Below are 72089 nucleotides of genomic sequence, written 5' to 3'. Positions count from 1 at the left end.
TTAATGATTAACTAAAATACAAATAAATATAATAAATGAATAAAATATGACAGCCTTGATAAGAAAATCTTTGTTACTTATAAAAAAAAATGATACCAAAATTTAATTAATTTTTTCAAAAGTATTTTCAAAATTTATAAAAGAAAATAGAAATTAATAAAGACAAACAAAAAAGAATTAATATAATTAATCCTTAAGTAATGAGCATAATTGCATAGACAGCAAATAATTTCAGAGTTTCACATTCAATAATTTCAAGTACATAAAGTCACAATGAATGTATATGATTTTATTCATAAATTTTTTCACCAAAAAATTATATATTTTCTTTTTAGAGGGATAATTACACAAAAAAAGAAAAAGACAAAAAGAGAAGTCTTTAGTGATTGGATATATATCTAACGTTTAAATTGAATTAATATATTTGTTTTTCATTTAAGTGCATCAAGAAGCAAAAGTTAAGCATGAAATAGAAGCTGAGCTTGGTTGGTTTTGCTGCTAGCCAGACAAATTGTCCAATAAACTTGGTAGTTGGTAGTCAAAGAAACCCAAGTGGTTTACAAGTGGCTTTGTTTGGTTGCCAGATTCATATAATGTTTTACCTTAGTTTGTAAGCTTTTATAGAGATGAGTTAATGTTTATAGCTCATAAGTTCTTGAAATGGCTATAACATTCTTCTTGTTTCAGGTTTACCAATTCCTCATTTCAGGAAACTCTCCACTGGCACCGGCTGTGGAGTGTTTAGAGGACATGCATATTCCCTTGTGCAGTGTCTATGCTTTTACGAGAGGAGAACCACCATTTACAAACTGCACTCCGGACTTCACCAATACTCTTGATTATATATTATTTTCCCCTACTGATAACATAAAACCAGTCAGTTTCCTGGAGCTTCCAGAACTAGACTCATTTGATGTTGTTGGTGGATTACCAAATTACAGCCACCCAAGTGATCATCTACCAATTGGTGCTGAATTTGAAATTACCAGGGACTAACTTATCTTGCAGTGCAAGTGATATCTGTAATCTCTTGCTCTAATTCGATAGCAACAATGGGAAGGGGGATTTGAATCTAGTTCTCCTAATAAAGGAGAGCAGGCTATGCCTTTGAGCTATACAGCTCTTGGTGTAATGTCCTATAGTTTTCTTTTTCTCACATCACTCGCTTTCTCTCTCTCAACAAAAGTTAAGGTTCAACTGAGAGTATTGGAAATTTATTTTGCGGGTAGACAATTTTGGTAGATTTTTTTATTTATTTTAAGTAATAAGTTTTATTAGAAAAATAAAGAATATCATTTTGGTAGATTTTTTTTCTTAAATTAAATAACTAATTACAATCCTTGACTTTATTGTACTTGGCCTTCCAGATTGTAATAAGCAAATGTTAGTATGCTTTGACATGTAAATTCAAGTGGAAAATAAAAAGAAGAATTCTGAAAGTACTTGTATGTATTGCTGAAAATTATTTTCTGGGGATTCTTTGTTTGAAACATGCTTTCTGGCTTTTCTTTTATTCTCACAGCTTCCATTAACACTGCTCACTATTTGTAAGGGTGATTAATATCCCGTCAAACATGTTCAACCGAACAGTATTAGATGATGGGTGCAACCTTCACCCAAACCTGCCAAACTTGTGATGATCCCTATCTATTTGATTTGCAATACTTGGGGAGGTTTATGATGCTCCTTTTGTCCCCTTTATTTCTAAATAATTTGATAGTTGAGGACGTGGAGATTTCAACATTAGATATTTATGTTGAAAACATTAGTAGATGCCAATTGATCTACATGGATTTTTGACCCTTTTGTGACCTTAATAGCTTTATTTGTTGTCTTCTTTTTTTCCCCAAAAGGAAAAAAAGAAAAAGGAAAAGGAGAAACTCTTTCACACGTCCTTATATGTGTATACACAACATACATTTGGTTAATATTCAAGTTATACGTAGTGTATATTTTTAGTTAATGTTACTATTTAATACTTTTTTGTTGATGAAGTATTTTGTCAAATTTATTGTTGAATTATATACTTTTCTGAAATCATTATGTTCATCATTTATTGAAGGGATCGAATAATACGAACAATTTCTAGTATAGTTGTTTTGTTTTGTTTGTTTGTTTTTTGTTTTTATAAAAATGTTTTTAGAACATCTTTATGAAGAACATTTCCTAGAAAGCATTGAGTTGGAAATATAGAAAACCCAGTTTACACGGTATTAAATTTCGATGTCTCCTATTGTTTGTTGTCAAAATTCTAAGGCCTCGCAATCAAGCTTTAATTTTCTTGAAAGACACTTTCTTGAAAAATATAGACAAACAAAAATGCTATTAAGTGTTTTCATTGTTAGTGTGATAAATTAAGTACCAAAGAAACAATTTTCTAAATTGAAAAGTTTTGCACAACATATGGATTACTCTAAATCCAAAGGCTCTGGACAATAAAAACAAAGTCTCCAAAACTCTCTTTTCAAGACTTTAGAGGTTCAAAGTCTTGAATTATAAATTTATAATTTTCTCAAATAAAAAAAGTATTAAAATGAATTTATCATTATTTGAATAATCAGGAATTCAAAATTATCGTTTTGTATTTTGATCTTGGCCACAATGGTGGTAGCGTAGTAGCCCCATAATGGTTAGGAGTCAATCTACTTTGGGTTTTCAAACAAAGACTCAAAGTTTTGGATATTTTGTTTAACCTCTATTTTATCTTTTCTTATGCAAATAAAAAATAGTCATAATTTTGTAATTACTATAAGACCAATTGTCTCTATTACGTTTTGCAAGTTGGAGGACTCTCTTTCATATCGCTTGGATTTGAAATGATTTTGAAAATATACAAGTCAAACCATCAAGCTCAACTCTTTGTCCAATTCTTTATGAAGAACATTTCCTAGAAAGCATTGAGTTGGAAATATAGAAAACATGTTATCAATCAACTCTAATCTTTCAAAAAATGGCATTTGAAACAATTCAGATTAATTAGAACAATATAAAATCTCTAGGCATCTAGAAGGAAGTAAATTGAAAATCTATAGTATATGCTTCATGATAATTATCTATATTATAAATTGAAGTCTCAAAAGCTTATATCGCATGATCTTAAGTGGTTAGCCAAAAGTCAAACAACTTCAGTTTTAATATATTGCATACACTAGTAAGTAATATTTTGCATACAATTACAATATTATTAAACCTTTTATACTCAATTTTCTTGCAACACTTTTAAAGTAAAATCTAGAGATTTTTGAAAAAATAATACTATTTTATGTGGAAAATTTTTCTGAAAAATAGTCTCTTAAAAAAAAAAATCATGTTTTGTATCAAAACTTCAAAATTTGCAATTTTAGTGTAAAATGTGTTTATACTAAAGTTGTGTTTTCAAGCCATTTCAATGCTAAATGTGATATAATCAATTTTATTGCAAAGGGTGATATTTTAATGCTTAAAATAATGTTTATAAAGAGAGGCTATTCCCCAATAATATTTTTAGCATAATTTGTAATAATAAAAAAATAATAGTATTTTTTTTTTGGCCAAAAAAGCCATAAAATCAAGCTAAACTCCAGACTAACTTTTATCATTTTTTAATATGTAATTTAGCATACTATAGGTGCTTCTCAATTCTCAATATATTTTATAAAAAAAACAAAATTTTCTCAATTATTTTTTCTGATATAAATCAAGAAAGCACTATATTCCATTAAAATTTATTGCTCCCACCCATCCCAAAAAAACTCAATTTAATCATTCCTAAATTTTTATAAAAGTTACGAGCAATGCCTATCAAGATTGACCAATGAAATTGCTTTCAAAAGAAAAAAAAGAAAGATTGACTAATGAAATTTCTATATGGGCAGGTAAGGTAATTGATATGAAATTTCTATATGGGCAGGTAAGCAATGCCTACCAAGATTGACTAATGGAGGGCCCTATTACTTATTAGTACTTACCAAAGTCAGTCAATGCTGGACTTTGGACTAGGACTAGTCATAGGCCTAGTTGGAGATAATGATGGGTAGAATTTTTTATTTATTTTAAGTAATAAGTTTTATTAGAAAAATAAAGAATATCATTTTGGTAGATTTTTTTTCTTAAATTAAATAACTAATTACAATCCTTGACTTTATTGTACTTGGCCTTCCAGATTGTAATAAGCAAATGTTAGTATGCTTTGACATGTAAATTCAAGTGGAAAGGTAAAAAGAAGAATTCTGAAAGTACTTGTATGTATTGCTGAAAATTATTTTCTAGGGATTCTTTGTTTGAAACATGCTTTCTGGCTTTTCTTTTATTCTCACAGCTTCCATTAACACTGCTCACTATTTGTAAGGGTGATTAATAACCCGTCAAACATGTTCAACCGAACAGTATTAGATGATGGGTGCAACCTTCACCCAAACCTGCCAAACTTGTGATGATCCCTATCTATTTGATTTGCAATACTTGGGGAGGTTTATGATGCTCCTTTTGTCACCTTTATTTCTAAATAATTTGATAGTTGAGGACGTGGAGATTTCAACATTAGATATTTATGTTGAAACATTAGTAGATGCCAATTGATCTACATGGGTTTTTGACCCTTTTGTGACCTTAATAGCTTTATTTGTTGTCTTCTTTTTTTCCCCAAAAGGAAAAAAAGAAAAAGGAAAAGGAGAAACTCTTTCACACGTCCTTATATGTGTATACACAACATACATTTGGTTAATATTCAAGTTATACGTAGTGTATATTTTTAGTTAATGTTACTATTTAATACTTTTTTTTTGATGAAGCATTTTGTCAAATTTATTGTTGAATTATATACTTTTCTGAAATCATTATGTTCATCATTTATTGAAGGTATCGAATGATACGAGCAATTTCTAGTACAGTTGTTTTGTTTTGTTTGTTTGCTTTTTTATAAAAAGTTTTTTGGAACATCTTTATGAAGAACATTTCCTAGAAAGCATTGAGTTGGAAATATAGAAAACCCAATTTACACGGTATTAAATTTCGATGTCTCCTATTGTTTGTTGTCAAAATTCTAAGGCCTCGCAATCAAGCTTTAATTTTCTTGAAAGACACTTTTTTGAAAAATATAGACAAACAAAAATGCTATTAAGTGTTTTCATTGTTAGTGTGATAAACTAAGTACCAAAGAAACAATTTTCTAAATTGAAAAGTTTTGCACAACATATGGATTACTCTAAATCCAAAGGCTCTGGACAATAAAAACAAAGTCTCCAAAACTCTCTTTTCAAGACTTTAGAGGTTCAAAGTCTTGAATTATAAATTTATAATTTCCTCAAACAAAAAAAGTATTAAAATGAATTTATCATTATTTGAATAATCAGGAATTCAGAATTATCGTTTTGTATTTTGATCTTGGTCACAATGGTGGTAGCGTAGTAGCCCCATAATGGTTAGGAACCAATCTACTTTGGGTTTTCAAACGGAGACTCAAAGTTTTGGATATTTTTTTTAACCTCTATTTTATCTTTTCTTATGCAAATAAAAAATAGTCATAATTTTGTAATTACTATAAGACCAATTGTCTCTATTACGTTTTGCAAGTTGGAGGACTCTCTTTCATATCGCTTGGATTTTAAATAATTTTAAATATATACAAGTCAAACCATCAAGCTCAACTCTTTGTCCAATTCTTTATGAAGAACATTTCCTAGAAAGCATTGAGTTGGAAATATAGAAAACATGTCATCAATCAACTCTAATCTTTCAAAAAATGGCGTTTGAAACAATTCAGATTAATTAGAACAATATAAAATCTCTAGGCATCTAGAAGGAAGTAAATTGAAAATCTATAGTATATGCTTCATGATAATTATCTATATTATAAATTGAAGTCTCAAAAGCTTATATAGCATGATCTTATGTGGTTAGCCCAAAGTCAAACAACTTCAGTTTTAATATATTGCATACACCAGTAAGTAATTTTTTGCATACAATTACAATATCATTAAACCTTTTATACTCCCTTTTCTTGCAACACTTTTAAAGTAAAATCTAGAGATTTTTGAAAAAATAATACTATTTTATGTGGAAAATTTTTCTGAAAAATAGTCTCTTAAAAAAAAAAAATCATGTTTTGTATCAAAACTTCAAAATTTGCAATTTTAGTGTAAAATGTGTTTATACTAAAGTTGTGTTTTCAAGCCATTTCAATGCAAAATGTGATATAATCAATTTTATTGCAAATGGTGATATTTTAATGCTTAAAATAATGTTTATAAAGAGAGGCTATTCCCCAATAAGATTTTTACCATAATTTGTAATAATAAAAAAATAATAGTATTTTTTTTTTTGGCCAAAAAAGCCATAAAATCAAGCTAAACTCCAGACTAACTTTTATTATTTTTTAATATGTAATTTAGCATACTATAGGTGCTTCTCAATTCTCAATATATTTTATCAAAAAAATAAAAGTTTCTCAATTATTTTTTCTGATATAAATCAAGAAAGCACTTTATTCCATTAAAATTTATTGCTCCCACCCATCCCAAAAAAATTCAATTTAATCATTCCTAAATTTTTATAAAAGTTACGAGCAATGCCTATCAAGAATGACCAATGAAATTGCTTTCAAAAAAAAAAAAAAAAAGATTGACTAATGAAATTTCTATATGGGCAGGTAAGCAATGCCTATCAAGATTGACTAATGGAGGGCCCTATTACTTATTAGTACTTACCAAAGTCAGTCAATGCTGGACTTTGGACTACGACTAGTCATACGCCTGGTTGGAGATAATGATGGGTAGAATTTTATAAGCGTAAAACAAAAAACAAAAGCAAACAGAGAGAAAGAGAGAGCTGAAAGAAACTGATTTGCACTAGACCCTCCTCATCATCACTCTCCTATAAATTACCCACCAATTACTACTATTGTTTTCACAGCTATCTACTTCTAATTCTATCAATCTCATCTCATAATGGAGGCTTCCTTCAGACCCGTTTCATTCCTTTTCCTTGCCTTTCTCTTTCTTCCTAATTTCCTCTTCTTCTTCTTCTGCGCCGGACTTTCTGAGCTTCGTTGCATCGATACCGAGCGACACGCTCTTCTCAACTTCAAGCACCATCTTATTGATCCTTCAAACCGGCTCTCCTCTTGGACTGCCCATGGGGATTGTTGTCTATGGGAGGGTGTCGTCTGCCACAACCTCACTGCTCACGTCCACCAACTCAATCTTACAAGTTATTATGTGCCGTCAGTGCTTGGTGGTAAGCTAAATCCTTCTCTGCTTGATTTGAAGCATTTGAATTACTTTGACCTCAGCTTCAATAATTTCACTTCTACTGCTATTCCCTCCTTTCTCGGTTTAATGAAGAGTTTGACCCATCTTAATCTCTCTAATGCGGGATTTGTGGGACTCATACCTCATCAACTAGGAAATCTCTCCAGTTTGCGCTTTCTCAATCTTGAAAGTGACGAAGTTTATGGTTTATATGTGAATAACCTTGAATGGCTTTCTGATCTTCCTTTGCTACAACATCTCAATATGAGTTCTGTTAATCTTAGCAAAGCCTTTGATTGGGTTCAAGTCACAAACACACTCTATTCCTTGTTGGACTTGCGGTTGTCTTTTTGCCAACTTAGGCCTTTCATTCCACCGACTCCCACTGTCAACTTTTCATCTTTTTTCACCCTTGATCTTGTTTCTCTTGATCTATCTGGGAATAACTTTCAAGGTCCAATCCCTGTTGATCTCCAAAACATGACTTCTCTTAGTCACCTCGATCTATCTGAAAACAATTTCAACTCTTCAATTCCCAATTGGTTGTATAGTCTTAGTCGTCTTGAGTTTCTCAACCTTGGCGGCAATAATTTGCAGGGTACAATCTCCAGTGCCATTGAAAACCTAACATCTGCTGTTAGTATTATGATTGACTTGCCATCCAACAGATTGAATCAAGAGGTATCTAAGATCTTAGAAGTTTTATCAAGGTTGTCTAGACTAGAGACCTTAGAATTAAATCATGCTTGGCTTTCTGGTCATTTAACTGATGTACTTGGGCAATTTAAAAAACTAGTACATCTTTCTCTTAGGAATAATTCAATTTCGGGTCCAATTCCAGTGTCTCTATCAAGTCTTTCATCTTTGACATACCTAGATTTTTCAAACAATCAATTCAACGGAACAATCCCTCAAAGTTTTGGACAGCTTTCCAAACTTGAGACTTTATGTATTGATTCTAATATGTTGAAAGGTGTTGTGTCTGAAGTTCATTTTTCCAATTTAACCAGTTTGAGGTACCTTTTTGCATCTGGAAACCAACTGACTTTAAAAGCAAGTCAAAATTGGGTTCCTCCTTTTTAGCTTGAGGATTTATACTTGCAATCATGGAATTTAGGGCCAAAATTTTCCTTATGGCTTTGTTCACAAAGGCATATGAAATTTTTAGACATTTCTTACACACAGGTTTCAGATGTGGTTCCTCCTTCATTTTGGAACTTGTCTTCACAGTTCTACTATCTGAATCTCTCCCACAATCTAATCCATGGAGAAATTCCAAAAAGTCCTGTGATTTTGTCTACTCAAGTGATTGATTTAAGTTCAAACCATTTCAAAGGTCTGTTACCTTGTATATCCTCTAACGTGTATGTGCTAGATCTTTCTAACAATTCATTCTCTAGATCTATTTCTCACTTTTTTTGTTTCAAGGTGAATGAGCCCAAAATGATAGCACATCTCAATCTTGAAAAAAATCTTTTATCAGGAATAATACCTGATTGTTTGATGAATTGGAACAACTTGGAGGTCTTGAATTTGAGGAACAACAATTTCAGTGGCAGTATTCCAGCATCCATGGGGTCTTTGACTTATCTTAAATCTTTGCACCTATACAACAACACATTCTCTAGAAAATTACCATCATCTTTGAAAAATTGTGAAATGTTGGTAATTATTGATGTTGCTGAAAATAGGTTTGCTGGAAACATACCTTCATGGATTGGGCACAGATGTACAAGCTTGATGATTCTTAGCCTTCGCTCAAACTATTTCCATGGTCACATACCAAAAGAATTATGCGCTCTAACTTCACTCCAGATACTGGACCTTTCACATAATAAGTTGTCTGGAAGCATACCTAGTTGTGTTAAAAATTTTAGTGCCATGGCCACAAATAATATTTTAAATGACCACTTGAATTCTTATAATATATCTCATTATAATGGTGCAATTCTTCCTCTTGAAAGTGCATTTCTAGTTATAAAGGGGAACATTCTAGAGTATAGCACCATTCTTCAACTGATAAAAAGCATAGACTTCTCCAAGAACAATTTATCAGGAGAGATCCCCAAAGAAGTTACTAGTCTTCAAGGATTACAATCGTTGAATTTGTCATATAATTCTTAATTGGAAGTATTCTTGAGAGTATAGGTGCTATGGGATCTTTGGAATCTATAGACTCCTCTTTGAACCAACTTTCGGGTCAAATTCTCTCAACCATGTCAACTTTGACATTTTTAAATTATTTGAACTTGTCAAACAACAATTTGACTGGGAAAATCCCTTTGAGCACTCAGCTACAAAGCCTCAATCCATCCAGTTATGTTGGAAACAAACTTTGTGGACCACCCCTTACTGTTAATTGTACTACAAATGGTGTAAAACCCAACAATGAAAACATAAGTAGTAAAAAAATTGGTGGACTTGAAGTTGATTGGTTCTATGTGAGCATGGCACTTGGCTTTGTGGTTGGGTTTTGGAGTGTATGTGGTCCTTTATTATTGAACAAGCAGTGGAGAATTATGTACTTTCAATTCTTAGATCATATGTGGTACAAGCTTAAGGATGTTGTTTCATTTTAATTAAATGTTGTAAGATTCTTCATATTTAGTACAAATGTCATTTGATCATGTTAAATCAATATTTTGATGATGTCTAGATCACATGGGCACAAGCTTTAGGGTGTTGTTTCATTGTAAGTACATGTTGTATGATTCTTCATATTTAGTGTAAATGTTATGCGATCATGTTAATCAATATTTGGATGTGTCTATAATATCTTTGTGTTAGTTAATACACTCCATTGGCATATCTGAATATGGTGTTTCTTCCTATGAACGTTAAAGGCAATCCAATTTGTTGTTTCACTTAATCCCTGTAGATTAATATTATAAAATCAAATTTTAGTTTAGACAAGCAATGGATTCAATAAAATTAGTATACTATACCTTGAATTGACACCTAGGCTTTGTTTTTGTTACTTAAAAAAAAAAAAAAAATTGATCTATTCCCAATGTTCATCTGGGATCCGGCTATCTTGCTAGCTCTCTTTAGAATCTCCTAGCGATCACTTTGTAAAGTCTCAATGAAGAACAACAAAATTGTGCATAACTTGAAAAAATAATCATGTTTTTTTTAACAAATTTCAAAGCTATCAGTTGGATCCCTTACAACCAGTTTTTAAGAAGGAATCCTAGGCTATGAAATGGTGGCCCTCTAAAGTCTACCATTCCTCCCCTGCCAAATCTGGCCTTTGATGTCGGAGGAGAATTGTTTCTGATATTCTTAAAGAAATAAATAAAAACTACCTTGGATCTTGAATATAAAATTTTTTTAGCTTTTTTGTTTTTCTTGAAATGTTAATTAAATGTTCACAATATTTTGATATGGTAGTAAGTCTACCGCTATGCTTCTGTTTACTCAAGTCTCCCGAATGATATTTAATTTACTATGCCTTTCTCCTTTCAGCAGTGCTTTCCTTGAGTTTCAGGATATTTATAACTGGATAGTTCATTTTTTAAGAACCATGGTTATGCTTGCAAAGGGCCAATACTGAAAGGTATTGCAAGGGGATTTGGAAACTTAATTGGGATTGGTCATATCATATGAAGTTTTACACATTTTTGGTTCTCTATATAGGTGCATAATTTCTCAAGCATCATATTGAAGACGAACATGCAACTTGCAAGTCAAGTTCAATAGTGTCCAGTGAATACTTTCTCCCACTTGCAAGAAAGTTTGTAGTATACATCAAGGTCCTATTTTAAAGTCTACAAAGAAGCATGACCCTAGTATACATGAAAATTTACTTATTAAAAAAGCATACATGAAAATTCTCATGTGGCGAGAAAATAAATCATAAACAGTAGTCCACTTCTTTCTAAGGTGATATTTAAATGATCACCTAGGTTGATTACTAGAGTAAATGAACAAAGACATAAACATTATTTGTTAGGTAAGCATCAATGGCTGGTTTTGGCTAAATAACCTATTTTACCATATGCTCGTGTTGTTGCCTACTATTAATGTGTATGTTCCTTTGAACACAATTCTTCCTTACTTATTGCTTCATCGTATCTGTATCTTTCACAATTTGTGTGCTTCTCTTGCCATCGTTTTCTCTGTTATCCCTACAATTCCAGCCTAAGCAAGCTCAAATCTAACTTGCAATGAGAAAGAAAATCAAGCCTTTTAAGTTTCAAAGCTGGTAGAAGTCCTTCAAATGGGCTCTTGTCTTTGTCTGTTCAAGATTACTGAAGATGGATTGGACTCCAACGTGCGAATGTAAGTGGAAATTGGGTTGACCTCCATCTAGGAATTAATATTCTTCTGATAAATATAGATTACTGTTGGGTGGCAAGATTAATCCTTTTTATTGGAGCTAGAACAAATAAATAAATTGAGTTAATTATTTTGGTTACTTGGAGAGACTTAGACTGCTTGACCTCTCCTTTGCAGGATTTGGAGTATTCATTTCTCAGGAGCTTAGAAATCTATCACTGCTTTGCTTTTTTAATCTACAAGAAAATGATCTTTATATGAATAGTCTAGTGTTGGTTTCTCATCTTTTTTCTATGCAGTATTTTTATGCAAGTGTTGGTAATGAATCAGCTCCCTTCTCTTTTAACATTATGGTGATCTCAATGCCAACTTCATGGCATTTGTCAGTCCCTGTAAATGTTAATTTTCTATCCCTTGAAGAGCTTAATCTTTCTATGAATCTTTTTTTTTTTTTATAATAGTTTTGAAAATGGAAGAGGGGGATTTGAACCTTGGAGATCTTTGTTGGAAACATCATGAGGTGTCAATTGAGCTACGAAGCTCTTGGCTAATCTTTTTGTGAATCATTTTAGTGGCACAATAAACTTTCATACCGGTCCTAGACTCCAGTAATCTACAACACCAATTACCGAGTACCAAACTAAATCTTTGCAATGTTAAACTTTTTTCTGTCCAGCAATCAGCTATCTGGGCAAATCCCAGATTCCTTAGGCCATTATAGGCATCTTGCATATCTTTCTTTCTATATATGACAACTTCTGTGGTCCCATCCTAAATCTCTTGAAAAATTGTTTAACTCATGGACCTTACATTTTCACACCCGATTGTCATGAATGTAAGCCCTAGTGGGGATCCTACTTTTGAACTCAATGCCATTTCAGTGAGTGCTTTTCCAATTGGTCCACAATTCCCTGCATCATTACCAATACAGAAATCTTATGCAGTTAGACATCTCACAAATAGGAATTTCAGACAATTCTAAACTGGTTCTGGAATTTGGCTATGGACATTAAATTGATCAATCTCCCTAGAACAAACATGATGGTGAAGTATCTAGGGTATTACTTTATTATGAACTTGTTGATTGAGCTCTAAATGTATCAATGGTCTACAACAATAGTTCTTGACATATCAGATAAATCTCTTTCAAGAGAATTTCATCAATGCTAGATGCATTAGCTATTTTGACCCAATTAAATTGGGAACAATAACCTTTCAGATGTGATTCACAATCACAACTCATTGGCTCCCTTATATAAGCTTGAACCCTTGTGCTTGAACAACAATAGCTTCTTCACAATTGTACCTTTTTCGTTGCAGAACTACACACATTGTGGGCTCCTTGATCTAGACTGGAATAGGTTCAGAGGGAATTGTACCAAGCTGGAGAGGGATTTGTACTAAGCTGGATGGTTGAAATGACACTTGTCCAAAAATATGGCAACTTGCTTGTCTTTTGGTATTGGATTTTTTCCAATAATAGCCTCGGGACATATACCAAGGTGCTCCAATATACTTCTTTTCTCTAGCACTTTTTAAGAGTCTTTTATTATCCCATATTTGTATGGAGCATATACCTTTGTTTTGTGTACTTTGAAAATAAAAGTTGATATATTACCCCCATAGATGAGCTAAGGGTTCATCTAGCTCTCTTTAAAATCTCTTTTAGTGATCACTTTGTAAACTCTCAACGAAAAAGATTCAAGATTGTAATGACTATGCAAACTATACATGTTGTTTATATCAAATTTCTAAGAAGGAAGCCTAGGCTACAAAATAGTGAGTCTCTAAACTCTACTTATCCCCTGCCAAATTTGGCCTTCGATGTTTGAGGAGAATATTCTCAGAGTTATTTTCTTAAATCTCAAAGAAATAAATAAACTTACCTTGGATCCTGAATTTCAAGTTTTTCTACCTTTTTTTCTTGAAATGCTCATAAAATGTACACAATATTTTTATACAGTTGTAAGATTACTTTGACACTTTTGTTTTTGTCTTCCAAATAATAGTTAATTTTCTTCAAAATAACATGTCTCTCAGCAGTGCTTTCCTTTAATTTTGGGATATTTAAAATTGGATGATTCATTTATTTAGAGAAATGTTATTCATTTAATATCAGGTCACCTATCTGAGGGGCAGTAGTGAAAAGGCACTGTAAGGGACACTTACTAGCTATTTGCCATGTGAAAGTTTTATAAATTTTCAGACTCCTATTTAGGTGGACAATTTCTCATACGTCTTACTGAATATGGGAATGGTACTTAATTATCTTTGGCTGGATGATTGCTATGTTGTGGTTCCTCTTTTTCTTTTTCTTTTTTCTTTTTTTAGTGATGAGGATGAAATGGTATATTCATTGAAGAAACAAAATTGGCATATTGTAGGTAACTAAATTGGCAGTATACTAAGGTGAAACATTGATAAGAAATTAAGAGTGCAGAAGAAAATGTCACTTTAGAACTTGCAAAATCTGTAATATTCGAATTTTAGGAAATATGGAGTGCTATTGGAGTTACTCTACCGAAAATTTAGTAGTGCAAGCTTCTGTAGTTTTCTGAATCTATTCGCAAGCATAGTTTCACTGCTTGGCTACTGGCTAGCTATTAAGAATAGGATTATCCACTAGGGATTGGTGGCTGCAATGGGATTTACCAAGATGGTGTACTTCATTGCATTTTTAGAAGATGGGGAAAGTAGAGATCATAGTCTCTATTCTCTTGGATATTAAAACATATTTGGGAGTAACTATTAAGCTTTGTTCCATTCCTAGAAAACCTGGTACTTGGGATGCAGAGTTAGCTTGGGCAATTGGAGTTCTAAAAGGCAAAAGAACTTTGTTGTTCTCATTCTTAAAGTTGCTTGGATTGCTCATTTATATCACAGTTGGATTGGGAAAACACTCAATGGCATGGTAACAATCTAAAGATGAAGAAACTATCTTCAAGATTATTGTCTTAAAGGTTAGATGGAGACTGGCATCAAGCAGGCATATCGAGGATTCATCTAGAAACAAAGGTTAGATGGAGACTATCTAATTCTTTTTTTCTTTTTTGATAAATAGGAGACTATCTGATTCTTAAGTCTTAACAGTTGGATTGGTATATTCTTCCGTTTTCTTTTAATGATATGTTGTCCTATTATTTGTAGTATTTTATCCCTTTTTTTTTTTATAATGATCTTTGTATGGTTTTGATTCTTTGGTAGTCTGCTTGTCTTGATACTACTGTAATTGTTTTTAAGTAATAAATTCCCATTCATCTAAAAAAAACAAAAATATGTTTAGGACACAAAATGTTATACTTTATTAATTAATACTGATGTAATTGTTTGTGATGAATATATTCTAATTCACAGGGGGGGGGGGGGTGGAAGAAAGAAGAAGATGTTTGTGAAACCAAAGGTTGTGTGAGGAACAGTGATGGTTGAACCCATCACCGGGCTAGGCTATGTTGGTTCCTTCATTATGTTTGCAAAAGTACTACAGCTCAACCCAGTTTTGCACCTTCGCCAGAATGACATTTGATATTATATTTGCATGTTCCTAGGCATCTATCTGCTACTGGTATGTAGTTTCTTAACTGAAAATTCAAAACAGGTATCTCAAATCTATAAGAAGTGGGATGTGAATAGTAAGCTTTGCTTTGGCTAAAGGCCTTTGTAATACGAAAGCATGTCTTGTAACCTGTTTGAACATACGAAAATGAGCATGAAACTTGCAAACTACAAGTCAGTTCAATGGTGTCCTGTGGCATGCTTTCTCCCACTTGTAAGAAAGTTTGTAGTTAATGAACTTTGAAGGTCCTATTTAGAATCCTCAAAGAAGTATGGCCCTAGCATACATGAAAATCATACTGAAAACAATAATCCACTTCTTTCTATGGTGATATTTAAATGATCACCATTGTTAATTACTAGAGAAAATAAACAAAGGCAAAAAAATTATTTGAGCTAAGCATTGATGGCTTGTTTTGGCTAAAAAACCTATTTAATCATAAGCATTTGCTGTAGCCTGCCATGAACTAGTTAAGTTTCCTTTTAACATAAGTCTTCCTTAATTATTGCTTCATCTTGTCTCTATCTTTCATAATTCTTGTGCTTCTCTTGCCTTAGTTTTCTGTTAGGAATCTATACAAATTGTATTGTGTGTGGGTTGTATAGTAACATTGAGGCTGTGATTGACTGGTATGACAAGTTAGCAATTGTTGGTTGGGTTGGTTAGCTTACTTAGCTGATAATCTGGGGGTTAGTTAGTATCTAAGTCTAATATAATAAGGTACACTTGGACTGTAACTACTCATTGATGAATATACTGCAATTGTGCAAATCTCTCTCTCTCTCTCTCGGCTATGGAGGCCCAGGTCCCCTTGAAGCAACCTTCCTAGATTCCATCTTCTTACTGGTTCTCAACATTTTCTTTATGAACTCCAACTTATGCAATGAAGCTCCAATTTAATTTGCAATGAGAAGAGGGAAAAAAAAGCGTAGATTACTGTGAAAGTGCTCTAAGTTTGCTGCCTTATTGTGCAGAAGAATCTCAAAAAAATGATGTTGTTTGCAACATCAAGGACAAGATTATGACAAAACTAGACTCCAATAGAAATGTAATTAGAAGCCCTTCGCTTATTAATATCTAGGATTCAATCCCTCCTATTTACATTTGAGTTCCTCATTAAACTGTCTGTGAAACTGCTCAAAGTTTCCTGCCTTAAATTTACTCTCTTATTGTGTTGAAGAATCTCAAAAAATGATGTGTGTAATGTCTGCAACATCAAGGACAGGGTTATGATTTAAAAATAATAATAATAAACTAAACAGGATTATGATTATTACTACAACAATAGGAATTATTATCATTATTATTGGGACCAATGAAAACTTGTACGTTTCTATTAGGTCTAAGCCATCATTATGTGAACATTGAGTAGGTGATTAATGTATGCTTTTCTATGGTTCTGGCATGTATGGCAGCTACAACCTTCAAATATTGATGAAGTATCTTTCCTGAATAAAAAACAAATTCAAAAATGGTAAATTATGAATTTTGAAATACGGAATTGTCATTCCAAGCATCCATTAATCTCTAAATTACTATGGAAACAAACATAAGAAGTACATGAAAGTATGAAATCGGAAAATTACATGAATCGAGCAAAAAACATGCCATCACTCACAATTCAAGCTATAGTATTAATATGAAAATTTTGGTCAATGGTGACCAAACATTAGCCAAGTAAGAACTTAAATTGAACATGATGTTAGAAAATCATTTATATTATATTATATTATAAAAATATGGTCTTAGAAACCATAGTTTTGACAAGTGGATATGTTTTCCTTATTACATATGAATTTTAATTAATTAGTGCATTGAATGATATACACAACAAATGCTATGTTTAAAATTTTAGATATTATGAGTTTGAATTTTTTTTTTAATAAATTTGGATATATATTAGGTGCCTTCAACCCAAACATGTGCTTTCTCATGATGTAAGTGCACAAAAATAGATTGAGGTGGACCAAAATGAACCAATATGACCCGAATGGACCAAATGGACATAGGACCAAATAGGAACAAGGTAGACCGAATAGGACCAATGTGGACAGATTGGACCGAATAAAAGCAAAGTGTAACGAATGTTCTGAATAGGACTAAAGTGGATCAAAGTGGGTAGTATGAACCGAATAGGACCAAATAGAACCAAAGTAGGCAGAATTAACTGAATAGGACCAATGTGGACCGAATAGGTCCAATTTTACCTGAATGGACCGAAGTGGACTGAATTCGACTGAATGGACCGAATTTAATTTGAGAGGATAGAATGGACTATATAGGACCAAATTGGACCAAAGAGGACTGAATAGACTGAATAGAACTAATGTGGACCGAATAACACTTTAATTATTTATAATTTTTATTGCATTTTTAAGGCTCATATTTCTAATTTCTAATGTCTATTTTAGTATTTTCTTTGTATTTTTTAACTCAAAACTAAAGTGTTTAGCCTAAATATAATAAAATTTCATGCTTTTCAACCCAAAAATCAAGAAAAAAAATGAAATTTTGATCTGAAATAAAAAATAAAACCTACAAAAAGAATCAATTTAGGGTCCGTTTGGATAGAGCTTATTGCTGAAAACTGAAAACTGAAAACACTGTACCAAAATAATTTTTAAATGTGTGAATAGTGCCGTGGGTCCCATTTTTAATTTTAAAAAATCTGAAAAGTGAAGTTTGTGGGTCCCGTGAACAGTACACGGGACCCACAAATTTGCTGAAAGTCAACAAAATCGGCTACTGTTCATGCACAGTAGCATGAACAGTAGCCGCTTCTCCTATGAAACGCGTGAAGCAAAAAAAAAAAAAAAAAAAAAAAAAACGCTGAACGCAGACGCCCCTTTTTTCATCCGTATCCAAACTCAGCCTTAAGGCTCAATTAGTCTAAAATGAGCTGAAGGGGATCAAAATTGACCGAGTTGACCAAATTGAACTGAAGTAGACCTAATTGGATCGAATATAATTTTTTTTTGTTGAGAAAAGACCAAATAGAAATTGTTTAATATTTAGAGAGAACAAATTATCTTGAAAAAATTTTAGAGTAAAAATTATACATTATATTACAATTCAAAATAATTATTTATTCTCATGCATTGTGCGAGTCTGCAATTATTATTAAAATAAAAAAGGATTCTGATGGGATAAATTTACCATATTATGCAGACGATAAAATCAGAATAAAAATTATGCAGGACCTTAGTGTAAGCTTCACTGTTTATACAACACCATAATAAGGAGAAAATCTGCACGTCATTAACTCATAGCTAGAAATGTCTTAGAAGAATGAATATGATGATTCAATTTCATGGTCTTCCTAACTTTGTCATAATAGATTTTATCAAAACCAATCGGTATCATATGCACACGGTTACACACACACACACACAAAAGTTTATGAGGTCAATTTGATTTCTCCTTTGCATTTTCTTTGTTTTGCCCTCTTCCCTCTCACTGGATGCCATTTTCCCTTAATAAATGACAGCACTTACTGGTTTTCTTCTTCTTTTGGTGTTTTGAAAATTGAACCACTAGGCTGCAAAGGCAGCTCTTGTAAACTTCTATGAGACACTGAGATTTGAAGTAAAAGATGATGTTTGAATAAAAATTGCAACACATGGTTGGATTGGAAGTGAAATAACTGGAGGTAAGTTTATGCTAGAGGATGGTGCAGAGATGCAATGGAAGTAAGAAAGAGAAGTAAGTCTTTATTTGATGATTTTCATATCACCGCCACTACTTTATCTCAAATTATTGCTCTCTTTAATAATAACTAGTGTATAGGAGAGAAGGTGGACTACAGAAAAAAAAAAAAAAAACTAGAAGTTAATAGAGATATCTTAATTAAATAAACTTGAAACTGAGTTTTCTTGCATGATTCCAAGATATCCCACTATTTTATGCTTTTGTAGTTGGACCATAATTTTCTTTTCCTTAGTTCAGTTGGGATTTATTTTTTCCCCTTAATTAGGTTGATTTCCATTCTCTAGTAGAAGTAGGATTATGTTATTTCATCTCTTAAAGGATTGAATACTTCCTATAAATACTCTTCAGAACCAGGGGGATGATGGGAAGTTTCCTTTTAACATAATTCTTCCTTAATTATTGCTTCACCTTGTCTGTATCTTCCATAATTCTTGTGCCTCTCTTGCCTTAGTTTTACTTATCCGTTAAAAATATGAAAATGGCGAAGGTTATTTGTGCGGGTTCTTCTGCAACTTGTGTACCGAACATGGTGAGTGACTAGAGAGAATGATTGGACCCAATGGATCAGATTTGGGCCTTTTTTATGGTGTTACAAAATTTGTTACTTTTGGGCTGGACTTTCTTTTTTTGTTTTCTTAGTAGGACTAGAATTTTCTTTTTCATAGTTTGAATTAGGATTTTATGTTTTTTTTTTTTTCCTAATTAAGTTGTTTTCTCTTCTCTAAGAAGAAGTAGGACTGTGTTATTTGACTTGTTTCATCTCTTAAAGGATTAAATCCTTTCTATAAATACTTTTTAGAATGAGAAGGATGATGGGAAGTTGTATTTTAAGCAAAGTTAGAAAATGCAATTTACAATGTAACCTTTTTTAAAAAAAATTAATAAAAGTTTCTTTTGAAAAGTTTTCTCTATTATTTAGCTTATTTTTCTTGTAAATTTAAGTCTTGTAAAAGATTTATAAGCATTGAGAAACCAAAGAAAATAATAATCAGTTATTAAACCAAAGAATAAAAAAATAAAATAAAAAACTAAGTTTATAAGAAATGACATTGGTTTTTTTATATTTAAAGTTCTAAAGTCCTCGACAACAAAATAAATCAATGCCATTGGGTTACAAAGTCTTCTCAATGTGTATCACTACATTTTCTTTGAGAAAAATCTTATTAAAATTAGAAATGGTTAACAACATTAAATTGAAAACACAAAACATATATCATCAAAATTGTGGTGGAACATACTTTTGGGTTTGAGGATTTACAATAAACATAGTAAAACCATGCCTGAAATATAATCTGCATATAATCTTGCTTAATGTATTTGTTGGCATGGATTTAAAACTATACATAAACTAAGTTGGGCATAGACAAATATATTTGTTTAATACTGTCAAAGATACTTGCTTGGACTTGCTTATAGTTATCTAAACATATTTTCTCACATTTAAGTATGCTTCATAACTCAAATCATGCTAAAATAATCCATACATGAGAAAACTATTTTTCACACTAATTTATTATTTTCATTACTCATAATATTGTCTTTTGCCTAGGAGAAAACGTAACAGTAGCAAGCAATGGACAACCCATTGGCATTAGTACCGGACTCGACTACTCCCAAAAAACCAAGGTCTAGCCTAAGAGCATCCACATCAGTGGGTGGATAATCATGTATAATGCAAAAAATTTTCAATTTTACACATTTTGAGCTACATCAGTGGAGCTAAAACTGGGTAAAATAGTGTAAAACCATCCCCGAACTACAGTACCATGTATATTTACACGGTTACTGTAGCTCGTTTATAAAATATTTTATCATTTCTCCTTCGCTCATTTTTTTCTCTCTCTGATCCGTTTTCAACAGACTCATTCTCTCATCTTTTTCTCAACACAGAATATACAAAGATATACTTTGCTCAAAAAAAAAAAACACAGACATACACAAACAAACACGGATCGGTGCTTGACTGGTCGAAGCTCGTGGATCGAAGCTCGCGGATGCTGGATCGGAGCTAGCGGATCGGCGATCGGAGCTGGCGGATCGCGATCGGAGCTGGCGGATCGGCGATCGGAGCTCGCGGATCGCGATCGAAGCTCGAGGATCGGCGATCGGAGCTCGCGGATCGCCGATCGGAGCTCGCAAATTGCGATCGGAGCTCACAGATGGTGATCTGAGCTCGCCGATCGGACTCGCGGATGGTGATCTGAGCTGGTGATCGGAGAGGTAGTTGATGGAGAGGGAGAGGGAGAGGGAGAGTCTGAGAGATGGGTTTAGAGAGAGAGAGCAAAAGTGAGAAATGAACTGGGAGAGAGAGAGAGTGGTAATTTAAGAGGTAGTAGGGGAAAATAATAAAATATTAAAGAAAATTAATTATTTAATTAAAAAGGGTGGTAGGATAGATGAACTGATGTGGAGGTTTTGTAAAATTAAATGTGTAAAATAGAAAAAGTGGGTTTTTAGTGTAAAAGTGAATGTGTAAAATGGAGGAGCTGGTGTGGATGCTCTAACATATCAAAACAAGACGTGTGCCACTATTGCACAAAGACCCCTAACAAGTACAAAAGTAAGTTATACTCTTAAACATAAAATGACATTTTCTTTGATTGAAGGGTAGTACACAACTGTGGAAAATATTTAACAAGTGGATTTCCACGTGGGAGGAAGCTAGATGCTACCTCTAGCTAAATTATTAACCTTGTACTTTCCAATTACTGTGACCAAGTCGCATTAACATTGTCATCTGATTGCAATCTAGATATGAGTTCACATATGTCATATGTAAAGACATAGAACTTAATTCCAATTATATTGTTTGCAGTGTTATGCATATATTGCAATTTGAAAATTATTAAATGACTTAATAACTATGGGCATCAAGAGTGCAGATTTTAGATTTGAATATAAGAGAATGAGAATCATTAGCCTACAATGAATTGCAGTTGTATTCTTGTCTCCTAGCTGTGTAACAGTTTCTCATTGCGAACAAGTCCAATAATCTTACATGAATTGAGCAATTAGCACAAATAAGTAATACAAAGTTGCTTTATATTATAAGACTCTGTTTTACAAAAAAATTTATAAAGTTTTGTTGTTAAATTAAATTACTCCAACCAAAATGACCCAAGACACTTTCCTAAAAAAAAAAGTGTATACGCCAAAGGAAAGGAAAAATGATAATGCAGCAACCAACAATAATAAATATAAAAAATAAGAATTAATTTGGATTCAAGAAATCCAATAATTTACAGAGTATTTGAACCCATTTTCCAAATTCCATCAACCTTCCAAGTCACCACATCCAAATACTCCTCACAATCATAGTCACCATGGGCCATAAAGTATGTGAACTTTTCATTCCTTTGTGTCCAGGTGTGGTAGTTCATCAGAGCTTCCTTTTTCACTTGGTCCATCATAATCGTCACGGGTTTGCTTGCCTTTTTAACTTTCCGCAAAGATTCCCCTGTGAGAGAGAGAGAGAGAGAAACCAAAGACAACGAGACAAGATAGTTTTATCCTAATTTAGAAGCATTTTATCCAAGTGAATTAGAGAACCAACACCCATTTTTCAAACATATGGCTCTTTCTTGTTAAGGGCCTAAGATATAAGATAAGTTCAAACAAATTGCCCAAGATTTCTTAAAACAAGAAGATCTCAATCAAATCCATCGGTAGTTTTGAAAAAGTTCTGAAAAATTAGGAAAAATACAATCAAAATCATTAAATTAAATAAACGGTATATAAATCAATTAAAACCAAAACGACTAACATAAGACATCAAAGATGCCTACATTTCTCCATGCATTTAACTAATTGACACTGACACATTTTAATAGTCTTTTTTTTTTTTTTTTTTGGTTTTGACTTGGGGAATTATATCTAGACTTTCAATACCCTACCAAAATTTCACCCCATCAGCAAAGAAAACCTGGATTTTTCCCCCTTTGAACAGTTTTTGTTAACAATTTTGTTATGTGGCCGAAAAACAAACATTTTAGTTATGAAGCATCTTGAGTCTCTAAGACTCAAGTTCACTCAATAAACTCATTTCTCGATGACTCGAGTTCCAAGAGGTGGCAAATATGATGTGGATGAAAAAATCAACGTGGAGACTCGAGTTCGGATAAAAATTCATATGGAATTCGAATCTCAATTCCTTAAAGGAAACTTAAATATTATAAAAATCCTTTAAGACTCAAGTTCTCTTATAAGTTATAACAATCTTATAATTTATTTCAAGAAACTTGAGTCTCTAAAACTTGAGTTCTACATGGATTTTTTATCCACATCAACTTTGTCACTTCTTAGAACTCGAAAATTAGATTTTTTTTTTTTTTAATACGAGAGTGTTAGATGTCGGATGTACACGTGTGAGTGAAGTCCAACATCGAATAATGATGAAAGGAATGAGTGATTAATATATCATAGTTGAGCTCATATATGTTGGGTTTTGGCTTTTTAGGTTAAATATATTTATAAGTTATATTAACTAAAAAACTAGATGCAGAAAAATGCTATTGAATGTATTCAACATTGGTGTTACTATTTATCAAAAAAAGAAAACTTTAGTGTTACTATAATTACACTTTCACAAACGTGTGGAAAATCAGGTGGACAAGATTTTGGGGACCCATGAGATTTACTCTACTAGAACTATACTTTCTTGGAGAAAACTAGACACTATAACGTGTAGAAAGTTTACACTTTCTTGGAAAAACTAGATGGTGGACAAGATTTTGGGTACCCATGAGCTTTACTTTACTAGAACTACACTTTCTTGGAGAAAACTAGACACTATCAATCTATAACGTGTGGAAAGTTTACACTTTCTTGGAAAAACTAGGTGGTGGACAAGACTTTGAAGACCCATAAACTTTACTTTATAGAACTACACTTTCTTGGAAAAACTATACAGTGGAGAAAACTAGACGCTAACGTGTGGAAAGTTTTGCCCAACGTAAAGGAGGCTTTAAAGACTTTAGAAAACTAGACACTATCAATCTATAACGTGTGGAAAGTTTACACTTTCTTGGAAAAACTAGGCGGTGGAAAAGATTTTGAAGACCCATAAACTTTACTTTATAGGACTACACTTTCTTGGAAAAACTATACAGTGGAGACAACTAGACGCTAACGTGTTGAAAGTTTTGCCCAACGTAAAGGAGGCTTTAAAGACTTTAGAAAAGAAAAACGAAGTTTCCAAAACTCTATTTTAATACTTTAGATGTTCAAAGTCTTTGGATTATAAATTTGTAATTTTCCAAACAAAAAAAGTTTATAAATTGAATTATCATTATTTGAACAATTAGGAGTTTAGAATTATCATTTTGTATTTTGATTTTGATCACAATGGTGGCAACATAGCAGCCCCATTAAGGTTAGGAGGCATTTGATCTAAATTGGGTTTTCGAATAAGAAACTCAAAGTTTTGGTTATTTTTCTTCAAATTTTATGAGTCTTTCAACTAAATATTATTAACATTTGAGTTTATAGGTGTTATGTTGATTGTGTCAACAAATTTAGGTAGTTGAGAAGAGACATGGGAGAATTCGCTACCCTAAGTGCTGAATTCCACAAAAATTTGGCATTGGTGGTTCCGAATTAAGGGGAAGAGAGGAGAGAAACTTTGATAGCAAATTTAATACTTCCTTTCATATTACTATGAGACTAGTTGTCTTTATTAACATCGTGCAAACTAGAGGACTCCTTTTAATATACACACACACACAAGTCCTAAGGCATCAATTAATCCGTTAAAAATAAATAAACCGTCAATTAATCTCTCATTTTTCAGAAAAATGACAGATTCAAACTAATGACTTAGTTTAATGAAGGACTCTCCCTAATCACTTGTGTTACTCAAATTCTTCCAAAAAAAAAAAAACTTATGTTACTTAAGAAGAATTCAAATAAGTCGAATGCCACACAAAAAAAAAAAAAAAAAAAATCAAAACTATTGAAAAGACAAATTATTATTAATAATTTGATAAGTGAAAACACGATATTGATGACATGCTCAGATAAGAATCGATAAAAATTTGTCTAATTGGCTATTGTAAAAACTGCTGTGTTTGGAATATTCCTCATACTATTAATGTCTTTAAAAATGAAAAACTTGTTTTTTATAGTGGAAGACTTCTTTTTTTGTAGTGGAAGACTATGCAAAAGGGTTTATGTTTTGTGACTTGTGAGAAAGATGATTGTGGTTGCTTTTTGTAGTCTAAACTCTATGAACATGAATCATGAATTGATTAGAAATTTTGAATGCTTTCGATAAAACAAAATTATTATTATTTTTTACCTTTTTAGTGGAAGACAAGCCTTTTGTTTTATTTTATTTTTAATAAAAAAATTATAAAATATGTTTGGCCTCAAGGAAGGAAAAATGAGAGATTCAAACTAACATCCTTCTTATTTTATCAAGCATACTCCCCATCAATTGTGTTAGACAATGCCAAACACAATAATAAACTTTTTTCTTTTTTCTTTTTTTTTGACAAAACAAAATAATAAACTTTTATTTTACTGAAAAATGAAAGACACAACTTTTTAGAGTGGAAGACTTTAGGAAACTCGCTCTTTTATTATTTATTTTATGTTAAACATGCTATATTTTTATATTTTATTAATTTATTATCATCACGTGAATCCCAAGGGTTAAAAATAAATAATAAATAAATAAAAAACTGATCGGCATAAGACTGCCGTCAGTCTCTATAAATTAGCATCCAATGTTTAGTGTAATTTTTTATGAGTAAGTTTTGCAGCTAATAATATAATAATAATCTGATGATGAAGGATTCCTTAAGACCCATTTCATTCTTTTTCCTTGCCTTTCTCTTTATTCATCACTACTTCTTCTTCTGCACCGAACTCTCTGAAGTTCGTTGCATCGATACCAAGCAACACGCTCTTCTCAAGTTCAAGCAAGACCCTATTGATCCTTCTAACTAGCTCGTCTCTTGGATGGCCCATGGGATTGTTGTCTATGGGAGGGTGTTGTCTGCCATAACCTCACTGCCAAATCGATTTTAACCAAAACAACATAAGTAAAAATTTCAAAGATACTCCATGCATAAACTAATTGACAATTTGACACTGAACCATTTTAACAAGACTTTTTTTTTTTTTTTTTTTTTAGTCAAGGACTCATACGTTACCAAAATTTCAAGCTGTCAACAAAGAAAACCCAGTTTACACGGTATTCAATTTCAATATCTCCTATTGTTTGTTGTCAAGATTCTAGCCTCACAATCAAGCTTTAATTTTCTTGAAAAACACTTTCTTGAAAAATCTAGACAAACAATAATGCTATTGTTAGTGTGGAAAATTAGGTACTAAATAAACAATTTTCTAAATTGAAAAGTTCTGTCCAGTGTATGGATTACTCTGAATCCAAAGACTCTGGACAATAAAAACGAAATCTCCAAAACTCTCTTTTCAAGATTTTAGAGGTTTAAAGGCTTTGAATTATAAATTTATAATTTCCTAAAATAAAAAAAAGTAGTAAAATGAATTTATCACTATTTGAAAAATCACGAATTCAGAAATATCGTTTTGTATTTTGATCTTGGTCACAATAGTGGCAGCATAGTAGCCCCATTATGGTTAGGAGCCTGTCTAATTTGGGTTTTCAAATGGAAACTCAAAATTTTGGATATTTTGTTTAATCTCTATTTTATCTTTTCCTTTGCAAATAAAAAATAGTCATAATTTTGTAATTACTATAAGACCAATTGTCTCTATTACATTTTGCAAGTTGGAGAACTCTCTTTCATATCATTTGGATTTTAAATATATACGAGTCCTAAACCATCAAGCTCAACTCTTTGTCCAATTCCTTATGAAGAACATTTCCCGGAAAGCATTGAGTTGGAAGTATAGAAAACATATCATCAATTAACTATAAAGTTCCAAAAAAATGGCATTTGAAACAATTCAGATTAATTGGAACGATATCAAATTTCTAGGCATCTAGAAGGAAGTAAATTGAAAATCTATAGTATATGGTCCATGATAATTATCTATGTTATAAATTGAAGTCTCAAAAGCTTATATAGCATGATCTTATGTGGTTAGCCAAAAGTTAAAGAACTTCAGTTTTATGTATATTATCAATTGTAGATTTCCTTAACATTTACATTTCCTCACTATAGAGAGGATCACTTTGTCATGGCTTCATCATAATATATATATATATATATATATATATATATATATATATATAATATTCGTTCTATGATAATTATTCTTTATCAATAGGCCAAGATACTCATTAGTTTTTTGTGTAAGCGGGGTTTAAATCTCAAATCAATTATTAAACAACAAGAAATTTTACCAATTAAACTAACTGAAATTCATAATATGTACCATATTTATACTTAAAAATTCATCGATTCAATTTTAATTAAAATAATTAAAGTCTTTGACCTATCAATAATAATAATAATAATAATATTTATAATAAAGCATTAATGGGAATATATTTCTAAGAAACTTTTGTCTAGAGAAAGATTTCAAAATCATTGGAGATGGTAATTGATAGGAAATATTTCTATTTTTTATGTTTCATCAGAAATTAATGTCCCAAGAATTTTAAGATTTAAACACTTGCACATTCATAATTATTCTAAAGTTGTGCTTTCAAAACCTTTTCAATGCAAAATTTGAAAAATTCAATTTTTAGTGCAAAATTTGATATTTAATGCTTAAAATAATGTTTATAAAGAGAGGCTATTCTCCCATAAGATTTTACCATTATTTGTAATAAAAATAAAATATAATATTATTTGGCCAAAAAGCCGTAAAATCTAGCAAAACTCCCGACTAGCTTATCATTTTCACATGCAATTCAGCATGCCATATGTGCTTCTCAAATGTCAATTTATTTTATCAAAAAACAAAAGTTTCTCAATTGTTTTTTCTAATATGAATCAAGAAAGCACAATATTCCATATATCTTTTGGAGTTTTTTTCTATAATCTCCAAAGAAAACTTTTTTTTCAAATACTTTTTCAATTATTAAATGAAAGGTTAATTACCTAGGACATTGACACAGTTAATAGTTTAGTGCTGCACTTCCCCCCCCCCCCCCCCCCAAAGATTTCTCTCAACAATGCTTTCCTTTAGCTTTAGGAAATTTAAAACAAGAAGAGCTCCACTTCGGACCAAATCCATTTGCAATTTAATAAAAATTTAGGAGATTTACAATCAAAATCATTAAATTTAATTAATGGTATATAAATTGATTTAAACCAGAACAACTTAAGTAAAAAAGTCAAAGGTACACCATGCATAAACTAATTGACAATTTGACACTGAACCATTTTAACTAGACTTTTTTATTTATTTTTGTTTTAGTTAGGGACTCACATATCTAGACTTTCAATACCTTACCAAAATTTCATACTGTCAACATAGAAAACCCAGTTTACATGGTATTAGATTTTGATATCTCCTATTGTTTGTTGTCAAAATTCTAAGGCCTCGCAACCAAGTTTTAATTTTCTTGAAAGACACTTTCTTGAAAAATCTAGACAAACAAAAATGCAATTAAGTGTATTCATTGTTAGTGTGGAAAATTAAGTACCAAAGAAATAATATTCTAAATTGAAAAGTTCTGCACAGCGTATGGATTACTCTAAATCCAAAGACTCTGGACAATAGAAACAAAGTCTCCAAAACTCTCTTTTCAAGACTTTAGAGGTTCAAAGTCTTGAATTATAAATTTATAATTTCCTCAAATAAAAAAAGTATTAAAATGAATTTATCATTATTTGAATAATCACGAATTCAGAATTATCATTTTGCATCTTGATCTTAGTCACAATGGTGGCAGTGTAGTAGCCCCATCATGGTTAGGAGCCAGTCTAATTTGGGTTTTCAAATGGAGACTCAAAGTTTTGGATATTTTGTTTAACCTCTATTTTATCTTTTCTTATGCAAGTAAAAAATAGTCAAAATTTTGTAATTACTATAAGACCAATTGTCTCTATTACGTTTTGCAAGTTGGAGGACTCTCTTTCATATTGCTTGGATTTTAAATGATTTTAAATATAGAAAACATTGAGTGGGAAATATAGAAAACATATCACCAATCAACTATAAAATTCCAAAAAATGGCATTTGAAACAATTCAGATTAATTAGAACAATATAAAATCTCTAGGCATCTAGAAGGAAGTAAATTGAAAATCTATAGTATATGCTTCATGATAATTATCTATATTATAAATTGAAGTCTCAAAAGCTTAAATAGCATGATCTTATGTGGTTAGTCAAAAGTTCAACAACTTCAGTTATATATATATATATATATATATATATATATATATATATATATATATATATATATATATATATTATCAATTGTAGATTTCCTTGACATTTACATTTCCTCACTCTAGAGAGGATCACTTTGTCATGGCTTCATCATAATATATATATATATATATATATATATATATATATATATATATATATATATATATATATAGACACACATGCAATTGAATTTCAACCTATAGTATCCGTTCTATGATAATTATTCTTTATCAATAGGCCAAGAAATCCATTGGTTTTTGGTGTAGGTGTGGTTTAAATCCCAAATCTTTTATTCAACAACAAGAAATTTTACCAATAAAGCTAACTGAAATTCACAATGTGTACCGTATTTATACTTAAAAATTCATCGATTCAATTTTAATTAAAATAATTAAAGTCTTTGATCTATCAATAATAATAATAGAGCATTAATGGGAATATATTTGTATGAGTAAGAAACTGCATTTCTAAGAAACTTTTGTCTAGAGAAAGATTTCAAAAACATTGGAGATGGTAATTGATAAGAAATATTTCTATTTTTTATGCATCATCAGAAATTAATGTCCCAAAAATTTTAAGATTTAAACACTTGCACATTTATAATTATTTTGTTGGTTTTCTTGATGATAAAATTATTGTTGTGCCCTTTTTATTCGAGCTAAGTTCATTATGCTTGAACTTTACATAATATAACTATACATTTTGAGAATACACCAGTAAGTAATATTTTGCATACAGTAAAAAGATCGTTAAACCTTTTATACCCCCTTTTCTTGCAACACTTCTAAAGTAAAATTTAGAGATTTTTGAAAAAATATTATTGTTTTATGTGGAAAATTTTTCTGAAAAATAGCCTCTTAAAAAAAATCATGTTTTGTATCAAAACTTTAAAATTTGCAATTTTAGTGTAAAATGTGTTTAGTGTAAAATGTGTTTATACTAAAGTTGTGTTTTCAAGCCATTTCAATGCAAAATGTGATATAATCAATTTTAGTACAAATGGTGATATTTTAATGCTTAAAATAATGTTTATAAAGAGAGGCTATTCCCCAATAAGATTCTTACCATAATTTGTAATAATAAAAAAATAATAGTATTTTTTTTGGCCAAAAAAGCCATAAAATCAAGCTAAACTCTAGACTAACTTTTATCATTTTTTAATATGTAATTTAGCATACTATAGGTGCTTCTCAATTCTCAATATATTTTATAAAAAAAACAAAATTTTCTCAATTATTTTTTCTGATATAAATCAAAAAAGCACTATATTCCATTAAAATTTATTGCTCACACCCATCCCAAAAAAAACTCAATTTAATCATTCCTGAATTTTTATAAAAGTTACGAGCAATGCCTATCAAGATTGACCAATGAAATTGCTTTCCAAAACAAAAAAAAAAAAAAAAGATTGACTAATGAAATATCTATATGGGCAGGTAAGGTAATTGACATGATATGTGGCCATATCAACATAAAAATGGAGGGCCCTATTACTTATTAGTACTTACCAAAGTCAGTCAATGCTGGACTTTGGACTACGACTAGTCATACGCCTGGTTGGAGATAATGATGGGTAGAATTTTATAAGCGTAAAACAAAAAACAAAAGCAAACAGAGAGAAAGAGAGAGCTGAAACAAACTGATTTGCACTAGACCCTCCTCATCATCACTCTCCTATAAATTACCCACCAATTACTACTATTGTTTTCACAGCTATCTACTTCTAATTCTATTAATCTCATCTCATAATGGAGGCTTCCTTCAGACCTGTTTTATTCCTTTTCCTTGCCTTTCTCTTTCTTCCTAATTTCCTCTTCTTCTTCTTCTGCGCCGGACTTTCTGAGCTTCGTTGCATCGATACCGAGCGACACGCTCTTCTCAACTTCAAGCAAGACCTTATTGATCCATCAAACCGGCTCTCCTCTTGGACTGCCCATGGGGATTGTTGTCTATGGGAGGGTGTCGTCTGCCACAACCTCACTGCTCACGTCCACCAACTCAATCTTACAAGTTATTATGTGCCGTCAGTGCTTGGTGGTAAGCTAAATCCTTCTCTGCTTGATTTGAAGCATTTGAATTACTTGGACCTCAGCTTCAATTATTTCAATCCTACTGCTATTCCCTCCTTTCTCGGTTTAATGAAGAGTTTAACCCATCTTAATCTCTCTAATGCGGGATTTGTGGGACTCATACCTTATCAACTAGGAAATCTCTCCAATTTGCGCTTTCTCAATCTCGAAAGTTACAGCGCTTATGGTTTATATGTGAATAACCTTGAATGGCTTTCTGGTCTTCCTTTGCTACAACATCTAGATATGAGTTGGGTAAATCTTAGCAAAGCCTCTGATTGGGTTCAAGTCACAAACACACTCCCTTCCTTGTTGAACTTGCGGTTGTCTGATTGCCAACTTAGGCCTTTCATTCCACCGACTCCCACTGCTAACTTTTCATCTTTTCTCACCCTTGATCTTGTTTCTCTAGATCTATCTTACAATCACTTTCAAGGTCCAATCCCTGTTGATCTCCAAAACATGACTTCTCTTAGTCACCTCGATCTATCGTGGAACAATTTCAACTCTTCAATTCCCAATTGGTTGTATAGTTTTAGTCGTCTTGAGTTTCTCAACCTTGGCGGCAATAATTTGCAGGGTACAATCTCCAGTGCCATTGGAAACCTAACATCTGCTGTTAGTATTATAATTGAGTTGCCATCCAACAAATTGAATCAAGAGGTATCTAAGATCTTAGAAATTTTATCAAGGTTGTATAGACTAGAGACCTTAGGATTAAGACATGCTCGACTTTCTGGTCATTTAACTAATGTACTTGGGAAATTTAAAAAACTGGTACGTATTTCTCTTAGGAATAATTCAATATTGGGTCCACTTCCAGTGTCTCTATCAAGTCTTTCATCTTGGACATACCTAGATTTTTCATACAATCAATTCAACGGAACAATCCCTCAAAGTTTTGGACAGCTTTCCAAACTTGAGACTTTACGTATTGATTCTAATATGTTGAAAGGTGTTGTGTCTGAAGTTCATTTTTCCAATTTAACAAGTTTGAGGTACCTATGTGCATCCAGAAACCAACTGACTTTAAAAGCAAGTCAAAATTGGGTTCCTCCTTTTCAACTTGAGGATTTATTCTTGAGATCATGGAATTTAGGGCCAAAATTTCCCCCATGGCTTTGTTCACAAAGGCGTATGAGACATTTAGACATTTCTGATACAAGGATTTCAGATATGGCTCCTCCTTCATTTTGGAACTTGTCTTCACAGTTCTACTATCTAAATCTCTCCCACAATCTATTCCATGGAAAAATTCCAAAAAGTCCTGTGATTTTGTCTGCTTTAGTGATTGATTTAAGTTCAAACCATTTCAAAGGTCCGTTACCTTGTATATCCTCTAATGTGTATGTGCTAGATCTTTCTAACAATTCATTCTCTAGATCTATTTCTCACTTTTTTTGTTTCAAGGTGAATGAGCCCAAAATAATACAATATCTCAATCTTGAAAAAAATCTTTTATCAGGAATAATACCTGATTGTTTGATGAATTGGAACAACTTGAGGGTCTTGAATTTGAGGAACAACAATTTCAGTGGTAGTATTCCAGCATCCATGGGATCTTTGACTAATCTTAAATCTTTGCACCTATACAACAACACATTCTCTAGAAAATTACCATCATCTTTGAAAAATTGTGAAGTGTTGGTAATTATTGATGTTGCTGAAAATAGGTTTGCTGGAAACATACCTTCATGGATTGGGCAGAGATGTACAAGCTTGATGATTCTTAGCCTTCGCTCAAACTATTTCCATGGTCACATACCAAAAGAATTATGCGCTCTAACTTCACTCCAGATATTGGACCTTTCACATAATAAGCTATTTGGAAGCATACCTAGATGTGTTAAAATTTTTAGTGCCATGGCCACAAATAATATTTCAAATGACCACTTGAATTCTTATAATACAACTAAGATATATGGTGAAAGTCTTCCTCTTGAAAGTGCATTGCTTGTTATAAAGGGGAACATTCTAGAGTATAGCACCATTCTTCAACTGGTAAAAAGCATAGACTTCTCCAAGAACAATTTATCAGGAGAGATCCCCAAAGAAGTTACTAGTCTTCAAGGATTACAATCGTTGAATTTGTCATATAATTTCTTAATTGGAAGTATTCCTGAGAATATAGGTACTATGGGATCCTTGGAATCTATAGACTTCTCTTTGAACCAACTTTCGGGTCAAATTCCCTCAAGCATGTCAAGTTTGACATTTTTAAATCATTTGAACTTGTCAAACAACAATTTGACTGGGAAAATCCCTTTGAGCACTCAGCTACAAAGCCTCAATCCATCCAATTATGTTGGAAACAAACTTTGTGGACCACCCCTTACTGTTAATTGTACTACAAATGGTGTAAAACTCAACAATGAAAACATAAGCAGTAAAGAAACTGGTGGACTTGAAGTTGATTGGTTCTATGTGAGCATGGCACTCGGCTTTGTGGTTGGGTTTTGGAGTGTATGTGGTCCTTTATTATTGAACAAGCAGTGGAGAATTATATACTTTCAATTCTTAGACCATATGTGGTACAAGCTTAAGGGTGTTGTTTCATTTTAATTAAATGTTGTAAGATTCTTCATATTCAGTACAAATGTCATTTGATCATGTTAGTCAATATTTTGATGATGTCTAGATCACATGGGCACAAGCTTTAGGGTGTTGTTTCATTGTAAGTACATGTTGTATGATTCTTCATATTTAGTGCAAATGTTATGCAATCATGTTAATCAATATTCGGATGTGTCTATAACATCTTTGTGTTAGTTAATACACTCCATTAGCATATATGAATATGGTGTTTCTTCCTATGAACATCAAAGGCAATCCAATTTGTTGTTTCACTTAATCCTTGTAGATTAATATTGTAAAAGCAAATTTTAGTTTAGACAAGCAATGGATTCAATAAAATTAGCATACTATACCTTGAAATGACACTTAGGCTTTGTTTCTGTTACTTTTTTTTTAAAAAAAGTTGATCTATTCCCATTGTTCATCTGGGATCCAGCTATCTTGCTAGCTCTCTTTAGAATCTCCTAGCGATCACTTTGTAAAGTCTCAATGAAGAACAACAAAATTGTGCATAACTTGAAAAAATAATCATGTTTTTTTAACAAATTTCAAGGCTATTAGTTGGATCCCTTACAAGGTACTGTAAGGGATTCTGGACACTTACTAGCTATTTGCCATGTGGAAATTTTATAAATTTTCAGACTCCTGTTTAGGTGGACAATTTCTCATACGTCTTACTGAAGATGGGAATGGTACTTAATTATCTTTGGCTGGATGATTGCTATATTGTGGTTCCTCTTTTTATTTTTCTTTTTTCTTTTTTTAGTGATGACGATGAAATGGTATATTCATTGAAGAAACAAAATTGGCATATTGTAGGTAACTAAAGTTGGCAGTATACTAAGGTGAAACATTGATAAGAAATTAAGAATACAGAAATCAGAACTTGCAAAATCTGTAATATTCGAATTTTAGGAAACATGGAGTTCTATTGGAGTTACTCTACCGAAAATTTAGTAGTGCAGGCTTCTGTAGTTTTCTGAATATGTTCGCAAGCATAGTTTCACTGCTTGGCCACTGGCTAGCTATTAAGAATAGGATTATCCACTAGGGATTGGTGGCTGCAATGGGATTTACCAAGATGGTGTACTTCATTGCATTTGTAGAAGATGGAGAAAGTAGAGATCATCGTCTCTATTCTCTTGGATATTAAAACATATTTGGGAATAACTATTAAGCTTTGTTCCGTTCCTAGAAAACCTGGTACTTGGGATGCAGAGTTAGCTTGGGCAATTGGAGTTCTAAAAGGCAAAAGAACTTTGTTGTTCTCATTCGTAAAGTTGCTTGGATTGCTCATTTATATCACAGTTGGATGTAGAAAACACTCAATGGCATGGTAACAATCTAAAGATGAAGGAACTATCTTCAAGATTATTGTCTTAAAGGTTAGATGGAGACTGGCATCAAGCAGGCATATCGAGGATTCATCTAGAAACAAAGGTTAGATGGAGACCATCTGATTCTTTTTTTCTTTTCTTTTTTTTTTTGATAAATAGGAGACTATCTGATTCTTAAGTCTTAACAGTTGGATTGGTATATTCTTCCGTTTTCTTTTGATGATATGTTGTCCTATTATCTGTAGGATTTTATCCCATTTTTTTATAGGGATCTTTGTATGGTTTTGATTCTTTGGTAGTCTGCTTGTCTTGATACTGCTGTAATTGTTTTTAAGAAATAAATTCCCATTCATCTAAAAAAAAAAATATATATGTTTAGGACACAAAATGTTATACTTTATTAATTAATACTGTTGTAATTGTTTGTGATGAATAGATTCTAATTCACTGGGGGGGAGGGGGGGTGGAAGAAAGAAGTAGAAGATGTTTATGAAACCAAAGGTTGTGTGAGGACATTGATGGTTGAACCCATCACCGGGATAGGCTATGTTGGTTCCTTCATTATCTTTGCAAAAGTACTACAGCTCAACCCAGTTTTGCACCTTCGCCAGAATGACATTTGATATTATATTTGCATGTTCCTAGGCATCTATCTGCTACTGGTATGCAATTTCTTAATTGAAAATTCAGAACAGGTATCTCAAATCTATAAGAAGTGGGATGTGAATAGTAAGCTTTGCTTTGGCTAAAGGTCTTTGTAATACGAAAGCATGTCTTGTAACCTGTATTGAATGTATGAAAATGAGCATGAAACTTGCAACCTGCAAGTCAGTTCAATAATGTCTTGTGGCATGCTTTCTCCCACTTGTAAGAAAGTTTGTAGTTAATGAACTTTGAAGGTCCTATTTAGAATCCTCATAGAAGTATGGCCCTAGCATACATGAAAATCATACTGAAAACAATAATCCACTTCTTTCTATGGTGATATTTAAATGATCACCATTGTTAATTACTAGAGAAAATAAACAAAGGCAAAAAAATTATTTGAGCTAAGCATTGATGGCTTGTTTTGGCTAAAAAACCTATTTAATCATAAGCATTTGCTGTAGCCTGCCATGAACTAGTTCAGTTTCCTTTAACATAAGTCTTCCTTAATTATTGCTTCATCTTGTCTTGTGCTTCTCTTGCCTTAGTTTTCTGTTAGGAATCTATACAAATTGTATTGTGTGTGGGTTGTATAGTAACATTGAGGCTGTGATTGACTGGTATGACAAGTTAGCAATTGTTAGTTGGGTTACTTAGCTGATAATCTGGGGGTTTGTTAGTATCCAAGTCTGATATAAGAAGGTACACTTGGACTGTAACTACTCATTGATGAATATACTGCAATTGTGCAAATCTCTCTCTCTCTCTCTCTTGGCTATGGAGGCCCAGGTCCCCTTGAAACGACCTACCTAGATTCCATCTTCTTACTGGTTCTCAACATTTTCTTTATAAACTCCAACTTATGCAATGAAGCTCCAATTTAATTTGCAATGAGAAGGAGAAAAAAAGTGTAGATTTCTGTGAAAGTGCTCAAAGTTAGCTGCCTTAATTACTTCTCTTATTGTGCAGAAGAATCTCAAAAAAATGATGTTTGAAATGTTTGCAACATCAAGGACAGGATTATGACAAAACTAGACTCCAATTGAAATCTAATTAGAAGCCCTTCACTTATTAATATCTAGGATTCAATCCTTCCTATTTACACTTGAGTTCCTCATTAAACTGTCTGTGAAACTGCTCAAAGTTTCCTGCCTTAAATTTATTCTCTTATTGTGCTGAAGAATCTCAAAAAATGATGTGTGTAATGTCTGCAACATCTAGGACAGGATTATGATTTTAAAAAAAAAAAATAATAAACAAAACAGGATTATGATTATTACTACAACAATAAGAATTATTATCATTATTATTGGGACTAATGAAAACTTGTACATTTCTATTAGTCTCTAAGCCATCATTACGTGAACATTGAGTAGGTGATTAATATATGCTTTTCTATGGTTCTGGAATGTATAGCAGCTACAACCTTCAAATATTGATGAAGTATCTTTATAAAAAAACAAATTCAAAAATAGTAAATTATGAATTTCGAAACACGGAATTGTCATTCCAAGCATCCATTAATCTCTAAATTACTTTGTAAACAAACATAAGAAGTACATGAAAGTATGAAATTGGAAAATTACATGAATTGAGCAAAAAATATGCCATCACTCACAATTCAAGCTATAGTATTAATATGAAAATTTTGGCCAATGGCAACCAAACATTAGCCAAGTAAGAACTTAAATTGAACATGATGTTAGAAAATCATTTATATTATTATATAATAAAACTATGGTCTTAGAAACCATAGTTGTGACAAGTGGATACATTTTTCTTAGTTTACATATGAATTTTAATTAATTTGTGTATTGAACGACATACACAACAAATGTTATGTTTAAAATTTTAGATATTATGAGTTTGAGATTTATATATATATTTTTTTAATAAATTTGGATTTATATTAGGTTCTTTCAACCCAAACATGTACTTTCTCATTATGTAAGTGCACAAAAATAGATCGAGGTGAACCAAAATGAACCAATGTAATCCAAATGGACATAGGACCAAATAGGAACGAGTTGGACCGAATAGGACGAATGTGGACCGAATTAGTCCAATGTGACCTGAATGGACGGAAGTGGACTGAATATGATTGAATGGACCGAATTTAATTTTAGAGGATAGAATGGACTATATAGGACCAAAGAGGACAAACTAGACTGAATAGAACCAATGTGGACCGAAAAACTCTTTAATTATTTATAATTTTTATTGCATTTTTAAGGCTCATATTTCTAATTTCTAATGTCTATTTTAGTATTTTCTTTGTATTTTGTTTAGCCTAAATATAATAAAATTTCATACTTTTCAACCCAAAAATCAAGAAAATTTTTTTTTGAGCTGAAATAAAAAATAAAACCTATAAAAAGAATTAATTTAAGGCCCAATTAGTCTAAAATGAACTGAAGGGGGACCGAAATTGACCGAGCTGACCAAATTGAACTAAAGTAGATCTAATTGGGCTGAATAGAAATTGTTTAATATTTAGAGAGAACAAATTATCTTGAAAAATTTTTAGAGAAAAAATTATACATTATATTACAATACAAAATAATTATTTATTCTCATGCATTGTGTGAGTCTGCAATTATTTTTAACATAAAAGAGGATTTTGATGGGATAAATTTACCATATTATGAAGAGGATAAAATTAGAATAAAAACTATGCATGACCTTAGTGTAAGCTTCATTGTTTATACAGCACCATAATAAGGAGAAAATATGCATGAAATTAACTCATAGCTAGAAATGTCTTAGAAGAATGAATATGATGATTCAATTTCATGGTCTTCCTAACTTTTTCATAATAGATTTTATCAAAACCAATCGGTATCATATACACACGGTTACACACACACACACACACACACACACACACAAGTTTATGAGGTCAATTTGATTTCTCCTTTGCATTTTCTTTGTTTTGCCCTCTTCCATCTCACTGGATGCCATTTTCTCTTAATAAATGACAGCACTTACTGGTTTTCTTCTTCTTTTGGTGTTTTGAAAATTGAACCACTAGGCTGCAAAGGCAGCTTTTGTAAACTTCTATGAGACACTGAGATTTGAAGTGAAAGATGATGTTGGAATAAAAATTGCAACACATGGTTGGATTGGAAGTGAAATAACTGGAGGTAAGTTTATGCTAGAGGATGGTGCAGAGATGCAATGGAAGTAAGTAAGAAAAGTCAGTCTTTATTTGATGGTTTTCATATCTCCGCCATTATTGTATATACAGTACTTTTGCAATTGTTTAGCACACTTTTCTCTCCCTTGTTCCTAAAGTAATAGTTTGGATGTTGATTCATGTAAAAATTACTTTATCTCAAATTATTGCTCTCTTTAATTATAACTAGTGTATAGGAGAGAAGGTGGACTACAGAAAAAATAAAAAATAAATAAAAACTAGAAGTTAATAGAGATATCTTAATTAAATAAACTTGAAACTGAGTTTTCTTGCATGATTCCAAGATATCCTGCTATTTTATGCTTTTGTAGTTGGACCATAATTTTCTTTTCCTTAGTTCAGTTGGGATTTATTTTTTCCCCTTAATTAGGTTGATTTCCATTCTCTAGTAGAAGTAGGATTATGTTATTTCATCTCTTAAAGGATTGAATGCTTCCTATAAATACTCTTCAGAACCAGGGGGATGATGGGAAGTTTCCTTTTAACATAATTCTTCCTTAATTATTGTTTCACCTTGTCTGTATCTTCCATAATTCTTGTGCCTCTCTTGCCTTAGTTTCCTTCTAGGAATCTGTACAAATTGTATTGTGTGTGGGCTGTATAGTAACATCGAGGCTGTGAGTGACTGGTATGACAAGTTAGCAATTGATAGTTGGGTTGGTTAGCTTAATTAGCTGATAATCTGGGGGTTAGTTAGTACCCAAGTTTGATATAAGAAGGTACACTTGGACTGTAACTACTTGTTGATCAATACCCGTCTAGTATTCAATGTTTACTAGAATTTATATTATATAAATAGTTAGGATTTCCTTCTTTGAAGTATGGAAGATTATTTATGCTTTTTATTTCTTATTCTAAATGAATCGTTTTTTAATCTTAAAAATTTATTTTTGGGTCCAGCGGACTATTGGGCCTTTATACTAAAATGATAGCGTTCAAGATCCTTAAAGAAGTTTAACTCTGGCGTGGGCAATATTCTGTAAAGTGTGGGCCCAAATTCAATCCTAATTATCAAAACAAGGCTTAGTAATAATATGGGTTAGGAATAAGTAATTTAAAACATTGCTTACAGCCATTGAGTTGGCCAATTGTGGTTGGTGTACATTAAAAAATGTGTTAGTTGTGGATCTATTTGCTAGTGATGTGCTAAACATAATTTGTAAAATTTTGTATCATTAGTATTACTCATGTAATTATTAATTTTATTTTTACATAATAGTTGACTATACAACTATAGTATTAGAAATGGTAAAACGGGTTAAAATTTTCTAACCCATCTCGATCCAACCCGAAAAATATTTAACTCAAACTCGATTTTTTTTACTCGCAGCAAAAACGGGTTGACCCGTGATCCGATTCATGTTTTTTTGCGGGTCAACCTAACCTGAACCCGAATCATTTTTTTTTTTTAATTTGGTAAAAAAAAAAGAAAAAAAATTAAGACGATATTAGTTTAATTGTTTGTTGTGAGTTTTAAGGATATAATTGAGACATTTACATAACTGCATGCAAATTAATTGAAAGATGAATGATTGACTATTCTATAATAAGTAAAGATTTTTAGATATCAAATAGCAAAGTATATGCCAAGATAATCTGGTTACAGTAGAATTAAAAACATAGATTTAAAATTATAGACATGTGTGAGAAACATTCACAAGTGTGAAAATAGTGAAGCCAAAGTATCAAATTAGCATAAATTATGAATGCTTAGACCTATTTTTTAACAATTTATGTCCAAAATAAACAGTTTTTCAAAATAAATTATGATATTTTCTAGAGTGTGTATTACTTAACAATGATATGATATTCATAAAAGAGATCATGTATAAATAAGTAAACAATCAAATCTTAATGCACATCTCAAATTGAAATAGAGTGACAACCACAATTGATAATAGATTATAAAATTAATTTTTAAGATTGTAAATTTCTTATATGTTTTTATTATTTGTTAAATGAGTTATCCAATAAGTCATTTGTAATTTTGTTTTATATTTTGAAATGTTGATATTGTGTAGAAATAAAACTTTTGTATTTGTTTTACTTATCTTTGTATTATTTTGTTTTAGATAGTAATGTTAGAATTTGTATAATTTTAAAATTATTGAATAAGTATTAATAAGTTTAACTGAGTTTAGTCTTGATATAAGTAATGAATTCAAAGTAATGCAATTTATATCAAGTAATTTGTTGCATGACTTTACAAATGGCAAATACATGTTGTTTTCTTTATAAAAATTTTTTTAAAAAAATTCATGTGAAAAATATGGATCAACCCGACTTGACCCGCAACCCGATTGACCCGAACTTGTTTTAAGCCACAACCCGAACCCGACCTGCCTGTTTTGTCATGTCTAAGTAGTATGGATACAACTTATTCCACAATTTTTTCGCAACTTATTTAGATACCAAGTTGTGAGTGGTATGCAATTACTTTCATATGGACTCTCCACTAAAATCACTTTTATCCATTGGTAAGTTTTGACTTAATAATAAAATTAAAAAAACAATTTTCATGAAGCCTACTTTATATATTTAAATCATATTGTATCTATGAGGAAAAAATTTAAAATAAGATGGTGATCATGTAAAACTAAATTAATTACTAAATAAGAATAATCATAAATCAACTGTGATTGGAATTGGTTATCGAATCATTCCACAGCTTGGGGTTTATGTTTCTATGATCATGTAGGAATAAGATTTCACATGGACTCACCACTAACATTACTTTTATCCATTGGTAAGTTTTGACTTAATGATAAAAAATAAAATAAAAAACAATTTTCATGAAGCAGATTTTATATATTTAAATCGTATTGTATCTATGAGGAAAGAATTTAAAATAAGATGGTGATCATGTAAAACTAAATCAATTACTAAATAAGAATAATCATAAATCAACTGTGATTGGAATTGGTTATTGGATCATTTTGCAGCATGGGGTTTATGTTTCTATGAACATGTAGGAATAAGCATATTGTTTAAAAAGATTTAAAATGTAAAACCAACTTTATCCATTCCATTTACTAGTTGGGGCCTCTATTTAAATTGGGATTCAAGTACTCAGCTTATGAAAGAATAATTCTTCTTTTCCCAATATTAGAATAATGATTAAATGCTAAATTCACATTTTCTTACAACTTATACTTTCACTTTTGGGACAAGTAGTAATTTATTATTAGTGCAAGTGGCATTGTTCAAATTTTATCTCCATTTTATATGTTAAAACTCAAAGTTGAAAATCCCTTTTATCACTTTCTCAAGTTCCCAATAACAGTGACCATCAATTCAGCCACATACCACTCTTTAGGATTGCAAGAATATCATAATTGGAAGACAAGGAATGCTATTTCTTTTCAAAAGCTAACATGGGTTGCAATTTGCAAAATAAGGAGTTATGCATGCCTATCACATAAGTGGTTCATTTGACTTGATTTACACTAAAATACACTCTTTTTCATGATAAATAATATTTTTCAGAGTCTCATAAGGTCATGCCATATCTGGCTTGCCTGTGAATTCAGCAAATTGCATAAGAATATGCAAAGAGGAGAGCAAATCTTGTATTTGTTGCTAGGAGAGAGAACAGGCTCCGAGAGATTAGTGAGAATGCAAGATGTATCAGTGCAAAGCATATCACAATTATAGCTGCAGATGTTGTCAAGAGAATTGTAGGAGATTTGTTAATGAAACAATAAACTTCTATGGGCACGGTATGTCTCACCCAAAACTGCTGACTGGATGTTGATGATTGCATATAGCGTAAAACAACTTGAATTCTGATAAACAAGTTTGTACTTGCAGCCACAACAACTATAATACATGGCATCACGACATTTGCATTAAATTGTTACCATTGTGTGCACTTTGCACACTTTGATATGGCATGCTTTAAATGACCAAAAATCAACTTGTGAGTGTCATGACATGCTTTTTTTTAACGCTCAAAAATTAAAGAAAATAAACCCTGTTTGAACAAACTAATATTCACTTGAAAACATTATAGGATCTAATATAACAAACTAGACATAGGGAATCATTTTTTCTGTATACATGACTACAAAACATGCTTCTAATTAATTTTCATTAACCCATGGAATCTCTTTCAATTATGTGATGTGTTATTTTAGAGTCTGAAATCACATTAATGCTCCTCATATAAGAAGGCTATTAGAGTTGGTATAGGCATGTCGTTGGAGTTGCAACTTGTAAGGGTCTTTGACTCAATAAATAAACTTGTTTTTTATACTGCTATATTCACGTAATATTGTTACATTATTAATTTATTAACTTTCCCTTTATGCCCTTAATTTATTTGTACGAGCATTTTTTAATTTAAAAAAAAATTAAAACCTAAATTTTGAAATCCACTGTCATATTTATTCAAATTATAAAAAAAAAATGTTTTAAAATAATTTTTTGATAAAATTGTTTAAGGGTAATTTAGGAAATTTTTAACTTTTTTTTTTAAAGAGATAAGACAGTTAATAATATTTCCCTAAATAATTGGGTTTTTCTAACTAGGCCAAACAATTTGGGACTGAGGGAGTAGTTTTTTTTTTCCCTAAATTCTACAGTTAATGATCTTGTAAACGTTGCAAGTTTGGGACAAACGCTCTACTTTGAGGAAGTGACCACTACATCCGTGTTTCCACATTTGTTGGTAAAGATTACAAGTTTCATGAGTAGGTAATTATGTGAAGTAGTCTTAAATAAATGAAATGATGTACTTGAATTTTGTGCTAACTCTACCTTTAGTTTTGTTGAAAAATTACACATTAGTTTGTATAAAATTGTGTAAATTTACAAGTTAACCGTAGAAATTTATACTGATACTATTCATTTAGTTGTTTATTCTTTTTTTTACATATCTTGAGGATGAAGGAAGAGAATAGATGGCGATTGTTATATGTAAAGAAAAATAAACAATTTTAAAAAATCAAGAAAAATGGATATTTTAAAAAAATAGTGTAAAATAGATAATTAGATGTGAGGAGTTTTGAAAAATGAGAATGTAAAATAGAAAAAACAAGTTATGATACTAAAATAGACAAAAACCTTTGCACGAACTAATGTAAATACTTTTAAGTGTAGTTTATACTTAACAACCCAACTAGTAGCTTTGTTTGTTTTTTTTTTTAAAATTATGTACAGCATAGGATGTCATATCTTATTGTTCATTGACCTCCAAATCTACACCTGCTGTCCAAATCATCAACCAGCATCTAAGTTTTAAAAGCTAAACGGTTAGATTTGTAAGCCAAGGCTGTATTTAGTTAGGAATTGCAGGGTCTGGAATCGCTATTCTCTCATCCTCACTCTTCAGTTACATTCTTCTTGGAAGAAAAAAAAATTCTTAATTCAAATGTTTATAATTTTCACTTTATTATGTATGTGATTGATCAGTACGACTTGCAATCCCTTGTTTTCACTATCAGTCTATCACCTTTGTTATTTCATGTCTATGTAAATTTCACCTTCCTTCAATTTTGATAAATGAAATAAGGAGTTATATATTGACTTATTTTCTAATCCAAGCAATATCTAGCACCTATCTCCAATTGTCACGTCTTAGAGAGAACAAAGCCTAGTGTGGCAATGAAGACAGAACTCAGCTTTAACAACCAAGCTACAACTGGCTATGATGTATACATACCTCAGATGTTTATTACATTTGCCTACTTCTCATATTGCCTTTGATATCACGAACTATGGTTTGAGCAAGTCTCTGCGTGCCCTAATTTTATATCTTGTGCTTCATATTTGGAGCCAAATGCCAATTTACCAGCACTATAATTCTGTTGAAGGAGTTATCAATGGCCTAAGCGTCTAACAGCGGCACATGGTTATTGACAACAACATATTAAAACAAATTCATAGAATAAAACACTAATTTGAGGTCAAAAACTTTAGAAAGTGCCAAATGAAAAGTGCTCCGTGAAGTGTGAACCAGCTTTTCAGGCCATTTGTTCTAAGTGGTTTTTCCCTGAGTAGTGAACATTTGCACTTTGACGTTCAGCCTATTATTGCTTATGGGAAAAATGGAGTCATTACTCATTACTCACTGTCAAAACTTTTTACATAATAATGAAAATTATAAAAAAAATTTGTTAAAAAATTTAACAGTAGAAATGCAACACATAATCCATTTTTTCCACTTATCTGATTAGAGAAGATGGAACAAAGACTAGCAGGTTGGAAGAGGCTTAATTTATCTAAGGGAGGTAGGGTCACTCTTTTTAAAAGTACCATATCCTCCTTACTTACTTATTTCCTTTCCATTCTTCTTGTACCTGGGAAGGTTGCTAATCGTATGGAGAAACTATAGAGAGATTTTCTTTGGAGTGGTATGAATGGTGATTCTAAATTTCACTTGGTGAAATGGGCGAAGGTTTGCAAGCCAATGTAGGTTGAGGAGCTAGGTATCAGATGATTGAGAAGTTTTAACACTGCTTTGTTGGGCAAGTGGTTGTGGAGGTATGGTTTAGAGACAGATGCGCTATGGAAGAGGGTCATAAAGGCAAAATAAGGGAATATTTGGGGTCGTTGGTGCACGAAAAAGGTGATTAGTCCTTATGGTGTTAGCTCTGGAGGTTTATTAGAAGTGGCTAGGTGAACTTCTCTAAACTGTTACAGTATGATGTGGGTGATGGTACTAGAGTGAAATTTTGGAAGCACGTGTGGTGTGGAAATTGTTTCCTTAAAAGATGCCTTTCTAGAACTATACAGTCTTAGCAAGGCAAGGGATTCTTTAGCGGCGGAGGTTATGGGCTGGTCTGGAGGGCAGTTGCATTGGAATTTCCATTTTCGGCGTTCACCGCAAGATTGGGAGAAAGAATCTTTTGATCGGTTCATGAACATTGTTTACCCTTCGAAAGTGTTGGGAGTTGGTCCTGATAAGGTTTGTTGGAAGCTAGCTAGGAGAAGAGGATCTGAAGTTAGTAGTTTTTATCTTTCTTTCTACCCTCATTCCCTTTCTTTCCCTTGGAGGTTGGTGTGGCAATCGAAGGTTCCTCCAAGGGTGGCTTTCTTTTCATAGTCAACTTCTTTAGGTAAGATTCTTACAACTGATAACCTTCGCAAAAGGCGTATTTTTGTTCTCGTATTGTTGTTTTTGATAGGTGTTATATGTGTAAGAGGTGTGGAGAATCGGTGGATCATCTTCTACTTCATTGTCCCTTAGCCTGTGAGTTGTGGTCGTTGGTGTTTTGTTTGCTTGGGCTGCATTGGGTTATGCCACTTAAGGTTATTGAGTTGTTTGAATCTTGGCAAGGTAACTTTGGGCGGCATCGCAATATAGATTTTTGGAGACTTGTGCCACACTGTTTGATGTGGTGTATTTGGAGGGATAGAAATGCTCGCTGTTTTGAGGGATGTGAATGTTCCTTGCTAGAGATTAAGTCCTTTTACTTGATCATTGTAATTTTGGTTCTTGATTTTTTGCCCCCACAATACATCTCCAATGTACTCGGGTTGACTATTTTTTTCTTAATAAAATTTTTTCGTTATCTATCAAAAAAAAATTGTTAAAAAATTAGATATAGGGACGGCAAGCATTTTGAATTACTTGTGCTTTTTCTTTTCTTCCTCTTCTTTTTTAGTTCAAATGTTACTTTTAATTCAAATGTTACAACAGGTGGGGGAGGGGCGCTTCAAATCCTGGATCTTCTTAGAAAGGAGACTAGCCAATGCTGCTGATCTGCAAGGCTCTTGGTAAAATACTTGTGCTTGTTCAAAATGTGTTAAGTTTCTTAACTAAGATGTGTAGCACCCATAACATTCTGCAGATATCTTGGGTATACAAAGGTGAATTCTTTCAGACTACAAACAAGTGATGCACACAGATGGACAGGGTTCATGCTCTTGAAGCATCTGGCATGACAATTCTCAAATATAAGCATCCTAAAATTATATTTTCCTAATCCACCAAGTTTTAGATTCAAATTGAAAGACTTGAACAATTTTAAAACTTAAACCATCGAACAAAACACACCAAAAATTTTAACCATTGGAAAGATCCGACATTCTGACTTCACATGAGAAATTTGTTTTGGGAGTTACCAGGACAATAGCCAAAATCCTTGACATCCATTTAGCCACTACAAACTCTGACTATTTAAGACAACCAAAATCAACAAAGTGCTTGTATAAATTCTTACATTTAATGTATGTGTGCTTGAGCATATAAGGCATCAAATATGAACAAGGGAATGAATGAAGAACCTGTTTTCTCAAGATGCCACTCAAAAAACTGAGCACATATCTGCTGAAGTTTGGCATGTTAAAAAGGATATTAAGCAAGACCCTACAAAGGCAAAGCAATAAAAAAGCAACTTCAGTACTTCACTCCCAAGATTTTGCAATATAAGCACCACACGAACACAATCTAAATCCAGTTATAGATGGGCTAAGAATAATACAGGCAGTGTAGGAAAAGCTAAAACTTACCCAGCTGATGGTAAGCTAAGAGCTTGAGTTTCACTGCTTTTGGTGAACCCTATTGAACCGTGCATAGGTTCAGATTGATAACATTCTGTGGCCCACTACAGGAAATTGAAGTAACATGTACTACCAACCCTAGAACTATTACACAGTGATTTTCGTGCAGATATCAGGTGCTGGCACTCATGTAGCAATTTGCATGAAATACATGTTCAGACTTTGCAGATAATAAATTTAAAGGTGTATTCATGTCTATTTTCATGCCCTTTATTTATCATTTTGTAAAAAGCTCATTAATTATAATACCCACTGGTGAAAAAAAAATTCTCCCCGTGTATAAGTTACTTGTCTTATGTCTTCTTGAGCAGATAATTCTAAAAAGACCAAAATATTCCTACCATAATAATATTAGAGACCAGATTATATGGAACTGATCTACAGATAAGTGCTTCATTGCATTAAAGTGTTTTTATCATTAAAAGATTTTCCATTGGCCAAATACTCAACTGACATAATCAAACTTCCAGTTCAAAATGCCATCATAATCAGCTAGAGTATATAGAATTTTGGCTGAGTAAACTAGCTATGCCGAAACCAAAAGAAGTTGCATATTAGTCTCATATATAATGGAAAATGCAATCCTATCACATGGTGTGGATGTAGATTTTGAAAACAGCAATGCTTGGCATGCTGGGAGTAATATCACATCATATTTGCTTTCATCAGAAAAGCCAGGAAAAAAGACATGACATTCTATTGTGGGGGGGGGGGGAGGAAATAAACTAGCAAATATCATTATTTCCGAAACTCTAATGGAATCAGAAAGACTAGGTTCTTTTAAAGAAGTTTACCTAATTGATCCTTTCATATAAATACATGTTGCATTCCCATATCTGTAAAATGATCAAAGCCACAACCTTACAGCTGCTGTTCAGCTTCTTTTGGGTTTGGGCAGGGGATTGACCGGTTGAGTTGGTTAGAGTTTAAAACATGACTGGGGCAGAAAAAATAAATGAAAGATAGTGTATAGCAAATCATCTATAAGTTAAACAAAGGGACGAAAAGGAAAAAAAAAATCAAAAAAAATGTCCAAACATATTACATTTCTAAACACTCTCACATATGCAGCAACCAGCATTAGCCCCAACAAACAACAGAACTGACGTTTTTACCTATGCACAGCATCAGAATCTGCCGAGTGGGCACTTGGGCTTCAAATATACATCAATAACTTGCAAGTGCTGATCATCCCTCATGCTTACTTACTAGAAGACCAAAAAATGTTCAATGGTAACAGCAATGTGAAGTCTTCCATTTTGTAAAACCAAATATTTGGAACTGATGATCAAAACACATGCATAGTTATAAATCAATAGCAACAGCAAAACTTTAATCCCAAAATTTTTGGATTGGCTATAGATCCTCAATAGACTAATTTAGGGTTGGCCACATATATTCTCCATCATATTATCCTATCCAAAATATACTCTGGCATTTCTTTTTCACTTTTTTTTATAAGTAAAATAAGTTATTAATGAAAAAGGTTTTGACTGACTCATGATGATAAGCACTCCATAACCTAAAAGAATTACAAAATTACACAAAAGAGGTATTATTTGAGACCCCACACACGTGACCAATCAAACAAAGATCGAAGTAGCAAGCTCAAAACAATTGGGACTAAGGCTTGGTTGTTGTCATTGTTAATCAATTGCATATCAAAAGAATTATTATTTTTGTTCTAAAAAGCTTCATAAGTATTTTACATTGACAATCAGAAATTTACCAATGAGTTCCTTCCAAATCCAAGCCGTCCCTCTACATCTGTCATTTCATAGGAAGTGACATAACCACCATCTCCTAATTTATTAGCAAAATGGATGCAAACTTAGTACGCAAAAAAAAAGTTACTCAACACAATTTCAATATGCAACCAAATGCGAATCTACTTACCAAGGCATATATCTCTGTACACTGTCCTAGCACCAAAATGAAAGACATCTGAGTCCGAAGTTAAACATCCATCCTGATGGTTGTTATAGTAATGATAATGATGATAACAATGTCAGTGATGTTTTATGATGAGAATATGATAGTGCATAGTATGCATCTCCGAAGACTCCTATGGAATAATTCCAACATGACTAACAATAGGTACTCACGCATAACGATTCTGAGTTTCATAATGCACACTGTGCTTCAGCTTCCTTGATCCTATATTTTAGATTAAAAAAAAAATATATATATATATATATATATATATATAGAGAGAGAGAGAGAGAGAGAGAGAGAGAGATAGTCTAGGTATCTTTGTTTACAATAGAAGAAAAAAAAAGAAGGGGGTGGGGGGGGGCTGCTAATATCTTTTCACAAAAGCATTTCCATGAATCAAAGCCCTTCTCTCCTCTTTTAAGGAAAACATATTCCCATATATTGAATGAAGGGGTGCATCATGATTTACCATAATATCATGCAAAATAAACCATACTAGACCTGAAAATTTTAGATTAGACAAGAATTATTTTTTCAAGATTGGTTAGATTAATAAGAAAAATAAATTTTTTATATTTATTTCATTCTTTTAGTTTCCATTTGTTACGCTTTTTTATTCATTAAACCCATTAAAAGATTTCATGCAAATAAATTTGAATATTCATTTATTTGACAAAAAACTAGCGAGCTCTTGCTTCTATAATCCTATATTTTTTTTAAAAAAATTACTTTAAAAGTAGTCATTACCCATCTAAGCAAGGGATGCCAAGTGTCATGCCCAAAATTTTAGCCTCTTTTATCATGCATGAAAACTCGGACCCCATATTTCTTCGTGGAGAGGTAACATTTTCAAGTTTCTATCATCTTGAGTAACCTGCCTTCATAAACCAAATGAAGTTAGTATGAAGAACTTTCCAAAAAAAAGGACCCAAAAAAAGTTTAAAAGAAAGTAAACAACAATACAACATACAGTGATTGCATTTGCATGCAAGGAATTTTTCCTCACTTCCTGAATTTAAGCGGCGTCTATAAGTTGATAACTTAATAGCAGGAATTGATCCATCTACAGGCAGCAAAGATTACTTAAAATTAAGAGATGTGGTCAAATGCCATGCTCTGAAGGCAATGACATCTTAACCGAATACATTGTTTTCATATACTTCATAGATAAGCACGAATTCATACATTAACAACTAAAGGAGCCAAATCTCATGTACATAGAATGTATACAGAGAACAGTGACGTTATAAGAGTCTCATTTTAAAAAAGAAAAATCACCAACACAAACATCTATGCAAACTATTCCAAAAAATCAAGTGCCCCATTTGTCATTCTTTGACAAAAAACCAAAAACCCAATCTTCACAATAAGTAAAGGATTAAATTAAAAACGCACATCTAGTTTTAAAAGTAAATGACAGAATTGAAGAAACCCAGAAAGGCATAAGCATATGAATTAAGTACCTGTAACAAAAACAATGGTGCAATTAACAGCAATGAAAGCTCTGAGGCGGTGAAAGAGACCTCTGAGATAAACCTTCTCTTTCATACAAGAGTGTGATTTGCTAACGTTTTGAAGTTGAACCATCCAGCAAGAGAGATCTATGCACACCCTCTTGTTCCAAAAAACCTCAAAATTCAAAATTTTAAAAACCAAACATAAATCCCAAAAGAAAAATAATCATTAGGGTCTGTTTGGTTGGCGAGAAAAAGAGAAAAGAAAAGTGGGAAACTTACTGGAGATGGTGAAGTGGTAGAGTTTTCTTGCATGATTCCAAGATATCCCACAAGTTCTTCACACCCATACTAACTACTGAGACTGAGACTGTGACTGAGAGAGGGGGAATTTTGAAAACTCTGAAGTTTTACTTATCCGTTAAAAAAATGAAAATGGCAAAGGTGATTTGTGCAGGTTCTTCTGCAACTTGTACTTCGGTCAAATACAAATTCTTCTCTTTTTAAGTTACCCACCCAAATCCAAATCCTAAACGAAATCCCATGCCATCCAAACAGACCAGAAGAAGATTGAGGACTCTTCCCCACCCACCCCATACACAATACCCACAAGAAACTAATAAAGAAAAAAGGGAAACAAAACAATAGCAGTAAAAATAGGGTTTTATCGTTTTGATACTTACCTTTAACAATATCAAAACGATTATGATACTTTAAAGAAATCTTCAATTTTTTTTTAGAAAGAAAGAAACCTTTACCAGAGAATGCAAGAGGAAGCAAAGAACGCGAGAGAGAACATCGGAGAAAGCGTGAAAATGTCCGAAAACTGTGCCTTCTATTTGTTCTAAAAATGCAACATATTATGTCCCAAAGCCAAAAAAGGGAAAACAAAATCAACTCTAGAATTCCGTAGTGTCTAAAACAGTAGTTATTCCATTTTGGGAAAAAAAGGAAACTAACAATCAGAATTTTCAGCACACATTAACATTGTTTTGATAAGTCAGCACACAGTTATTCCATTTTTTTTGATAAGTTCATTTCATGTTCAGCACACATTAACATGAAATGAACTACACCACATCTTCCATTCAGTTGCTCAATATGTTACACTTTGACCAGATTCTGATGAGGACAATTCCTGATAATGTCTTTGTTGCAATTTAAGTAATCTCAATTCCCATGCTGACTAAATCCTTGTCTTCCACCATCATATTAGCCAAGTTCCATTCTTTTGGCAGATCACAGAATAGGCATGTCTAATGCTTGCAACACATCCTTGAACTCAAAATCATGTGTTTCTTTGTTGAACCGTTCAACCAGCTTGTACCTCACATCTTTCAAATAAAAAGATTGGGTCGTTTCCAACAGCCATTTTGCCTCTGTGTCACTAATCTTGCTTGTGAACACAACATCACCACGGATCAGCACCAAGTCCTTGCTTTCTGCAAATTCATTGTAATAAGACACAGTAAAGTAAGGAGCTGATTGAGTTCCTCTTGCCTTGTAATCTTCAAGACCAGTGAAAAGTATGTGCGGCATCTGCACTGCAAGAAAAGTTCAAATAAGCATTTTAACCATATCAAATACACTGAAGATCATCTTTGTTACTGATAATAAGTTGTAGTGAGCTGTAAAAAGTTCGTTAACATGAAAAGGCACATCAATAGCCGTGGATGACTCATATGCTGCTCCCTGTCCCGTATTGAAATATTGCTTAGTAAGAGTGTAAAAACATATAACATTCTTAAAAATCTTTTGAAAGCACTAGCTAAAATAGCCTTTTACAAGATATTAAATGTATTGTTTCAAATAGTACTCCCACCAGGTTAACATAACCCTAACAGGTTACTTGAAATAGATTTTCTTGAACAAAATTGTAAAAAGAGAATAAAGAACTGGGGCTCAACCATTTCAGGAGATGACCAATCTAGTTTGGGAAAGAACTTTTGAAACAGGATAGTAATGTTGAACAGTCTTGTCAATTTAAATTTTTATTCTTTAATTGAATTAATTAGAAACATATCTCAGGGTATACATTAGAATACTAGTAAGGCAGTTGAAAAGTCTTGTCAATTGAAGACCTGAATAACAGGGCACTAGGCAATTGCAACAGGCACTTGCAGTACTCATTAGTACAAAGAAGATGAATTTAGTTATTATGGTAAGTCTTCTAAGGACCACAATAATTCTAAGTATAAAGAAAAGGGAAAATTCAGTCCAATAGGAATCCTCCAAGAAGGAGAATACCAAGTCAAATATAAACTTCATTTAGCAGTTTAATATGTGTTGCTTACAAAACGGAATGTTTTCTTCAATTCTTATTTATGTATTATGCCAAGAGCCTTTTGGCTCAATTGGATGGCACCTCCTAATGTCTATATGACATCCACAGCTTAAACCCCCCCTCCCCCAACTATCAAATTATCAAAAAATTTCTTATTTATGTATTATAATTTTTCCTTAATCCCTAATCCCTATCAGATTATTAGTGTGCATACAACATTATCAAAAAAATATCTTATTTATGTATTATACTTTTTCCTTAATGCCTAATCCCTTTCAAGATATTAGTGTGCATACAACAGCAATAGTAGGAGAAGAATGAATTGACCATCAAAAATTGTAGATTTTATTCCATTGGTTACTATAGAATGATGTAAACCCTCAAATAGATGCTTTGTATTTTTGAGTGATTCAAAGTAGATGGTTCAGTATATACCCATTACATTGATTCCAAAATCTATTGTACTTCCTTCTATATAACAATTTTAATTATTATTCTTTTAATAAGTATATAACAATTTTTATTAATAAAAAAAGACTGGGTCTCCAAAACTATTTGTGTTATGACATATCAACAGCAAATTGAAACACATTCAGCTCAAGCTTTAATAGATAATGCTTTTGTTTTGTTCTGCAACACAGACCTTGCCAATGCATTTTTCTCCTTTGAACGTTCCATTGCATACGCTTCAGCTAATGTGTAGAAAACATCAAAAGAAGATAATAGATACTTCTAATATATTAATGATCATAAAAAAAACACAAGCTTTGTTTGAGTTTGGTGGCAGCCTCTATTTGGGTTTGCACACTCGCATGTGTTACAGCTCCTGGTCAAATGTATACATGATTTGCTAGCAAATAAATACTATTACATTTCATAACTAAATAGACCAGTAGATTAGTAATTTGCACCAGCATTAAGGTTAAGGAAAATCTGATGATGTGATTAATTATCTTAATTAATATCCAGGATTATTTTTTATAAGAATTTCCAGGATTATATTACTCCACCAACAACGCTAAATGAAATTTGCTCAGCACATATACAAAGCTTAATAAAAACAGCATGTGTGATATAAAGCCAATAGTTAAAAACCAAACCTCGAGCAAACATTGTTGTGTAACCACTTCCTCTCCACAAAGGAATAACAAAATATCAGCTGCAAAAAAAGACAGAAGTATGGATAGCAAAATATGGAGAGAAGATATGCATACAGTACAAACATCAATATCTTTTTTTCTCCAATAAGTATTTAATAAAAGGTGCAAAGGGAAACAAGCATCATCTAAATGAATTACCAATCAGCTGCTCTTTGCTCCAACAAGTAATAAAGCTTTGCTTTCATAGATGCACCAATATGGCCTCTTCCCAAGTGATACTGACAAACATAACACCTCCAAAAAATAACTAAATATGTACATAAGAAAAAAAAACTATCTATAAGCTATGGTCCTAGAGTTCTATGTCACTATAATTTTGGTTCAAAATAGCAAAGGAAAATTCAATTCACTCATAAAGATTCTAGTTTCCATAGAAACCTTAACCTTCTCAAATATAGTCCCAGGCTACAGATTCTCTAAACAATCATTGTACAAAAGAACTCCTCATATGCTAATTAGTTGTCCAAGGAAATTAAGCTCATTCCATAAGACGCATTCTAAAGTTTGGCCAACAAATTTAGAAAGGCCATAAACTTGGAATGGATCATGAAAATACACTTCATTTGGCAAATGTTGACCACAATGTAGTTATGCTCACATGAAAGCAACAAGAATTGAAGAACCTTCTATAAAAGGCCTTTCCTCTCAAAAGAAGCAAAACAGTTCTTGGGGTTTCACAAAATGCATATTATTATGAGCAAAAATAAGGTAATAACATCAAAGAAGAGAGAGAGTAAACTGACAGCAGAAATCATTTATACATTCTCTTAGAAAAACCCAAAGAAGCATACACTAATTTAGATGGAAATCAACCCATGTAAAAAGCTACACCAAGTACAATCTTTTACTTCAATTTCCTTCACAACCAGATGCAGTTAATGTGGACACAGAATTTTCATGTTTCTTAGAAACAAAGAACACAAGTCAATGAGCTGAAATTTTAAAATTCACCTAATTGAGTAAAACATAGTATTAGCTTCATCAATGAAATAACAATCACTAATTTATCACACAAAATGTTGATTACTTTGCAAAAAACTTATTCACTTTAGTTAGTGGAAATAATTACATATTTTTCATTCACTCAAGCAATAATATTTATATTAATCTTAACAATTTACATTACTCTCTTTTTAATGACATGTAATATAATTGAATCTATTTCTTCGAAGATTATAACACATAATGACTAGTATACATAGACATAAAATAATTTCTTACAACATATTTCAAAACAAACCTGTAAGTAACATACCCACACATCGTACCAACTAGTTCATATATGCCTCTATGTTCTAACCTAAAACTTTAAAATTGGGTTCCTAAGATAAGGATCTAATGGGGTGATAAGGTGTAAAGTGTAAAAGATTTGAAGTAGACCCCATGAATTGAAATCACACCATTTTTCTCTTCACATGGTTACTGATCAATTAAGTTGTTGTCTATTTGAGTAAATGTGAAGTTGACCTTGACAGCATTCATAATGGCAATCTGGATCACTCTTCCTTGCATGCTTCCAATAACATGGTCAAATAAAGAAAATCTACTCTAAGACAAGAAATGCATTTTTCAAATCTCCGCCTTCCATTCTTAAGGATCTTCCCTTGCCAGACTCGCTATTTAATTGGGATTCCTTCTCCAGAGCAGCAGCTGATCATTTTTGTTTCTCATTGGTACTATTTCAATTTTCCATACATGAAAAGAACTTGCATCTTCTTTTATGTTTCAGTGTTATTAGCACACCATTTCAGAGCCTGCTTAACCGAATCTTTAACAAACTTAACAAATGAATATGCCCTTCTTGCTTTCAAGTCTCGTATCTCATTTGAACCTGAAAATCCCTTGTCACATAACTGGTCTACCACAACATACTTTTGCAACTGGATGGGAGTCACTTGTAGTGCTTGGTACCAAAGAGTCATAGCTTTGAATCTTCCTAACATTGGTCTAACTGGCACCATTCCTCCTTACATTCTCTCATTCTTAGTTTCCATCAACTTCAGTGACAATAACTTTAGTGGCCCATTGCCTGATGAACCAAGTCAATTGCATAGATTAAAAATCTCATTAATTTGCAGTACAGCAATCTTAGTGGATTTTTTCCAACATGGCTTGGAATGTTATCTAGGCTGTGAAACATACTTCTTGAAGACAATGGCTTCACAGATAGAATCCCACCTTCCCTCTCCAACATCTCAAACCTTGAGACATTGAGTCTAAGCACCAATGACATATACCAGAGGAAATTTGTTATCCTCAGTACCTGAAGATAATATACCTGGATAATAACCAGCTCATGGTTTCCATACCATCCACTATTTTCAATACCTCCTCATTGCAAAGCATCATTTCATAAATAACAGCTTAGATGATAGCCTTCCAATTGATATGTGCTATCATGTTCCATTTCTACAATGCCTTTACCTTTCTTTCAACAAGTTAGCTGGACAGATTCCTTCCCATTTATACAAGGGCAGGAAGCTTCAAATTCTATCGCTTGTCTTCAAATATGTTTACAGGAGGCATACCAAGAGAAATTGGCGATATTACCGTGCTTGAGGCTTGAAAGGTTGTCCCTCGGCCTAAATAGTTTAAAAGGTATAGTTTAAGGATAAATAATTTGGGGATTTGGGAACATAGCTACATTTGAGGGGTAGTTGGAATGTGACAATCCTACTCATTTTTTGTTTTCCCATCAAAATAATACTAAAAATTAATCTATGTTAGTTGCATCTTCTAAATTGTTCCATTTTATTTCTTTATGTCTAGCTACTCTAAAGCTGAAATTCCTGAAGAGATTGGGAACCTACTCAATTAGGAGATATTGAGATTACAAAATAATGAACTAACAGGAGTTTACGTTCTTCCATCTTCAACATATCTTCTCTGGAATATCTAATTCTCAGAAACAATGATCTATATGGTAGTCTCCCAACAGATATATGTTACCATCCTTCCGTACTCGAGGTACTTTATCTCACCAATAATAAAGTTTCTGGAACCATACCTATAAAAATCGGGAATTGCACTTCGCTACAAAAGTTGGACCTAGGTGAAAACAACTTGACAAGTAACATTTCACATTTCCTTTTGTTAAGCGATCATATAATATCATGTTAAATTGGAAGAACTCTTGATATGTTTATAACAAGTCATTCAGCCGAAAAAAAAAAGTTTATAACAAGTCAGTTTATAATTGAGGATAATGCACACATTCAACCTGCACCAATTATATGATTGTACCTGTAAGTAGTCTTGGGGTAATATGAGCCAAGATTGAGCCATTCAAGTAAAATGTTATCAGGCAGATTTATGAACCTCTGTTTTTGGATGTTAACCACTTTGGCAGGTAATATGCCAGAAGGGAAATTGGATTTCTTTCCAATTTAAGCAACTTGAAATTGAGCAACAACAAACTTACAGGCTCCATTCCTCCGACCCTCTTTAGCATTTCAACATTGGAGTCCATTTCACTGGTATCAAATCGCCTTTCAGTCAGTCTTCCTACAGATATAGGCATTTCACTTCCCATTCGTAGAGAAGTATATTTAGGAGAAAATAAAGCTTGGTGGAAATCTTTGAAGTTCTATCACTAATAATTCAAAAGTTACCATTCTAGATATTAGGGGGCAAACTTTGGTAATTAGGGACAACTCCAATTGCTCAAGTTGGGGTATAATAACTTGACTAATGAACCTTTTCCAGAATCTAGCTTTATTGATTCTCTGGTGCTTTACCCAAATTTTCTAATTAAACAAACTGCGGTACCAGCCTCTACCATGTTCATTATTCTTCCATTTCAATAGCTAAAAACTTAAAATTGCAGCTTTAAAGAAAAGAAAAAAAACACTAAAAATTACGTCTTCAAAATTCGTTTATCTTTTCCAATGTTTCCTAACCAACCAAATAGATCTATGACAATTTAACCTCAAGTCCCTAAAAAATAAAATTTCCGTCTACTTTCGCAACCTTTCTCACGAACCAAATAGAAACAGAGTGTACCAAAAAAAAAAAATCAGCTTCAAGATTCTAAGCAACCAAACAGGCTATCAGCTAAGTACAAATAAATTACATTTACTTTCCCACACTTTCTAGTGGCTCTGATAATAATCACATTCCTTTTGCAAGCAAGGTCAGCAAATATGCACACAAATAAACATACACCTATAGTACCTAAATTGATAGTACATTTCATCAGCCAAGAATTCATCTCAAATTCAATTCGCTCTCACTTCTACAATTCCACAAAGCTAGTCAATCACACAAAGCGATCAAAAAAATTCATGCAATAAACCAAAAAAAAAAAACCCATTTAAAAAAAATACAAGAAAATCACATGAACTAAGATTCATAGGCAGAAAGAATAGAATAAAAAAATTGGGAGTTTTTGTGAGACATTACATCATCCCAGGCGGAAGCAATGTCCTGAGGCGAGCGATCCTTCACTCTCTGAATATCCATAACAGAGTGTAATGGCGAGAACCCAGTGGCAAAGCTTGAAGTTCTACAAAAACCAAGCGAACCCCATCTCACGAAATCGCCAGGGATCACTCTCTAACTCTGTTGCAGTTTTTGAAGTTGAAGATTTGGTTGTGAAGACAAAATGACGTCGTTTTGAGTGTTTTTTTTAATAAAACAAAAACTGATATAAAACGACGTCGTTTGTCTTAATTTGGTTCTCACTCAAGTGTGAAGGCTCCTGATGCTGGATCAAAGTAAGAAGCGTGCCAGTGGGATGATCAAAGTTTTTCCACAACCTTCTTCCATTGATGTTTGAGACTTGGGGTCGTTTGGATTAAGCCTATTTTGTTGAAAACTGAAAACTAAAAACTAAAAACACTGTAGCAAATAATTGAAAAACGTGGGTTAATTATTTTTAGTCTGAGCATTGTAGCTCAGCTGAAAACGCGTTTTTACTTTTTTTTTTTTTCCTTCTATTAACTCCTCAGTCCTCACCTACACTACCTAACGCCTGTGTCTTCGAGAATAGAGTTCCACGCCCGCCAGAGAAAGGAAGAGAGGAAGAACTACATCGGTCCGACGTCGGCGAAGAGCTCAGAATGTAAATCCATGAGGAAAACAATCCAGTCTGACGTCGGCGAAGATCGGGTCCCTCGGTGGTGGTGGATGGGTTTGATCGGCGGTGGGTTTGATGGGTTTTCTGGGTAGATCCGTTTGATCGGTTGTGTTTGCTGGGTTTGACCGGTTTGATGGGTTTGATTTTTTTTTTTTCACATGGGTTTGATTTTTTTTCACATGGGTTTGATTCATATGGTTTTGGTTTCACTATTTTGATCTTCTGTTTTGATGGATTTGCTGGGTTCGATGAATTCTGGGTTTGATCGTTGACGAACACGAAGAATAGGTTTGCTGGGTTCATCATGTTCTGGGTTTGAGAATGGGTTTGCTAGGTTTGATCGATGAAGAGCACGAAGAATGGGTTTGCTGGGTTGATCATGTTTTGGGTTTGAGAATGGGTTTGTTGGGTTCGATGAAGTTCTGGGTTTGATCGGTGAAGAACACTAAGAACGAGTTTGCTGGGTTCATCATGTTCTGAGTTTAAGAATGGGTTTGCTGGGTTTCGATGAAGTTTTGGGTTTGATCGTTGAAGAACACGAAGAACAGTGAGTTGAAGGAAAAAAACGCTACGCGTTTTCAGCTCAGTCTTGTGTTTAATTGGAAGCTACTGTAGCAATGGGTACCACGGATATAAAAATGCCAGACTCAAAATGCTCTGTTTAGACGCTATCCAAACGCCACCTTGATCATCAACTTTCCTAGCTAGGTGGTCAAGGGTACTTATGAACATGTTAAAATCACATGTAGTCTTTGATAATCGCAGTGTCAAACACAAGCCCTTATTTAAGAATCATTTTGCTAAGCCATAGCCTTAAAATTGAATTTACCAATTGTTGTAAACAACCAGCTACAAAAATCCTGCTCTACAACCTGTTTGACTGAGGGACTGAAATGCATGCAATAGGACGAGAGCATGAAAAAGTAGAAGATTGGAAAAGAGTTTTTCCCTCTTTTTATTTATTTATTTTTTTTAGAGAATTTCAACCTATGGCGTTCTCCTGATAATAACTCTTTACTATCAGACCAAAACACCAATCAGTTTTTAGTGTAGGCGGGAATTAAACCCCAAATCTCTTATACAACCATCAAAGGCTTTACTAGCTGGACTAATTGGAATGATAAGTTAATGAATAATAATCATAACCTAAAAATTAAAACTAGGCTAAAAAATTAATGAGTTTTGTAGGGAAAAGTAATGAATAATTTCATTCCAAATTTTATAGATTTGATAAATTTCAAATTAAAATGTTACCAAAAATGATAACCTTGGGAGATTTAAAAAATATAGTAGTTGAGAATTTGAAAAATATAGTTACTAGAAATGAATAAATGAAAAAATTTTACAAAATAAAAAAAAAATTACCTAGTACTTGATTTCTTGAAAGTAACGTACCATATAAAATGAAAAAGAAAAAGAAAATAAAGATAAATCACTCCCCTGTTCACAATCTAAATACTAATTAGTATCTTAAATATTTATAATCTAATTAATATAAAATTTACAAAAGAAAAAAAATTACTTAGTACTTGATTTCTTGAAAGTAAAGCACCATAAAAAAAGAAAAAAAAAGATAAAGATAAATCACTCCATAGTTCACAATCTAAATACTAATTACCATATTAAATATTTATAATCTATTTAATAATATAAAATTTACAAAAGAAAAAAAAGTGGAAAAAAATTTACCTAATACTTGATTTTTTAAAAGTAAAGTACCATACAAAAACCAAACAAAAACCAAAGAGTTTAGAATTAATGAACATAATTTTTTTTTTAAATATGGACAATTTACATTTTCTAACTAATAATATTCTTACAAGACTTTTTAAAGAGATAAAAAATATAAGAATGACTATCAATAATATTTAAATTATATTTTTAAGAATTATACTATGCATTTTAATGTATATATTTTAAGTATATTCATGAATATGCATGAGGTTACAAGCTAGTTAACATTAATAAGATAAATTTTTTCTTTGTGTGGATAATGATAAGGGAATAGAGTTCATCATGTACTTTTTTTTTAATGATAAGTTTTAAATTTGAAGTATGAGAATTCTTGTGATAAAGATAAGCTCCTTAATTTAAGAGATAAAAGAGTTTGGATAAATATGTGGAGTCTATTGTTTTTAATTTATTTACAACTATGTTATTAAACACATTTTCTGTATCTTGAAAATACCTCTTAGCCGTTTTCAAAATCCTGTTCTAAACTAGGAAAATAAGATACAATTTTTTTAAACCTGTATTTAGAAAATATTAGCTAAACAATAAATTCAAGTGTGGGGCTCACTATTTTATAGATTGCAAATATATATATATATATATATATATTTAAATACTCTTACTTCCCAGATTAAATTTAATCATGTGTTTGTATTTATTAATAAACTGCATTGTTGAATTTAATTATCATTAAAAAAGATAACACTATATTTATTATTTATCATATTAGTCCATGTAACTCAATGGTTGAATTCAATTATATAACCTAAGATAAAGCACTTAAGGATTTGTACTATAGTTTTGTCAATTTCAAAATTATAGGTTTTTTACCACCGCACACCCTTAGTGCCATGGTCACTTCACAAGTATAAGTACTTGTGGGGTGTGGAGGGGGCAAGGGTCGGGGTTTAAGTCTCTATGAGGGAGTTTCACTCACATATACACTTAGATTAGACTAGAATAAAATTATATCTTATATATATTAAAAAAAAAGTCTTTTTTTTTGCCCTAACTTGGGTGTTCAGAGCTTTTCAAGCAACTAATTATTTATTTTTTCAAAATTATAAATGACTAAGGTTACATATGTATGAAAAACTACTGAAAATCTCACACGCACTTACATAAAAATAGAACCTTCCACTCAACTCACTTTATCAAATTCTTACTCTTTTTTTTTTTTTTCCTAAAAAAACATAATTTAAAATATTGTTTTAAGTATAAATAATACAATAAATATTTTTTTTTCTCACTACACTACAAATTACACTTTCTAATTTTGTCCAAATAATTCATTGTTATAAATATATAAACATTTACAGCACATTTTAACAGAAAGGGACAGAAAGACCACATTGAACATAGAAGTAAAGAAAGTGATAGGATTTAAATGAATTAGTGAGAAGTTGTAGAATTTTACTTTATTTTTTTAGAAGAAAGAAGTTGTAGAAATTAATTCAATTTTGATTAAATTTTTTTTTTATTTCTTGGAAAAAATGGTAAGTGAAATTTTGAGTAAAATTAATGGGTATAATTTTTAATTTAACATTAAAAAAAATTTAAAAGGCCTTTTGAGTTCAATAAAAATGAAAAATCAAAAGATAAATAGTTTGTAACTTTAGTACTTTTCTAAACCAATTCAAATTTCAAAACATCATGAAGTGTGATAAGAAAAAAAGTTATATGATTGAATTTTAAAAGCTAAGTATTATTTAAAAATTAATTTCTAAAAAAGAAAAGAAAAAACAGTAGAAGACGACAAAACCAGCAAAAGCAAGCCTCAGTGGCCGGGATTCCGATCCCCACGTCACCTTCCGTCGCCGGAATATCGTCGATCTCCGACCGGTTGGTAATTTCTCCTGCACTTTCAAGAGATTGCATTGTTGGGGTTAGGGTTAGGGTTTTTTAGGCCCCATTTTTATATATAATCCAAATTGTTGATTGTTAATCACGTAATTGAACTTTAGTTGTGATTATCTTCTGATTTTTATTTGTAGAATTGAAATTAAGAATTGGGGATTTTTGGAGTTACCAAAATTCCAATTTCCTTGTATGATGAAATTATTTCTGTAACTGTAATATATATATGACTTAACTTTAGCTTATGAGAATCATTTGTACAATAAAGATCATAAAAAAGGCTTACTATTTGTACAATTTGTTCATTCTCTAGTTTCTGAGGCTTCTGATAAAGGAACTACTATTACTTCTATTTGCTGCATTTTGGGGTTTTTTTGTGTGTGTGTGTATGTGTGTGTGTGTGTGAAATTCAACGGTTAGGAGGATTTGAATCTGGGTTTTTCTTATAAAAGGCTATTGGTAGGGTCTTCACATTTTTATACCGTGATTTGCTTTGTTCCCTTGTTCGTTCATGTTGTGTCATGTCATGCCCCCTTGAGATATATGGCAGAAAGGCAGGGACATTGCTTGTTTTTATTCTTGGCACTTGTTGTGTATTGCAGTTCCTAAAACCAGAATGGCAGCCTCTAAGGCTAAGGAGAAATCCTTTGTTCCAGTTTCAGACAAGCTGTCTATTCCCGAAAATTTAGACTGCATTATTGATGTGAAGTTGCAGAGGCCATTGAAGAGATTGCTCTTTGGTCGTCGCAAGTTTGAGCCCACTTCTTCTCGTGCTTCAAAGAAACCTAGAACAACCATGGGGGATGATGGTAAAGATGGTCCACTAATAGACGAGGATTACAACAATTTCTTGTTTGCCTTAAGTAAGTACAGTGAAGAACAATCCTGGTCTTTTGAAGGAAAAGAAGATGATGATGGTGATAATGATTTTGATCCACAATACAAGATGTTCACTTATAATTTGAGGGAAGATGGGAAGTCTTTTGAAGAAAAACAAGATGATGATGTCGATAATGATTTAGATCCACAATACAAGATGTTTTTGGATAATTTGAGGGTAGATGGGAATTCTTATATACTGGAAATCTCTGGAAAGGGTGTGATCCCTGTTTATAAAAAGTACGAAGGGGAGGACAATGCACTGTCTAATGGGAATGGGATCAATTGGGCCACTCTAAAAGAAAATAATAAGAGTAACTTGACAACTCCAAGAGGAGCAGTAGATAGGAGGAACTTGGCAATTCCAAGAGAAGAAGATATGATATTCTCAACGATTCCAAGTAAAGAAGATGGGAGGAATTCATTGACTTCAAGAAAAGAAGATTGGAGGAATTCTGTGAAGAGAGGAGAACCGAAAAGTCCAGAAGTTCCACATACTAAACCAAAGATTTTGAAGGCGATAAAGATGGAGAATTTAGAACCTGCAAATCAGTTTTCTAATGGGATGGGTGAGGGTTCCAGTTTAAATTCTGAAAGTTATCAGTTGTTCTTGAATCGTCAGAAATTAGATGACATTGCTGCGGATATTTTGGCCAAAAGGGGGAAACGATTGAAAGCTCAAAACGTTGGCGGTGAAACTTCACTTCATGCCACAAAGTTTGAAGCAAACTCAGTTGTACGTACCTAGTTTGGCTACTTGTCATAATTTTCCTTGTTTGCATATGATTTTAGCATAACAATGCTAAAAAAGAAGAAGAAGAAGAAAGGTTTTTGTATATGTATTTGCAATAGATTTTATGTATGAAATTAACTTATATTGGGTTGCATGTCACTAGGTGAAACTTGAGGATGATGCTTATGAAACTTTAGCTGATACGGAAAAGCTTGCTGTTACAAATAAGTTGCTAATGAACTCAGCTGTATGTATCTAACTTCACAACAACTTTGCTTTCTTTTTGTATATGAATTTTGTACCCTATTGGCTCATTATCTATCGATTTTATGTTGTTTGAAATTTTCTTGTATTGCTCTTTGTATCATTGAGAAGGATGTACACCACCAGTGGCATGCTAAGAGAACTATTGGAAGAGGTAATTCTCAGTTTAAGGAGAAACTGATGGAAATTCTTAGAATGCCTTACAACCAGAAGGAGTATGAGGTACTCTTCCATGAATTTTCTTATCGCAAACCAATGCAACGCCATAGAGACTTGCGTGGCAGGATAAAAGTATATGATGTAGGTCGTCTCGGAAAATCATATCGAGATCACTATTCTGGTAAGTTAGATATGGATTTAATAGCTGCTTTTATTTTTGACTTTTTGATTTATCTTTCTTTGAATGATTCTGGCTGCGATGATTAACATATAAAACACATTCTAACACATTGTTTGTTGCATTTTAATCAAACAAAACGGGCATAATAATCTTTGTAAATTGCCCAAGATGGGAGGCGTAGGATAATTCAAAACACTTTGCCCTCCTAAAAGCGTTTTGGAAGATTACAATGTTTATTTTGTTTCATTAATGTGTGTCATTTTGCAAAATTTCATTTATTGCTTGACAGATGGACTACATTTTTTACTACATTTTTTGCATGCTATATCACATGATTCCAATTACGATTGCAAATAGGATTGAAGTAGCTGACCCCTCCCCCTTTTTGGACACAATTTTCCTCCAAACAGGTTTAGAGGAAATTTCCTCTAACTCATTACGTGGCAACTCAAATCAACATCCATGAATATTTTTAATCTCATGGCCTATTTCATAGAATGTGATTAGAATGATCTTATCAGAATTTAACTTTGTCTGAATTTTTTTTTAATCGCTTGAACATAAACCTAGCCCATCATTTAGTTCTGGGATTAGTGGCCTACCATGTTCCATTTCTCACTTTGTTTACCACATTGATCCCTGATATAGATAATTCTTTTGTAAAGCTGCTGGTGAGAGTGAGAGTGTGAGACAGCTATCTTTGACTTAATTGCTCTTTTGTCAAGATCCATCAATTTTCCATTATGATTGTTTAGCAATAGCCTATATGTACGTGAGATCTTTTAATGCCTAATATTGGTTTGGCTATTTTCTAATTCCATTTATTTCAATTAATTGCAGCGTTCTTGAAAATTTATGAGAATTATGTCAGATATTGTTTTCATTTTTTCCTTTCTCTGTTTATGATCTTGATCATTGATCCTTGTTATTTTGAATCATTTGATGCAATGCTATCTTTTGCAATTTTAGTGAGGACTGCAATTCCAAGTATGACCAAAGGACAGAATCTGTATTGCTGAGTGAATCTCATTTTATTCTATTTGCTTTTCTATGATTGCTGAGTGAATCTCAAATTATTCTATTTGCTTTTCTATGTGTTTGTTTCCTTAATTTTGTAATTGTGCTTAATGTTTACAAACTTACATAATGCTCATATGTGTGGATCTTGATTCAATGAAATATTTGTACAGTTTGAAATGAAATATACTGTTGAATGTTTTATGAATTGGTTTATGATGTTGCAGATCTTGCTGAAATGATAAATTTAGTACATCATGATCTTCCTAAAGTTTTGAATCTTCTACGTGGATTTTTCTATTGGTTAACGGTGAGAACGTTTAGTTTTTGCAAATTTCTCATATTTGTTGAATTCTTCTAGATCTTATGCTGCTACTTTGATATTTTTCAGAATAGTTTAAACAACCAAACAGAGATTATCATTTCACATCAATTATTCAGGACTAAATAACATGAACTTGAACTTCACGCCCTGTTATCTTATTCTTCTATAAAAGTTTGTTTACCCCACCTCAATCCCTCTCATTTCCCCTTCATATTTCGAGGTAGGTGACTAGGAGCTTTGATATTAGGATTGTGAGCTAATCAGGGTTTAAAAAGGTTCAAGTAAACTTCTTAATGTTTGATCTTATGGTTTAATGCAAAGAATGCATGAAATTGGCTGAAATTTTCAGCATATATACGAATGGAGTGATTAAAATAAGGTAGACTGCTCTATGAAGATAAAATGATAGGTGTGAGTATTTTGTAATTGACTCTAAACTGAGACTCTTCTTTTTTGTCCTGAACGATACCAAAAAGTAAATTGTAGTAGTAATAATAGACTGCTATAAGATTAGCTATGGTCTATGGTGTTGAATGTTTAATTATTGACAAGAAGCACCATATTCACAAAATTAGTGTAGTTGAAATGAGAGTTTCAAAATGGATAAATAGAAAGACAAAGAAACATAGGATTTGAAATGAGCTTGAGATGGTTTGGTCATGTGCAGAAGAGAGCAAATAATGCACCAATGAGGAAGAGTGGGTTGATTCAAGTAGAGGGAACAAAAAAGATTGAAGAAGACCTAAAATAACATTAGTAGTAAAAATGAACATGTCAATTAAGAAGGTGACAATGGGTATTATTTTGGATAGGATAGAATAGCGGAAAAGAATACATGTGGCATACCCTACCTAGTTTGTTGAGGATTTATAGCCGATCCCAAAGTTTTGGGACCAAAGTTTGGTAGATTTTGCTGCTGCTGTTGTTGTTTGTACTACACATATATAGTTTATACTAGTGCATTTCGATTATCTCTTGTACACACTTAGGGTCCGATGATATCAGACAAGTTGTGGATTCAATGTAAAGGCTTTGCCCAAAATTGCATTTACATGAAGAAAATTGATATTCAAGATTTGAAGTTTGTAGATAGTAGTACCTTGCTATTGCATCACTCAGATCTTGCTAACCATAATTATAAGTTAATGGTTGGACTCTCTTGGCTCTCCTCGTATTGGACCTTGCCCATAAATTGATGACAGTCTTCATTTTCTTTTCCACTATTCTGGGAAAATATTCCAAGGCTCTCCCCACCCCTGGCTGCACCTGCTGGTGGTGTAGCTGAATCTTTTTCTGTTACCTGCTCTTTTATGTTTTAGAGTATGCTTTCCATTGTCACCCAAACTTGATGAATTCCAGTGAATACCCTTTTATTTTGAGAGCGTTACTTCTATTGAGAATGATAATATTAAATTATGTCCCTCAATGATATTGAATTATGCCAATTAGCTGTAGCTTAAATGACACCTCATTCCCTTGTAAGATTAAGGTGAAGGATGAGGCTATGGGTTCAAGATTTACTGAATGTGTGTACAACTTACCATTTTAAAAAAATGATTGATAATCCAACTCATCAAATCCCTCTAATTAAATTGTGTCTTCACACTTTCTTTCCTCCTTTTGAACCTTTTCTTTTCTCCTTTTTTGGTTGGTTCCTTCTTTTTTTTTTTTTGATAAGTAACAAAAAATTTTTTTAGGGAAAAAAAAAAAAAAACTAGTACACCAAGAGAGAAGTACAGTCAATTCTAAAAAAAAAATGGTCAGTTCCTTCTTTAGATCATCTAGATGGCATTTATTCTAGAATCTCTTTCTGTTGGCAACAAAAGATTTTTCCTGATAGAGAACCATGTTTATCACCTAAAGTGGCTAATACACAGGCATCATTTTGATCGAAATTATCACTTCTGATAACAACTAAGCATAATGTGCCTCTCGGCACCCTAAGTTTGGGGCAGCAATTGGTCCTGTAATAACTGGTTGGGTGGGGATCAAAAGGTAGTTGTTTTTTGATTACGCACTAAAGATTCAGCTCCTTATTCAACCTGTTTTATACTTAGTATATGACGTTTTGTTTCAACTTTTTCATGTTGGTAATTTCACCTAAAAATATAATTAAGCTAAGAAAAAGTGGTCAATGCGCTGATTGAAACGGCTCCAAACACATTGAAGGCTTGGTGTTCTTTGCTTTAAGTATGCTTCACTTAGAGCGTAGCCTGCACCTCACAATTGTTTGTATTACCATTACACTATTCCCTTCAACGAAATTCAGCCCATTGGAATGATAGTTTTTGAAACAGTCTGATTCATTGAACTTTGTTATTTGTTTTACTTGTTTATCAAAGTGTTAAGGCAAAAGCTATTTCAACAATGTAATTGAAATTCTAAGCAACTTTTCAATGTTTCTAGACTCTGTTCTAATTAGTGCGTTTCTTTTTATGTCACCTACTGCTGACTAATGCTTATTGATGATATATGTTGTACCAGAATTTGTCACATCAAGGAGCATTCGAGCCTTGGTTGGATTCTTCATATTTGGATATAGTACCACAAGGCACCACCTCTGGTTAGATGAGTTCTTTTTATAGTCACAACAAAATTTTACAACATTTCACAACAAGTTGAGTTGTCAGCCCACCATAAGTCAAAATAAAAGAAAATAATATTACACTTTGGACCCACCTCAACTCAAAACAAGGTTGTGAAAATGTTGTGATATTTTGTTGTATCCATAGACTTCTCTCCCAAATAGATAGTGTAACTAATGGACATGCAAAGATTACTGCAGTTATATCATGTGTGATACATGATTAAGGATTTTGTGTTCTTAAAATGTGGCAGATACTTGAGAGACAGAATTGGTTTGGATAGTTGTGAATAATGCATTTAGTTGATCACTCGTAGGAACATATCAGGTTTGTTTGTTTGTTTTGTTTTGGTTTTGTATATAAATCTTCATATTATATGTCAGAACTTGAAGTATTACTTCTTTTTTCCTTCCAGTGATTGAATCTTTGCATATTGTATATCTTCTGAAGTTTTAGACTTTTAGTCATCTTTGTCATTCGTGTCAGGTTAATTCCCAACCACAGTAGCTTATTAGCTTTTCCTGCAACACTAATCCTTATTCTTAAAGAGGAAAACGGGGTCTCACTTGTCCTAAATTGAGGAAAGAAAATTTGACACAATCTTGAGATGCAGTATAGGCACATATCTAAGTGCTGTTTACTTGCAATTAGTTGAAGTAGACTCATTCATTTAAGAGGTGTTATTTAAACAATCCACCAACGTATGAACTGAGGAGTCATCTCTTAAGCTTTGTATTAAAGATGCTTCTGGGACTAAACACTGTACTTGGTACTACCATACATGCACACAAAAAAGTAAAATCTTTATTATTATTATTATTATCAAAGGCTTTTTTTCTCGAGTTAAAAATCTATTTTATTTAATTATTAAATTGCTGTTAACTTACCTCTCACTTTCTCAAAGGTTATTTATTTGTATTTTTACTTTGGACAATTTTTACTTGTTCTAAGTGCTATCCTTTTGATGGGTTGTAGTTGGCTCTAATGATAAAGTTTCTTGTCATTAAATAAGAGATTTCGAGTTTGATCCTTGCCTACATTAAAAACCAACAAGTGTCTTGATTTGATTACAAAGAACAATCATTATGGAGTGGATGCCTTATGTTTGAAATATTATCTTATCTATGTATATTAAAAAGAAATGTTTTATCATTTTGTATCGAACGAGTACTTTTTTGACAAATCAAAAAAGTTTCCAAACTTACTTATGATAATATGATAATAGAATATTATTAATATTATTATTATTATTAAACCAAGTTTTCCATGCATTTGCACAAAAACGCTTTAGTTTACCCTTAACTCTAGAGCTTTTTTCTTAAATCTTTTTTCCACAATTAATGAGATGACAAGTTGTAAATAGTAGACAATAAAGTAGTGTTAGTGGTGAGCCCAAATATGAATAAATAACAACTTGACAACCCAATAATTATGAAATTTATTGTAAAGAATATTGTGTATATAGAATTTCTTTTTTTGAAATAAGTTTACGTGGAAAACTAATGGAATTTGGTAGTAAATAATGCTTTCAAGTTTTTTTGGTTTGAAAAGTGAAATTGGGAACTCAATAGGTGAAAAGTGAAAATGGGAAACTCAATAGATTGCTCTCATTTTATTTATTTTATTTTATTGGGGATAAATTTGATAGTTATAAGTTATAACATGAAAGAGAGAATTTGAACTCTGAACTTTTTCGTAAAAAACACTAAACAAGATCAGTTAAGTTACAAAACTCTTGATCATTTCATTTAATTAATCTATTTTATGAACTCTAGTATTTCAAAGTCGTCTACTAATATAACTATATTAGGTTGGATACAATGCTTTCCCATGAAAAAGCCAAATTGAAAGAGCCATGCTATGATCGAAAAAAGAAAAAGTCGTATAAGTTCTCATAGGATTGACTAATTTATACCATATCATTCAAATCAACTCTAAATTAATAGATTAATAGATAAGTACTCATCGTAAATTATGAGGACAATTGTATAAACTCTTAAAATATCCAACTTAAATGTTTTTGAGGTACAATTTTTTACATGTCACATGTCTCAATCCTATTTAATCTTATTTACCCACATACCAAAAAATACCTAAATATTCTCCACAAATTATTTTGAACCTTCACAAATATTTCTTATCTTATTACCAAATTGGGCCACAAAAATAAATTATTACCATAAGACCCAGAAATCACAAATTTTGTCCTATTTTACCGTTGCTTGGAAAAACCTAAAACAACACTATAGCCCCAATACATACATCCCATTTTATGCAAACCCATGCCTAAAGAACCATAACAATATTTATCAAATTCCAAGCTAGCTACTTGGCAATATCTATCAAAACACAAGACGATTACTGTTTGGCAACATCAAAAGCCCAATACAATTACAATTTGACAGCATCAAAGCCCAAGGTTGTAAATACCTGGCAAACCAACATTTTAAGGCCCAAGACTATGACTGCTTGACACAATTATTTCAAAGCCCAATATTATATAGCAAATATTATCATATTATTTTAAAAGCTCAAGACTAGTAATGCTTGGTAAATCATAATTATTTCAAAAGCTTAAGACTAACAATACTTGGCAAAATACTATGATTATCAAATATGAATGTTTTACTTAAAGTCCAATACTAATAAACTTTGGCAAATAGAATTATCTAGCAATTATGTGATAAGCCTATGGAAATTATAAACTCGTGACAATTATTTACTCCATACCATATTATAAACTCATGAAATTTACTAAAAGAAATCATAGTAACTATTTATCTTATGTCACACTATTTATCTCTCTAAAATTCTAATGCCCATGACAATCATATATAAAATGTTCATGGAAAGTTATAATTATTTATCTTATGCCCATGGAAATTATATTCAAAACTCATAAACAATTATTTATCTTCAAAACCCATGGCAATCATTTATAAAAAAACCCATGAAAAATTATATTATCTCATCATATATATATAAAGGTCCCTCAAATAAACAAAAAACTATAAAATTTGGGCCAAAATGGGCATTTGCCG

The 72089-nt window shown here is 32.2% G+C and overlaps 3 protein-coding genes and 2 pseudogenes across 3 annotated transcripts in view; 4 read left to right on the top strand and 1 right to left on the bottom strand.

Annotated features, from left to right (window-relative positions):
* The window catches only part of LOC142613507 (carbon catabolite repressor protein 4 homolog 4-like), a 5627-nt gene extending 4215 nt beyond the window's left edge, over positions 1-1412 (top strand). Inside the window, exon 5 of the mRNA XM_075785881.1 lies at positions 688-1412. Within this exon, the coding sequence (XP_075641996.1) occupies positions 688-996 (309 nt within the window). The 3' untranslated portion in view covers positions 997-1412. The remainder of the gene's footprint in view (positions 1-687) is intronic.
* Positions 1413-6805: 5393 nt separating this feature from the next.
* LOC142613113 (receptor-like protein EIX2) lies at positions 6806-9982 on the top strand (annotated as a pseudogene).
* Positions 9983-30723: 20741 nt separating this feature from the next.
* On the top strand, positions 30724-34113 carry LOC142613027 (receptor-like protein EIX2). The gene has a single exon (XM_075785205.1). It carries the CDS (start codon positions 30830-30832, stop codon positions 33710-33712), a length of 2883 nt encoding a protein of 960 aa, XP_075641320.1. The 5' UTR covers positions 30724-30829; the 3' UTR covers positions 33713-34113.
* Positions 34114-51644: 17531 nt separating this feature from the next.
* LOC142613506 (uncharacterized) lies at positions 51645-59312 on the bottom strand (annotated as a pseudogene).
* A 3469-nt stretch (positions 59313-62781) lies between these two features.
* On the top strand, positions 62782-69474 carry LOC142614048 (uncharacterized). The gene is made up of 6 exons (XM_075786577.1): positions 62782-62890; positions 63508-64520; positions 64681-64764; positions 64893-65121; positions 66366-66448; positions 68948-69474. Exons 2-6 carry the CDS (start codon positions 63522-63524, stop codon positions 69029-69031), a joined length of 1479 nt encoding a protein of 492 aa, XP_075642692.1. The 5' UTR covers positions 62782-62890; positions 63508-63521; the 3' UTR covers positions 69032-69474.
* Positions 69475-72089: the final 2615 nt, after the last annotated feature.

Source organism: Castanea sativa, chromosome 10 (genome assembly GCF_040712315.1).
Source record: "Castanea sativa cultivar Marrone di Chiusa Pesio chromosome 10, ASM4071231v1".
Lineage (NCBI taxonomy): Eukaryota > Viridiplantae > Streptophyta > Magnoliopsida > Fagales > Fagaceae > Castanea > Castanea sativa.
This window is presented reverse-complemented; position numbering and strand designations above follow the sequence as displayed.

Coding starts and splice junctions, on each gene's coding strand:
- LOC142613027 (XM_075785205.1), top strand. CDS start 30,830: ATGGAGGCTTCCTTCAGACCTGTTTTATTCCTTTTCCTTGCCTTTCTC.
- LOC142614048 (XM_075786577.1), top strand. CDS start 63,522: ATGGCAGCCTCTAAGGCTAAGGAGAAATCCTTTGTTCCAGTTTCAGAC. Junction 64,521..64,680: donor AGTTTGAAGCAAACTCAGTT/GTACGTACCTAG, acceptor GCATGTCACTAG/GTGAAACTTGAGGATGATGC. Junction 65,122..66,365: donor ATATCGAGATCACTATTCTG/GTAAGTTAGATA, acceptor ATGATGTTGCAG/ATCTTGCTGAAATGATAAAT.